This window comes from Rattus norvegicus, chromosome 2, assembly GCF_036323735.1.
Source record: "Rattus norvegicus strain BN/NHsdMcwi chromosome 2, GRCr8, whole genome shotgun sequence".
In the NCBI taxonomy this organism is placed as follows: Eukaryota; Metazoa; Chordata; class Mammalia; order Rodentia; family Muridae; genus Rattus; species Rattus norvegicus.
The window spans coordinates 117,017,083-117,088,727 of record NC_086020.1 but is presented as its reverse complement, the minus strand read 5'-3'; the positions used below and the strand labels follow the sequence as shown (position 1 = coordinate 117,088,727).

Genomic DNA, 71,645 nt, shown 5'->3' with positions numbered 1-71,645 from the left:
GATTTTATCTTTTTCCAATTGCTAGCTTCAAAAATAATCCCCCTGGAATGGGCAGTTTAAAAAAAAAAAGCTTTAAAAAAAAGCCCTTTGAAGCTGGGCATGGTGCTGCACACCTTTAATTCCGGCACTTGAGAGTCAGAGGCAAGAGGATCTTTGTGAGTTTGAGGCCAGCCTGGTCTACAAAGCCAGTTCCAGGACAGCCAGGGCTACCCAAAAGGAACCCTGCCTCGTTTCCCTGCTGGACTGAGCCCTGCTGGTCTGTGTTGTGGCCTGAAGCCACATCAATGACTATAGGCCATCCTGCCTCAGGGGATCACACTGATGGAGGTGGCCTGTGCTGCCACTTGAGGCCATGGTGATACTCAGGTCCTTGCTGCTGCCAGAGACTGTCCCTGAGTCTATGATCCTACTACAGCAGGAGACTGTGTTTATGTGCTGTTCTCCAAAACTGTGTGGAAACCCATAATCGGGTGCTCTGGCTGACTGTCAAGAACAAGGAAACCACTTTTGCTGAGATGTCAGTGACTGCAGACACACAGTTGAGAGGGAGTGACTTGCAAGGCTTCTGTGACAACACCTACCCTCTAACTTCTCTCTCCTGAAGTAACAGCCTAGCCAAGAAGCCACCCAAGAGAGCTCTTAAAAGGTGTGATGGAGATGCTGAAGTGTAGCTCTCCACAACTGATGGTTTTTGACAGAGGTATGGGAGGGGAAGGACCCAGTTCTATTTAAATAGGGGCAGGGCACTGCTGAGTTTGACCATATTGATGGAGTATATAGATATACTCCAGTGAGTATATAGATAACACACAGTGATTTTTTTTTTTCTTGTTTGGGAGACGGTCACAGGGAGGACAGTCACCGAATGACGAGGAAGGAGTGTGATAGAGGTGCATGATGTGAAACACCCAGAGAATCAATAAAAGTGTGATGGGGGGAGGAAAAAACAAAGAGCCCTTTAAAATGTGGGGTATGTGGTAGAATATGCACGTAGGCCCAGTATGTGAGAGGTAGACGCAGGGGGATCTTGAGTTCATCCTTAGCCAGCCTGTGCTACCTGAGACTCTGATTCAAACGGAAAAGGCGGGGGAATAAAATGGTTTGGAACCACTGGTTCTAAATGTTTTTGAGGTGATTACAGGGGCCTAAAAGTAGAAAAGAAAAAAAAAAAGAAAGAAAGAAAGCTTCAGGAAGAACTTCAGTCTTCCTTTTCATATCACAAACCCCTGGAAATACACCTTCAATCAGACACATAGCATTTTAAAATCTTATTTTCTCTCTTCATGAAAGCATTCTATTTTATTGGATCCATCTTTCCCCACCCTGTTCAGCTCCTTCTGGCTTCCTTCCTGCACATCCTGCTTCTAACGTCGTGTCTTCTTAAAGCATGTATTCATCTGACTGAGTACTTGGTGCTTCCTGAGTATGCATGCATGCAGAGCTGTCCACTGGACCAACCTTCTGAGGCCTTAAAACAGAAGAAAACACTAGCTTTCTTTCCCACAGCAGCCAGCACCTATGTGTACAACTTCTCAGCTAGGAGTGGGATTTGTGAGTTTGCCTCTTTCTACCATACTAGAATATTGGCTAGATGGAGCTTGTGCTGGTCTGGCACCGGCAACCACACTCCCGAAAATCCCCGGGTGCAAATGCATATCATGAGAGCCTGTTTCACAGAAGTCCACCTTGAGCTTTGGTTCTTACCATCTTTCCACCTCCTCCTCCGTGACGTTCACTGGGCCTTGGGAGGAGAGATAAGAGTATAGATTTTTCTACTTAAGGATGAGCATTCCACTGTTACTTACTCCCTGCACTTGGGTCCTTTGAGGTTCTGAGTCAATCTCTGTCCACCTCAGAATGAAGTTTCTCTGCTTGTTGAGAAGTGAGGGCTGGACTAACCTATGGTATAAGGGTATGAAGTTGGAAAAGGGACCTGTGAAGAGGCAGGCGGGGGAGCTGAAGCGGGTGCAGAGGGATGGATTTGAGAAAATAGAATGAATTCCTGTATGGAGGGAGAAAATAAAGTTTTTGAAATGTAGAAGGCCATTGGATACTATATCAATCTAGCAAAATGACTATAGCTCTCTTCTAGGGCCTATGGCCCCTCTAGTCACAAGTTCTTAGCTGTGTAGCTGTGTTTACAGTGGTGGGCATGAGTTCCTTCCTGTTAAGCAGGTCTTAAAGTCCCATCAGGAAGCTGTTGGTTGCTTCCCTCCCTACAGACATCCATGCCATCATTCCATCATTGAACCTGTGAGCATATCTTGCTGGGTGAGTTGTCATTGTCGTCGCCGCCGTCGTCGTCGTCGTCGTCGTCATCATCATCATCATCATCATCATCATCATCATCATCTACTCATTATTTTCAGCACTGCAAGATTATTGGCACTTTTTTTTTATGTCCCAGCTAGATAAACACTTACCAATTCTATGAAAGGTAGTTATCATGAAGGAAGGTTCCAGCACAATATCAGCTTGATTTCTCTCAAGTCCTGTTACCAAATATTTGGTGTCTCCAGTAATAGGGTACCCACAGGCTCTGGTGGGCAATAGCACTAACCTGCATTGTTTGGGGGATTTTGGGAGGGGGCGACTATATTGTTGAAGAACTCAGAAGAAAGCGCCCTATACCTGATGTTGGCCTTCTGGTTGATAGTGTATAGTATCTGGGAGGAGGATTATCCCCCCATGTAGAGTAACTCTGATGAAACTAATTTATAATAAAAAAGTAGATTTCCATGTGGCTCTTTCCACATCCTTTTTCTACCTCCACTCCGCAGTTCACTCTCATGTCTCCTTCTCCACTTAACTGCCTTCCCCATTGCTTCTCTTTCTCTCCCCACATCACCTGTGTTCAGCCGTCCACCTCCATTAAGCTCTCCCGCCCCTGGCCCACCAATGGTCTGCTTTCTTGGTTTCTGCAGGGGCTCCACGTCACATACAGAAATCTAAGGATTCAAAAAGTGTGTGTAGCTTGTTGCTGCTTTGACCTTTGTGAGGTCAGCATCCTTAGTCCTTTGTGGACTAGTTATCATAGGGTCATTTATTTTCTTCTTGTATTTATTCCTCTCTTCCATTCTGCTTCTAGTATTTCCTGTGGGGCTGAGCTGGCAGATATGAAATCCTTTAGCCGGTTCACAGCGTGGACAGTTGTATTTTTTTTTCTCTCTTCAACTATGAAAGATAGTTTTGCTCAGTAAAGGAGTCTGGGTTAGCATCTGTGGTCGTTAAGCCTTGAAGTACATGCACCTAGGCTCTTGTGGATTTTAAGTTTCTGTCGGGAAGGCAGCGCTAGTTCTAATCGGTTTGCCTCTGTATGTGACTTGTGGCCTCCCTTGGATCCTGCAGTATGGTTTCTTTGTTCTATATGGTCAAAGATGTATCTACAATGATGTGCGAGTTCCTTTGGTGGTCCTGTCCAGTTGGTATTCTGTATGCCTCTTGTATCCGGGTGAGCATCAACAGCCTTAGGTTTGAGAACATTTCCCCCATGAGTCTATTAGAAGGTCTGCTCCATGTCTTCAAACTGGACTTCTTCTTCTATGCCCACGATTTGAGTATCTCCATATTGAATCTCACTGAGTGACCAGTTGCTCTCTTGTCCCCTACCCTGATATTCTGTCTCCTATGTGATTCACTCTGTTGGTAAGTCTCCCCTCTGAGTTTTTTTTTAACTTTCATTTTTATTTTTAAAACTGGGTTTTAGTTTTTCATTTCTATCATCATGTCTTTGTTGAATTCACTTTTCCTATTCTGAGTTGTCTTCATTGTTTTATATGTGTTTCCTTGAACATAGTTAGCTTATACCTGTCCTCTTTAGGATCATTTGGGTGTTTGTTTCTTCCTTCAATTCCCTGAATTTATTGAACACATTCATAAGTGTCTTGAGCGTCATCGGGGTTATCCCTATGGGTGAACATGGCTCTGGGGTGATGACATTTGTGGGGGCGTACTGTCTTGCTTTCTTACTGATTGCAGTTTTGTGTTGGGACCTGGGCACCTAGTGTATGTTTGTTTTGATTTTCTAGAGCCCCTATATTATACAGACAATTTGGTTCTATTTTCACTATTATAGTGTCTTGGCTGCTTAGAGATCAAGTAGGAAAGTATCTGAACTCTGCTGTTCAGGTCCTCGGTGTTGATTGGTGAGTGGGGAGGCCGGGGCAATTCCACTGGGCATTACTAGGGTGGAGGCAGTTTGCGAGTGCTCAGATGAGGTCTTGAAACACCCTGATGGGTGGGGGCTGTCTAAACACTGAGAGCTATGTGAGTAGCTGCTTGGGCAAAGTACTGGGGCAGGTGGCATCAGGCAAAGGGGACTTACCACCAGGGCCAAGGGGACTAACCACCGGTGACTTAGGGTGCAGCTTGCTGCCAGAGCTGGATCCAGGAAAAATGGGGGTTGGATGGGGAATACAGGGACTTACCAGCAAAACCCACAAATGCAAATATTAGTCAGGCTGGAACTGGTTGGGCAGAGTCTATATTTTCTTTATAGAATTGAGAGGTGTCTCACTGCCGTTGCCAAATGAAGTGAAATTGCCTCACCCCTAAAGCTAAGATTCTTCTTTTCTCAGTTTAGCCTAACAATTTATTCGCGGGATTTAATGTGGTATTTATGAGCTAACAAACCTGATGCTCACAAGACAACCTAACAATCAGAAAGACTTCACTAAAGAGGCCCACCTTTCATAGCAGGCAGAGATTTCAGCTCCGGCCTCCTGATGGGTCAGTGCTCTTTCTTTCCCCATGCACGTTGGGCATTTCATTGTGCACAGGTGCTTTCCTGTCCTTTCCACCCTGTTTATCTCACTTGAGCATCTCTTTGCCCTGGGAAGATGAGTCACTGTGAACACAAGCCTCCTCTAATCCTACTTGTCATCGCCCTTTGGGGATGATGAAGATCATGGCTCTGAGCAGATGGACCTTTAAGTAGAATGGCCACAAGCTACTGAGACCAACTCACCAGCAACAGTGTTACTCTTCCTGCTGCCTCAAGGGTTACTTTGTAATCACAGGTTGCTTTCCTCTCAGTCCAGAGGTTAGATAAAGTTAAGCAGGAGGAAAGCAATAAGTTGTGGGAGCTGGCGGGTGGTTCAATAATGGAAAGTGCTTGCCAGTCAAGTGTGAGGGCCTGAGATCAAACCCCCACATCCATGTCAAAAACATATGGGTGTGGAAGATTCCTCAGGCTCACTGACCAGCTATCCCAATTTAGTGTATTTGGTGAATTCTAGGTCTGTCTTAAAAACTAAAGTGTGTAGCACCTGAGGTTGTCCTGTAGCCTCCATATGCAGGCAGATATATGTGTATGTATACATATATGGACTTACTTCCACATGAACACATGTGTGTATGTATGCACATGCGCACGCACGCACAGAAACACAAACACACACACACACACAGCATACTGATAGGAGTGTGGCAAATACCTATAATTCCAGCACTTGGGAGCTAGAAGCAAAAGAAGCATGATTTCAAGGATAGTCTTGACTACATGAAACCCTGCCTAGGAGGGTGGGTGCACAAATGCGGGAGCACAAATGAAATGAAGGGAGGGAGAGAAGAAGAAACGAAGCAAGGAAAGATGGAGCTCTTAGATGTAAAGGGGAAAGCAAGACCCAGCATACTTAAGCCTGACTCTGGAAATGTGTTGTTCAGAGTAGCCTGTGTGTGTTGGCTTACAACAGGCATCCACATTGGAACCCTACTCTCCCACTGTCTGCCTGTAGGGTTTCTGATATAGATGATTTAGGGACTTTAAGGACACAAATTGTGGGAGATTGGGTGAAAAGGAGAAAGAGAAAGAAGACTTCCTGGGCCGACTTCACACAAAATAGTTTCACTATGCTCTTAAAAGTCTAGTAATGGGGGCTGGTTAAGAGAACCACTGAGAGCATGGGTTTAATTCTAGCATCCATGCAGGAGCCCACCACAGCCTGACATCCCAGTTGGAAGTGATCCGGTGCCCTCTTCTGGCTTCCAGAAGTACTGCACTCAAGTGGTGCACAGGAACAGTTACAGGTAAAACACACACGCAGGCGCGCCCACACTCACATAGTGTTGAATTTCCCTCAAAATTGTATGTAACTCCAGCTCCTCTCCAGCCTCCTTGGACTCCAGGTACATACATGGTGCACAGATATACACCCACCCATACACATAAGATTAAATTTAAAAAATAGCGTGGGTTGTTCTCTCAGTTCAGTGTAGACTTTACGTGGGTCTATCTAGCCTGATTCATGTACGGAAATGTCAGAGAGCACATGACATTTGAAGAGTGGTTTGTGCCTTGGCCACTGGTGTCTCTGTCAGCATCAGCCTCACTGTGGATGAGCATGGCTTTAAACTGTGATTTAAGGCTGCAAGCACAGGGCCATCTTAACTATGAGAAAAAATGTCCCCACAGATTTCCAAGAAGAGAGAAAGGGGATGGGGTGAAGGAAAATGAGGGAAGAAAAAGAAAGGATGGAAGAAAGAAAGGACATACACAGAAAACTAGATTTTAAAAAAAAACTAAAGCAACTTGTAAAATCAGTTTCATAGCCAAGCAGACAGTGAACCTTTTTAAACTATACACTGAAGGACATTTTCACATACTGAAAACATGCACTCAAATATAACGTTGAAGCTGTTTTGGTGACATACACTTGTAAACCCAGTACTTGGGAGGTAGAAGAAGAATTAGAAGTTCAAAGCCAGCCTGGGCTACACAGGAAACTTGAGGATAGCCCAGATCAACAGAGATCTGGTGGTTCTGCCTCCAAACACACCCCCCCCCCCACAGTATATCATCTTTTCACCTGTCTGTCTCTATATCTATATCTCTACTTACCTGCCTAATTAAAATATGTTGGAGACAAATATTATTGATGCAGCTTTTCATGTTTAATAATTTTTTTCTTTTCTTTTTTTTTTTTTTTTTCGGAGCTGGGGACCGAACCCAGGGCCTTGCACTTGCTAGGCAAGCGCTCTACCACTGAGCTAAATCCCCAACCCCTGTTTAATACTTTTGATTACAGAAATATTTATGCAGTCATGTTTACTTTCAAATATCTTCAAGATATGTGAGCTTGTAGTGAACAGAGTTGTAACTAGGGGGAAAAAAAAACCTCACACAAATCCAGAGTGTGCAAAACTGTATGATGATTATCTCCTGAGTTTATTACGTTTGACTGCATTATTTACGGAGAACCCCTTATTTAATCTCTTATAATTCTACTTAGATTGTTTAGCAGTTGCTCTTTAACTGAAAGTATTAATATTACTTCAGTAAGAAATGAAGGAAATTAGAGGGTTGGGTAAACTGATCCCAGCCTGGAGATGCAGCTCAGCTGCTGGCTTACCTGGCATGCAAGACGCCCTGGGCTCCATCCCTAACACTGAAGAAACTGGGTGTGGTAAAGCATCCCTGGAAAGTGCTTAGTAGGTAGAGACAGCAGGATCAGAGGTTCGAGGTCATCTTCTGCTACTCAAACAGTTCAAGTCTAGCCTGAGATACGTAAGCCCCTGTCTCAAACAAAAGAGAAAATTTTTTAAAAAAAAATCCCAAGAATAATGGATGATTTCAGACTTTTCAACTTAACATATGATTTTTAAAAAGGTAAAATGCCACTCATTTTATTAAAACATTTTTGATAGGTAAGCATTAGAATATAAAATATACTGATCTAGGCCTGGCAAGATGGTTCTGTGGGGCAAAAGTGAACTCAAGTGCTTCCACATAAGCCTGACGACCTCTACATGGGCACCATGGGATACCTGTGCTGTATGTGCACATTGATAATACCACACAAAATAAGATAATACATCCTGATTTAGGGAGCCAGCAGTCTCCTACATCTTGGTGACTTGATTGCAAAGTATATAGTGGGTGTCTGAAATCTGTGCTTGCCATCTGTCTTGGTTGGAGTTTTACTGCTATGAACAGACACCTTGACCAAGGCAACTCTTATAAGGACAACATTTAATTGGGGCTGGCTTACAGGTTCGGAGGTTCAGTCCATTACATCAAGACGGGAGCATGGCAGCATCCAGGTAGGTATGGTGCAGGAGGAGCTAAGTTACATCTTCATTTGGAGCTTGCTAGGAGAAGACTGACTTCCAGACAGCTAGGATTAGGGTCTTAAAGCCCACACCCACAGTGACACACCTACTCCAACAAGGTCACACCCCCAAATAGCGCCACTCCCTGGGCCAAGCATTTTCAAACTACCACCCCATCTTATTCTGTAGCTTATCTATCCGAAGGCTCTCTCCTTGATGATTTAACTCTATAACTTACAGTGTGTAGTAAAAAACTAAGCACATTGCATACATTTGTGTGATGGTGACACATACTTTAGTGGGCTAGAATTGACTGAAGGGAGGAGAGATTTGTTTTGGAGCCCATCTTTAGTGTTCAGTTATTTACCATGCAAGGGTCATGGAAACATGGAGTCACAGTACTGCTCCCACTGTGTGCCACAGAATTCATATCACTGCAGACCAGGAAACAGAGAGCAAGGTAGGAACCAGGGTCTTTCAAAGACCCAACCCTCATGACCTACTTCTACGAGCTCTACAGCCTGAAGTTTGTGGAACTCAAAAGATATCATTGTAACCAAGGCATGAAACATTGAAAACATGAATTTGGTGAACATTTCAGATACAATTTTTTTTCCTTCATCAGCTTGATCTACATGTATAGGAGATTCTGAGATTTCTGAAGGACTGTTAGTCAAGAAGAGGAAATTAATATAATAGAAATGGATTTGGGGCATAGCTGATTGGACTCTTTGCAAAATTGATATTTTGTTGCAATGGCACCCTGTTCAATTACCTCCAGACTCTCCTTTTCCCTAGTAGTAAAGGATTTAAAACACTGTTTCCATGTTGGAGCCACCATATGTAATAGAATAGTATTCCTGATCTGGAGCTCTCAGTGGGGATGGCTAGACTGTAGCATTTCTTCTGATATCTGGAGTCTTTTTCTGTCCACGCCTGCTTAGTTCTTCATTTTCACACACAGATCCTTAGGGGCTAATGTCACCTCCAGAATCTTCTTGCTGCAGGATCTGAAGCCAAATAACAATAAAGATTGAACAGCAGGCTAGCAATGGTGGTTCAGCAGGTAAAAGCCCTGGCCATAAATCCTGACAACCTGAGTTTGAGTTTGATCCCCAAGACCTATATGCTACAGGGAGAGAACCAACTCCTGGAAAGTTTTCTCTGACCTCTACACATGAATGCATGTACACACACACACACACACACACACACACACACACACACACTCACACACACACACACAGTGAATAAATGTAATTTAAACAGAAAGTTTCCATGGTGTAACATGTGTAGGGTTGTGGGTTTGATCTCCAGCAATACATAAACACAGAAAGACACACACACACAGACAACTCCAGGTGGGATGTGATACACAGAGAGTTTCTGAAACAAGTTTGACAATCAAACTGCTGAAATGTGTAACAGTGGTGTGAGGATCTATTGTCTACTGTCAACTTGACAGAGTCTAGAATTGGTGGGAGATGAACCTCTGGGTGAACCTGTGGGTGTTATCTAGGTTGAACTAATTAAAATTGGTGTGGGAACATTCATCTTTTTTTAAAAAGATGGGGTGTGGTGGTCTGAATAGGTATGACCCCAGAGACTCATGTGTTTGAAGTCTTGGCCCATAGGGAGCACTATTAGGAGGTGTGGCCTTATTGGAGTAGCTGTGACCTTGTCATCGGAGGAAATGTGTCACTGTGGCAGTAGGGTTTGAGGTCATATATATTCAAGCTATGCCCACTGTGAAACAGTCTCCTTTTGCTGTCTGCAGAGCAAGATGTAGAACTCTCAGCTTCTTCTCCAGCACTATGCCAGCCTGCATACCACCATGTTTCCCTCCATGATAAAGGTAGTACTAAATGGTAAGCCAGCCCCAATTAAATGCTTTCCTTTATAAGTGTTGCCATGGTCATGGTGTCTTTCCACAGCAATGAAACATAAAGTAAGACTTGGGGGTCTCACTATTTATTCCCAGCTGGCCTGGAACTTGTTGTATTGATCAGGCTGGCCCCAAACTCATAGATATATACCTGCCTTTGCCTTTCAAGTGTCCAGCTTGAAAAGTGTCCTAATCAGGATTGCTACTGCTGTGAGAAAACACTATGACCGAAAGCAAATGGGGAGAAAAGGGTTCATTTGGTTTCTCCATTGTAGTCCATCATTGAAGGAAGTCAGGGCAACAACTGAAACAGGGCTGGAACCTGGAGGGAGGAGCTCATGCAGAGGCCATGGAGGGGTGCTGCTTACTGGCTTGTTCCTCACGGCTTGCTCAGCCTGCTTTCTTTTTTTTTTTTTTTTTTTTTTTTTCGGAGCTGGGGACTGAACCCAGGGCCTTTCGCTTGCTAGGCAAGTGCTCTACCACTGAGCTACATCCCCAACCCCTCAGCCTGCTTTCTTATAGAACCCAGGAGCACCGGCCCAGGTGTGGTACCGCTGACAGTGTGCTGAGCCCATCTCTATTAATCACTGATTAAGAAAATATTTTACAGGCCTAATACTACCTGATCTTATGGAGGCATTTTTCTCCGTAGAGGCTCCCTCCTCTCAGATGACTTCAGCTTGTATCGGGTTGACATAAAACCAGCCAGCACAGCAAGATGCATCTTAACTGAGTGGAATCATCCCTTGACTGAAGTGGGGAAAGGACCTAAGCAGCAACAGGTATCCATTTGTGTCCATCCTGTGATCATGGAAACTATGTGACAAGCTTCTTCAGACTCTGCTGCCTTGACTTTTTGAGTTTCTTGGACTGTGAACCAAAGCAAACCGTTCTCCTTTAAATGGCTGTTGTCACATCAACTGGAAAAGGTGTGTGTAGGGGGCAATGGTGATTTAGGAGAACACTCTGGTGGAGGAGATCCTCTGGATGGCACAACAACTCAGGCTTTGAAAGTGCTTATGTGGTAACAGGAAGACAGTCCACCGGGCATGTGACACTGACTTTCGTTGCTCAGTGCCTTGGCACCCTACAGAAGGCTTACAGGCAAGCACTGTAGGCTGGTGCACAAAGAGCGACTGTGGTGCCCATAAGCCTTTTAGTGGTTACGAAAGCCTTTATTGCCACAGTGGGAGAGCAGAAATAATTGAAAGTCACACTCAGAACTCAGAGTCATCAAATTTCAAAGGCGACTGCGCACTCATCTCAGGCTGGCAGGCCCTGCCAGCATTGGGCTCTGGGTGGGAAAGCGGGGCCCTGACACACGGATGAAGAGATTTGTAGCTAAGATCCAGACTCCTGTCCTCAATACCTGTTTCTATGAGGAAAGACCCTGAAGAGGTCACCTCCAGGTGGACACCAGAAGACCCCCTCAGCATCTGTCTTTTGTCCCTTTCCTCGCCAGGTCAGGAACTAAGGTCTAATGATATATTAACTCATCTGGGACACACTTGGAAAGGAAGATTTCACACTGAAAGGAGCTAGGTTCTGGATCAAGGTCATTGGCATTAAGGGTGGGATGTCCTTCTTGTCATGTTTTAAGTTCAGACTGAGTCTAGTCTGGCGTCACTACATACTGACTGGATAAACAGTAGCCTTCTGCTGGATATGATTGTGCACTCTAACCCCAGTACTCTGGATGCAGGGGTGGGCAGATCTCTGTGCATCTGAGGACAGCCTGGTTTATATTGTGAATTCCAGACCAGTTAAGACTACGGTGAGACCCTGTCTCAAAACACAAACAACAACAAACCAGCAGCTTTGGGGCTGTACCTGGCCCTGAGAGATCCTGTTTTACAAGCATCTTCTGTCTCTGTTTTCAGAGCAGAATGACTCTGCACCTTCTTGTGCACGTAAATGCCACCATCTGTCTGTCTGCAACCATCCGTGCGAGTGTATATATATGTGTATACATACATACACATATACATACATACACACATACATACACACATATATACATACACACACACATATATATATATATATATATATTTACTGTGCATGTAATAAATGGCCTGAGAGTTAATATTAGTAATTAAGATTGACATTACACCCATGTCAACCTCAGCCATCCCTTTGGACTACACTTAGAACTTTCTTTTTGTTTTTGAGAGTCTCGTGAAGTTCAGGCTGGGCTGCAGCTCACTGTGCAGGCGAGGATGACCTAGACTCCTGATCCTTCTGCCTCCACCTGCAGAGGGTTTGGTTCCTAAGCTGTTTCAGTAAGGTGAGGCTTTAGGGTGAAGCTAAAGAATGAGGCTTTCAGGCCTTAGGCATATTTGGAAAGATTTATGGTTGGTAGAGTCTTCCCCACCTCTCTCTCTCTCTCTCTCTCTCTCTCTCTGTGTGTGTGTGTGTGTGTGTGTGTGTTATAAAAATGAAACCTGTGCTTTTTGGCTATTAAACTGTTTTATATGCTTTTGTGTTTTCTGCATTAAAATTAGACTGTTCTTATCAGACTTTTTATGTGCATTATATGACATAGTATCTTAATCTGTTGTCTGTCCCTAGAGCAGAGTATCTGATAATTTATAAGGAGAACAAATGTCTTTAACTCATGGTTCCGGGGGTTGGCCGTCCCAGATCAGGGGGCTCTTTCTGAGAGCTGTGTGCTGCATCACCATTTGGGGTAGTGAAAGGGAGTGTGGATCAGACTGATGAAAACATCTCAGGGTGGGGCTTGTTCTGTGACAACCTGCTCCACTGGTAACCGACCCAGCCCTGTGAGAACTGCACTAGTCCTTCTTCATGAACTAGTCAGCCTTTTAGAGTCCCGCCTCCCAACACTGTTTCATTGAAACAGACACACAGTTTCAATGTCAGTTTGGGAGACAAACTATGATACAGAAAAGAGGATAAAAGTGTCTTGATTACAACCTATGCCAGGAACCAAAATTCCATTGATGAGCCCAGAAGCTTCCCTTGTTCCCTGTCCCAATCACACCCACCCTTTATGTATACCCAGAAACATCTGCTGCCCTGATCTCTGTAGTAATTCATCTTTGCTTTTTATTATGACACGTCAAATATGTATGTGTTTAAACTTTATAATTCAGTTATGCCAGTCTTTAAAAATCAGTTTCAGACCTAAAAAAAAAAATCATTTTCCTCAGTCTTTGTTCCTCCTTTACTGGGTTACTTAGTAAGAAAACTAGGTCATTGTCCTGCAATCTGGAATTTGCTGAGGATAGCCTGTACATAGCCTTTCTTTAAAAACAATTAAAAGTTATTATTTTGTGAGTTTCCGTGTTTTGCCCACATATATGTCCGTGTATCACATGTGTCTGGTGCCCACAGAGGTCAGAAGAAGGTATTAAATCCCGTGGAAATGGAGTTCTAGATAGTTCTGACATGCCACGTGGGTGTTGGGACTTGAACCCGGGTTCTCTGGAAGAGCAACCGCCTCTCTAGCCACCGTAAACAGCATTTCTATGCCGTCTGCCTGTGTGCATGCCAAAGAAAGTGGAGACCAGAAGTTGACCTTGGTTGTTGATCCTCAGGCATTGTTCCCCTTATGTTTTGAGACAGGGTCTTTCACTGGGACCTGGGCTTCACTGATTCAGCTACACCAATGGCTACCAAGCTCCAGGGATTTGCCTGCCTTTACCTCTCTAGTGCAGGGATAGCAAGCATGTTCCACTAGGCTTGATTTTTTTTTTCTCTAGGTGGTGAGGTTTGAACTCACTACCCCAGGCTTGTACAGTAGGCACTTTACTACCTGAGACATCTTCCCAGCCCCCTGACTTCTATGTTTATTTTCCTTCCTCCCTTCCTCCGTCCTCTCCTCTCCTCTTTCTTTCTTTCTTTCTTTCTTTCTTTCTTTCTTTCTTTCTTTCTTCCTTCCTTCCTTCCTTCCTTCCTTCCTTCCTTCCTTTCTCTCTCTTTTCTTCCTTTCTTTCTTTCTTTCTTTCTTTCTTTCTTTCTTTCTTTCTTTCTTTCTTTCTTTCTTTCTTTCTTTCTTTCTGAGACAGGAGCTCTCTACATACCCCTGGCTGTTTTGGAACTCACAATGTTGACCAGGCCAGCCTTAAGCTAGCAGAGTTCTGCCTGCCTCTGCCTCCCGAGTGCTGGGACTAAAGGTGTGTGCCATCATGCCTGGCTGCATTTCTCATACTCATGAGTTTAATCTTCAGGGTTGACACAGCAGGGTGGGTTGGTAAGAGTCTCTCTGCTCTCCTTTCTTTGGCTCTTCTGAGGTGTCGACAGCCAGATCTCCTGGCTTCACTTCTTCAGTTTCTCTTCCTCTCCCTCCTCCTTCTCCTTCTCCTCCCCATTTCCTCCTCTTCTCTATTTGGATTTTAGTGCCAGCATTTTCTCTACTGATTGGAGGGCAAGTCTGGGCTTGTTAGTTTATGAACAGGACACACTCATCAACTTCGTGTGTCCCCCTTGTATCAATCTATATGTCTGCTCTGTGAGTCCCGTCAGCTGCTGCAGTCTCAGCCTGACCAGGCCACACAGGGCTTTAGCTACGGTTGGTTTGTCTTCGTCCTCAACTATATTTTGAGCCTGGTAGGGTGTCTCAGTGTGGTAATTGGCTACAGCCTGAGCTTTGTTACCTATTCGATGCAGCTTTTAATTAGAGGAATGAAAAGCAGTTGGAATTGTATCTCTGCTGCTGACATCTTGCTATTGTCCCTTCCTCCCCACACTTTTTTTTTTTTTTTAATGTTCCGAAGACACTTGAACTGTTTTGCTTGAGTTGAGACTTTTGGTATATCGTGTGGCTATTATTGTAAAGGAAGAGGTGTGTCTAAAAGCAGCAAAAATAATTCTGAAATCTTTCTCTGATGTTGTCAATGATCTTGAAAGTGAAGGTGCATAGCGTCTCAAGACTCCATGCAAATGTTGTCACAGGAGGGGAAATTGACCTGATATATGCATCAGCCCTTGGAGGTCATACACGTCTCTTCTCTTCTGGTCATGTGTCCCCATGAAGATTCCTGGCATAGACACCCCAAAGGCTCAAGCCAATTGAAGCCACCCAAAGTTTGTTACAATTACATTCTTGGTAAACGAACAAACACAGTAGATTTTTGTTGTGTGCAATTTAATACAATAAAAATAGTTCTCTCACCTTTGTTATATTCTGAGACCGATTCTCACGTAGCCAAGGCTGGCTTTAAACTGGCCATGTAGATGACAATGACCTTGATTGCCCGTGTCACCTCACATGAGTATGCATGTTTTACCTGCACAAAAGTTGGTGTACCACATCATGCTTGGTTCCTGAGGAGCCAGAATAGGGCACTGGAGTCTCTAGAACTGGAGTTACAGATGGTCGGGCACCACTATCTGGCTTCTGGGAAGTGCACCCTGGTCCTCTGTAAAAGCACCAGGTGCTGTTAACTGCTGAGCATTCTCTTCAGATTCTCTAACTTTGTTTTAATATTGGAACTTTCTCCCGATAGGTTGGGTGTTTCTTATGTATTAGTTACGTTAAGAGAGAACTTTTTGTCAACACAACTGTCAGACACTGGCAATCCAGTGTCTATTAAAGAATAGAGGGGCAGGAATTCCTTGTTGAATGATACTCATTATTCAATTAACGGTGGCCACACAAATACGCTGCTTGTGCTGTATCAGCTAACAAATCCGAGGACCTGTGAAATGATTTTTCCTCCTCCTCTTCCTCCTTCATAATTGAATTGGACATGGTGGTGCATGTCTGTGATCTCACCACCCAGAAGGCTCGGGCCAGCCCGGAATAATAGTACAACCATGGCTCAAAGAAAACAAAAATGTAATGGGTCTTACACTGAGTGCCTCTCTTCTTCCCCTGGAGAAAACCTTACTGTAGCCAACTCCCCATGTGCTTCTCTTCCCCACAGATCTCTTTTGCCCTCAAGACAGCTGCGGTCAATAGTAACCCCTTTCAAATGATCCACTTCCCTTTGCTCCCTAAGGAGGGCTTGGGAATCATTTGAGAGGGGCAGGAGCAGGATGGAAAACAGACAGCAAGGAGAGGTATTTTATTGCGTTAGGTACAATCCTGCATCCCATTGACTTCAGCCCCAGACGTTTACATCTTGCCCACTGCTTGGTGTGCCTGGTCTGAACCTCTAGCTTTGTGCTTTCCTTACCCTGAGCTGTGAGGTCATCGGCGATCTACTGCCTCTGGCGGTTACTATGAGTGGGTTTTAAGGTTGTAGGTGCTAAAGAAATAACGTTTGGGGACATTCTTCTGGTTCTCCATGACCAAGCACTAAGCTTGAGCCTCGTCGCTTTCTCTGTGGGCTAACCTCAGCTGCCATTTGGTTCTTCTTGATGTGTAGACTCGTGTCTGGGATGTAAATCTCAAGGTCCATGCAGGAGTTCCACTGCTTCTGTGTCCAGGGTTCCTTCCCAGGCAACCCCGGAAACGTCTTGTTTGGGGGAAGGGCAGCAGACCGAGATCTTCCTTGAGGTTTATAACAACATCTCAAGCGACAAGATTGTCCATATTTGTGTCAGGTTATACTTTTTAAAAATTATTATGGTTACTATTCCTCCATGCAGGATGTAGGCCTGCTGTCGGAGGTCAGAGGACAGTTTTGGGAAATCGCTTCTTACCTTCCACCTTGCGGCAGGGTCTCCCTTGTTTTTTTTTTTTTTTTTTTTTTTTTTTTTTTTCTCGGAGCTGGGGACCGAACCCAGGACCTTGCGCTTGCTAGGCAAGTGCTCTACCACTGAGCTAAATCCCCAACCCCCTCCCTTGTTTTTTTAATCTCTCCCCCCCCCCCCCAGAACTGAGGACCTAACCCAGGGCCTTGCCACTGAGCTAAATCCCCAACCCCTCCCTTATTTCTTTTTTTTTTTTCTTTTCTTTTTTTCGGAGCTGGGGACCGAACCCAGGGCCTTGTGCTTGCTAGGCAAGTGCTCTACCACTGAGCTAAACCCCCAACCCCCCCTCCCTTATTTCTACTACTGTGATGCATACTCGGGCCCAGTTGGTCCGAGAACTTAAGGGAGGTTCTGCTTGCATCTCACCACAGGGATGCTGGGATATGGGATGCATATCACTGCACCTGGCTTTTATTATGTAGGCACCAAGCACTTTACCTACAGCCACCTCACTGACCCCAGGTTGTATTCTTATTTGGAATGACCCATCTCCACTGCTGCCCACCACAGATGCTGATGAAGGCAGAGACGACTGCACTGGCTTAAGGCTTAGTGACAAAAGTGGCTTTGGCCACTGGAATCTGCGTGGGTGGGCCATAACACTGCAGTGTCACAATGTGACATTGGAGACATAGCTTTAAATGGCTCCACTAGTTTCCACTATGGATCCTGATTCTCTCATTTGCTTCAAGTCCCATAGAGGTGTGCCTCCGTTAGCTGACCAATGACACACAATCGCACAAGCAGGTTTCAGCCACAGGTCACTGAGATTTGTTTTTGTCCTATAGTAAAGGTGATGAATATGACCTGTCTCTTTTTCTTTCATTTATTTTATTTTTAAAATTTATTTATTTATTTATTTATTTATTTATTTATTTATTTATTTATTTATTTATGGGGGGGGCCTGAATCCCATAAGATGCAGTGATACACAACAAAAGCTTTACTTTGTGGGGCCATTTTTTTCTGTCATGAGATTTTCATTTCTATGAAGCAAGTATCTTGGGATTACCTACTTTTTTCTAGGCCAGGGAAGGAAATGCCTTAGCTATTTGAAGTTAGTGTAGGGCCAGGGATAGCAAATATGGAATACTGAGTGTATGTGTATGAGCAAGAGGGTGAGGTCCCTACTTTCAGCTTTTAGATTTTATTCTGACATGGAAATACACACAAAACTATAAAATACAAACCGAAGACTCCAAGACCCGTTTCTTCCAGGACTCAGGGAGTTTAAGGTAGATGGTATATGTAATAAAGTCAAGTGTGAGGAATGGAGACTGTGTTGTCATGTAGGGCCCTGAAAGGACATGGAAGTTGCTTGTGGGTGAAGCTGCAGAGGATGACGGTGGACAGGCAGTGTGGACGGGGAGAAAGGCATTTAATATCAAGGACAGACTACATAAGATCACAGAGGTAACCTGAGATAATGGGCCTGTGATGGATAGTACACAGACTGTCAATAGGAGTGTTTCTAGATTAGAAACAGAAGAGGGAAGACGCACCCTGAATGTGAGTAGCAGCCCGTGTTTGGAAAGTAGCCAAGCAAGAGCCCCTAAAATAGTTTCAAAGAATCTACAACAAACTGTGAAAAACTTTGTTTTGCCAGTCAAGATTTAGAATTCAGGCTTTGGCGGTGGCCAAGGTCAGGATTAATGTTTTCTTTTCCATGGGCCTTTAAACCCAGTGAGACAGTTTGGTAAAGGGCTGCTACTGAGGTCCTGATAGCCCCAGGTGAACTGGTTATGATTCTTTTGTCAGCCACCTGGCATCTAGCACCCAGGTTCTAACCATCTCTCCATCCTTTTGTTATTAGTTGTTACTAGAAGCCTAGTGTCATTTGGAGGCTGGTTCTCTTGAGAGGCAAAGCCACGGAGCTGACACTGAAGAGAGATACTCCTTGAGGGAAAATCTAAGCTTGTGCTTATTTGTACAATGGCTTTTTTGTCCAAGAAGGCCTCCTGGTTTAGCTGTGTGACTAAATGCTGTTTGACCTCTATTCTCAAGATTCTCTTGTTTTCTCACCATCCCATTTGAGATGCTTGTTAGTAACTGTTACAGGTCTTCTTTACCACTGAGGAAAGACGGAATCCTACTGGAGGCCAGAAAGAAGGTTCCAGACACGGATGGAAGGCCCTCACTTCTGCCTGTTGGATTCAATACGCCTAAAGGTAGGGAGTGCCAGGTCTGCTGCCAGGCTCCAAGGGTGGGTCTCTGAGGGGCTGGAAAATGCCCCACCAATCTGGCTAAGATAAGGAAAGGATATGAAGAGAGAGTTACAGAAATTTAAAGGGTTAAGCTAAGTTGCTGAGAGTTAGTATAAGTTACAGAGAAAGTAAGGTTAAAAGAGAAAGAGGTAAAAAGAGCAGGAAGCTAGGGAAGAAAAGAGACAAAAAGAAGAGGAAGTTAGAGAGCTAAAGAGAGATAAAAGACAAGAGAGGAACATATACTGGCCACAGTAGTTAGGGAACCTAGGAAGATAGTGCCAGCAACAGAAGAGAATTCCTGGCTAAGGATCAGTGTGTCTAATGCAAAGAAAAAGGACACTGGGTCAGGGACTGCCCAAGAAAGAACAAGAGGGGCCACTGGAGAGCTTCTTGGTCCTACAGTGCTGGCTATGTACAGAGATAGAAGGGAAGTGTGGATACAGGGACCCAATGCTCTGTGCTCCTATGCCCTCCAGTGGGCCAATATCCAAAGACCTTGAGTGCAAGGGGCTACTGGCAACAAACAATTCTTATGGACTGCCCGAAGAACAGTGGATCTTGGCGTGGGCTGGGTAACCCACTAGTTCATAGTCATCCATGACTGCCCCTATCTCTTGCTCATGGGAAAATTGCTCTCCAAAATGGCTTGCGTGGGCTAAAATGGCTGGGTGAGGCCATGTGTATGCATATCTACAGACTGTGAATGTGGAGCTTAAGACCTGTCTCAGTGCACCAGTACCTGATGCTGGGAGATGTGTGGCTTAGTGCTGTTCTGCCTGGAACACACTGTTCCTGCCAGCCGGGCACTAACAATTATCACCCAATCCAGGACTTAAACTGTGATAGAGTGGCTGATGTTTTGCCTTTGAATAGAGTGTCCCAAAAGATGGGACCACTGGTCAGCTGCCATGGACTAGATTCTCCACCGGTTGGGGACAATCTGGTCACCTTGCTGCCCAATCCGGACCTGGAGCCACCACAGCACGAGTGTCAAGCACTGACAGAAGCCCATGGGTGGAGGAAAGACCTCTGCGACTGGCTGATTGACCCCTGCTGAAAGTGGAGGCTACCTTGTCTACAGACGGGAATAGTTCTCTTCATGAAGGTCAGAGATAAGTGGGTGCTGCCATGGTGGACAACACAATGTCATCTGGGATGGCTGAACTTCTACCCCCCCAGCACATCAGCACTTCAGATGCCTTTACCATCTCTTGGATGCCCTGGTGAAGCCAACAACTGCAAGACACGGCCACGATAGTCATCAAGAAGATACTGGAAGAAATCTTCCCCCAGTCTGGAGTGCCCAAGGTAATCTGGTCAGACAATGGCCCTACTTTCGTTGCCAAGGTAAGCCAGGGGTGGCCAAGTATTTAGAGGTCGATTGGAAATTACATTGTATCTACGGACCTCAAAGTTCAGGACAGGTAGAATAAATAAATAAAACTCTAAAAGAGACCCTGACCAAATTAAATTGACCATGGAGACTGGCACAGCCTGGGTGACACTCCTTCCCTCTTGCTCTCTTCAGAGCAAGAAATACCCCTTCCAGATTCAGCCTTACCCCCTTTGAGATCTTATATGGGGCCTCAGCTCCCCTGACTGTATTAGATGATGTTACTGAACCAACATGTCATAGTAATAATGATTTGTATGCCAGTCTAAAAGACCTACAGGTGATACAGAAAGAAATCTGCTCACAGCTGACAGCAGCCTATGCCCCGGGGACCCCTGAGACATCTCATCAGTTCCAGGTCACAGACTGCAGCTACATACAATGACACGGAGCCCAGACACTCGGGCCTCGCTGGAAAGGACCGTACCTGGTGCTGCTGACCACCCTGACAGCCATCAAGTCTCAGCCCTCATCAGCCGCGTACTAGCTGTTGGGGCTGAGAGCTGGGACCTAGAGGGACACTCAGATCTTCAAAAAGCTCCCTAGACTTGCACATCAGATAAGTGGATACATCAGAGACTGACTGGAAGGTTGCTAAGAATTTCATGTTTGCCCTGGGTTCCATCGAGATAGGTGTGGGAATAGGCTTGATTTCTATTGCAAATGATGTAACATTGCATATGTTAGTACTCCTAACACTTCTTGGGACTGTGCCTCAGGGATCACAACCTGTATAAGTTTAGAAGTTCTAAAAGACAGTCATGACCTTGGTGTATAGGTTCAGATAGTGTCCAGATTGGAATCCTGATGCTAAAGACTTAGTAAGACACAAAAAAAGGAGTTGAGAATTACTTAGGGCTAAGGCTATCTAGGTGCTGCAAGGGCAGCACAAGGACATCTGCTGTTGCAATGCAAGGCTTATAGAGAATTCAGAACTGCCATTGACTCAGATATAAAAAGAGTGAAAGACTTTTTAGCTGACCTCCAAGAATACCTAACCTCCCTCTCAGAGGTAGTCCTTCAAAATAGGAAAAGATTAGACCTGATATTCCTTAAAGAAGGAGTCTGTGTGCTACACTGAAAGAAGAATGTTGCTTCCATGCAGACCATTCAGGAGTAATTAAAGACTCCATGAATAAACTTAGAGAAAGGTTAGACAAAAGCCAGACAGAGAAGCGCATCAGGGATGGTTCGAGAGCTGGTTTAGTAGATCTCCTTGGATGACTACTCTGATATCTTCCCTTATGGGACCCTTCTTAGTTTTGCTTCTGCTTCTGATTATAGGTCCATGTGTGTTAAAGAAACTAGTTAATAGGTTTGACTCCTACAAAAAGATAGAGACGCTCAACAAGGTTGGTTTGAGTCTTGGTTCACTTGGTCTCCCTGGATGACTACCCTACTCTCTGCTATATGGCTGGGCCATTACTAATAATTTTCTTGGTTTTAGTTTTTGGACCCTGCGTGACAAACAGGTTAATTGCTTTTGTTAAAAATCGAGTGAGTGCTGTGCGGTTGATGGTTCTGAGACAACAGTACCAGTCAGTTAGGACAACTGGTGAGACCAAATACGAGACTTGATATCAAAATTCTAAGATTAGAATTACTTAATAGAAGAAGAGGGGAATGAAGGGAAAATTGTACAGATTTGGGGTTTAAAAATATGGAGTTGGAAGAGTGTGTTTCAGGGTTCACAGACTCAGGACTAAACACTGTGAAAAGCAAGTCCAGGCAGCCCCGCCCTGCCGCTAGAACTAACAGACCATAAAAGGAAAGGAATGCAGAACAGACCAGGAGTACCGGATCTGACTCACAGGCCACCTGGCAGGCAGAGATAAGCCCCCAGCCCCCGACATCCAGGACGCCCCAAACCTGCCAATGTGTGTAGCTATACCTTATTACCTCATCATGTGAAATAGCCAATCATATGTGAACATGTCTATGTGCCTCGTTTGAATCCACCAATCCCCGTAACTGTGCATCTGCTTCTGTACGCCCGTTTCTGCTTCCCCAAACCCTATAAAATCCCCTTGCTGCTAGTCGCGCAAGTCCTCCGAAGAGACTGTGTGCCCACAGGTACCTGTGTTTTCCAATAAACCCTCTTGCTGATTGAAAAAAAAAAAAAGAAAGTAGCCAAGCAGCTTCTCCCGGCTTCCTGACTACAAGTATTTGTGACCAGCTGCCCCACTTTTGCCCTCATGCCCTCCCTGCTGTGATGGACTGTACCCTCAAACTGTGAGTCAGACTGAACTTCTTTTCTTCCGGTACCTTTGCCAGCTATTTTCTAAGACAGGATCTGTGGGTGAAAACGAGGATGAGGGCTGTCAAATGGGAAAGGTGAGCCAGGGGCCCGCATGGTCCCAGATAACAAGCGGGAACTGCAAAGTTCTGAGACTGGCTGAGGCTTATAACAAAGAGCAGGGAAATGCATTTCTATCCCGCCATTTTAAAAACAATGAAACCATTTGATATTTTCACATTTCGTCGCACGTGCACAGAACCCATCTGTATGGTGGGTTATTTTTCCCGATGGCTGGTGCACACTGGCCTTGTCTGCTGAACAGTCTTCGAAGTTTCGAAGCCAGTACCAGGTTGTTGGCGAGTGTAAGTTGGCTGGCTACTAGGCTGAGCTGTGGTTCACCATGTTTAGATCTTGGCATTTTAGTTTATGGTTACCTCATAACCACACACAATGTGAAAGTATTTGATGCTGTAAAACCATACTCTGCCGATAAAATGGAAAATTTGTGTCATGCTGTCCAAGGAGAAAATCCCAGCCACTATACAAATATTCACATGCAGAAGGTACAAGCCGGCGCAATCCTAGGGCTGCAACCCGTCCCAGCTCCTCTCTTGAAGGTATCCCGGGGGCTTCTGTGGTTCGTCTGGTTCTGCGGTCTTGCGGGTGAGCCAGCTGTGCACCCTTTTGAGGCCTTGGCCCGCTGCTTCCCTGTCTCTGGGCGGAGGCGCAGGGAGTGCAGTTTCCAGGTCTTAGAGGAGAACCTCCGCCCTCCTACCAGGCTATGCCAGGCTTCTGCCCTCATCGTTTTCAGGTTAGGCTGGGGCAGCTTCGAGGAGCCATCAGGGCCAGGGTAGTGTACCTTGTCGCGCCGCCGTCCCGCACCTGCCCTGCGCCGGGGTTCTGCGGGAGCAGCCGGCTACCCACGCACATGCGCAGTAGCGCCGCCGGAGCCCTGCCTCCTCCTCCTTCTCCTCCTCCTCCTCCTCCTCCTCCGCCGCCGCCGCTGTCTCCCGGTTCCGCAGTCACTTCCTGCAGCTGTTTCCCTGTGGCTCCGCTCCCACTGACTTTTGACAATCAATCTCCAGCAACGGAGCGGCCGATCGGCGGCGGTGAGCTCAGAAAGTGGTCGTGGAGCGGGCGGCGGCGCGCGGAGTGGCGGGGCGGCTGCGGCCTGCCGGTTCCGGTGAGTGCGGTCCTCGAGTCCGCGCGGCTGCGTCCGTGTGCGCGTGTCAGCCTTGCCCGCGGCGTCCCGCGGGCCACCGATCCCGATCCTGTAGCCATTGGCACAGCCGCCTCGGCGACTCGGTGCTCCCGGCCGGCATCCGCGCGGGACCGGCGTGCGTGTGAGCGTGCCCAGCCCTGGGATGGCACACGCGAGGGCGATGCTGCAGGGGCGCAGCTTTGAGTCCTAGATGCTGAGCCTGGGTCGCCACGGCCTCCTCCCCTTCTCAGCTTCCTTCTGTGATGTAAAACAGCCTGCCAGGGCTGTTTTTCTGCCTGCAACGTTTTGGTGACCTCTGAGTAAGGTTTTCTCTTTTCTTGTCTTCTCTTCTCCGGAATAACCAGGGGTAGCTGTCCCTACTTTACCCGGACGCCGGGAACCTGTTCTTGGATTCTCTTCTTTGCCCTGGGTCTGTTTCTGCTAAGGGGTGGGCTGTTGTTTGCAGTACAGCGGGTGAGGAGTAGGCCCCAGCCCAACCATGGAAACGTGTGCTGTGGTCATTCATTTCCCTCACACCGGTACATGATGGAGCTGTGATTTTCTTCAGTGTCTTCTGAGCTCCCTTCCAAATTAGGACATCAAGCTCTGTGCATCCTTCGTGTATGCCATCGCATACGTCCAATCGGATGGATTTTAAGATCTGAGAAGTATTTTTATATCAGTTTCTAAATTAGTCTCTTAAATTAATGCAGTACTTTGAACAGATCCGAGTATGTTTTTGAATCTCTGTATTTCAGTTTGTGTATTCACTGAAGCTTTGGTTTTATTTATTTTAGAGGTTTTTCCCCCCCAGATGTAATACCTGTTTTGATTGTCGCCTATAGACTTTTTGGGGGAGGGGTAGCCTTCTGTTGATTGTTATATATAACAGTATTTTTGAGGTCTCTATACTTTCTTTGAACATTATGAAAATAAGATATATTGATAGGTATACCTGCACTGTAAACACTCCCACCTCACCCTGGCCAGTGTTTTGCTCTGGAATATGGCCTTTTGTGCCTCTGCTGGGAGGAGGGCCTTGCTTCTGCTCGACTGCTGCGTGATACTGGGGGCAGCGCATGCTGGGGTTTCCTCAGGTGGGAGTAAGCATGTAAGAAACAAGCCCAGGCATGTCTTGGGAGCAGGCTGATTCGGTTTTCTATGGATATTGCTAATTTTCTATATCCGGATGTTTTGTTATCCTGCTCTGTCCTTTTTCTATGACCTAACAGAGAATCTGGCTGACAAATTAGTGTCAGAATGACATGGTTGGTTTTAACTAAGTAGTTAAACTACTTAAAAAGATGGTTTCGTTACCCCCCCCCCCCCGCCTCCAATATCCATAAGTGGCTTTACTCTTTGGATGCCTTAGGGGAAATAATATTGTTTCAGAGAAACTTACTGTTTAAATGTATCAAATCTGTATCACCTTTCTTTGCGTTTCCAGAGATGCCGGTGGTTATTATCCTTTTCTAGCTATTTTGATTAATGAAAAGTATTGTTAAATACTACAGCCAACCACCTTGCTCTTAACTGAATGACTTCCCAGTCGGTGGCTCCTCTTCACTGTGTGTTTACCAAATGTGCTTTTACTTTTTAAAGCTTCCTTGAGTCATTTTAGTAAGTGTGTTAGTGTCCTAGCCTACACACCTTCATCACAGACAGGAAACCCCAGCAGCTAAAGACACTGAATTCTATTGATCAAGAAAAGGAGTTTTAACAATACTCCTAACAGGAGGGAAGTGTAGTAGCCTTTGTTGTTGTTGGTTGTTTTGTTTTGTTTTGTTTTGTTTTGTTTTGAGGCACTCTCTCTACATAGCCCTGGCTGTCCTAGAACTCACTATGTAGACCAGGCTGGCCCTGAACCTAGAGATCAGCCAGCCTCTACCTCCCAAGTGCTAGGATTAAAGGCCTGTGCCACCACTACCTGGCTGGAAGTGTAGACCTTGAAATAACGATCCTAATTTGGATAATTAGAATCGGAGAAACTTGACGGGCGTTTACTGTGGGGTGTTTCTTAAGTAGTCAGAACTAAAAGATGCCACCTGATTGGGGAGCAGGAGGAATCAGGGATAAAGAAGTAGGGAGAGTGGAACATAGTGGGTCTATTCTGAGGGAAGCAGTAGAGAAAGCCTTGGTTTCTTTTTTGGTGGTATGATAAAATATCCTGGCAAAAGCAACTTTTGGGAGAAAGGGTTTGTCTTACAGTTCAAGGTACTCCTATCATGGTGGGGCAGCCTAGGCAACTAGTCACACCAGGTCTACAGTTGGAAGAGAGCAGTGCTGGTGTTCAATTCTGTCTCCTTTTGATGCAGTTCAGGACCCATACAGGGGTATTACCCACATTTAGGGTGGGTCTTCCCACCTCACCCTATTTAAGAAAATCTTTTATAGGCACACCAACACCCAACCTAACCTGCACCACTCCTCACTGAGACTCCTTTTCTAGGCACTTCTATATCCTGCCAAGTTGACAACTGAAATGATAACCACTGTAGGGTTTAGGATAGTGTGGTTCTTCACTTGGTTGGCCATTTTTCAGTCTGGATGCTATATCGAATAGGTAATTTACCTCCTAATCGAGAATACACTTTGATTTTGCAAGGGCTGCAGTCTAAGGCTCGATGGAGTAGAGTCATCGCACCAAGTCAGTGCCCCGAGTAGGGTTGAGGAGTCTCGGAGAAGGCTGGCCTGGGTATGGAGTACGGTGCTCTTGGCACCAAATAGCGGAGGAGGTGGGTGTGGTGCTGTCAGATTATCCTTTCCTTTCTAGATTCTGGGAAGCTTTTGATTTTTTTTTTTTTTTTTCCGGAGCTGAGGACCGAACCCAGGGCCTTGCGCTTGCTAGGCAAGCGCTCTACCGCTGAGCTAAATCCCCAACCCCGAAGCTTTTGATTTTTAAATATTGACAACTAATTCAACTTAAAGACAAAAGCAAAACAAAACTCTGTCTTGCAAATAGCACATCTGTGCCATCTCAGGCCCACAGGCTGTTGCTGTCCTCTTTGCCTTCCAGAACCACTGCCCAGTTACTTAGCTACTGTTGCCTGCTTGGAAGTATCAATTCATTTACATCTGTTACATTTAATGCCCTCTTTCTAGATTTCGCCCACCTTTCAACAAGTCGTAGAAGTGCCTTAAATATCTGATTAGTGGTTGGGTATGGCTGTGTGACTATGATTGTAGCACCTGGGAGATTGAGGCAGGAAGATAAAGTTGGTAGTGAATGTGTTACCAGACATACTTTTCATGTTATAGAATCTCATAAGCCCTGTCATTATTTATTTAGCAATATTACAGAATTTAAAGTATAAGAAAATAGTTTGTACTTTGAGACATTAAAAAAAAAAAAAGATTTATAGCCTTTCTCGGCAACATAGCAGATTTGAGGCAATCCTGGCTATGTGAGACCGTGTCTTAAAAAAGCCGAGAGAAAAGGTGGCTGCTGGGTAAAATGCTGCTTTGCCTCTTAGGTGCACACATGTGTGTAAAGGTGGGAAGAGCTTGTGGTGCACATGTACACACGCATAAAGTAAAAATACTCCAACAATACCTAAAGGAAAAAAAAAAGAGAGAAAAGGAGATTCTTAGAGGTGATAATCTTCTGCTCCTTGACATCCTTTGGGTGGAAGAGTTTCTTACCTGGTGACTTTTCTCTTGTTTGCTTGTTTGTTTGTTGTTTGGGTTATGAATATTAGCATCAAGAGTGTTTCGGCACTCCAGAGGAAGGGGTCTGGATGACCTTCGATGTCCAATTCCAGCCATGTGACTTAATTGCTCAGGGATGCAGTGCTGCTAATTAAGGCTCATGGCCAGAGGGATGACATTTGGAACTGAGCCACACAAAATAAAGGCAAACCTCCGAAGCTGTTCTCAGGGCAAAGCCTTATGTCAGTGGGGATAACCAGGCAGGGAGCGTCTGCTAGGCTAAGATTGAGGAGGGATGCCCCAAAGGTGTTTTGGAGAGGAGAATGTTTGGTGTCATGCTGTGTCGTATTGCTGAGCTCTCATTTTAATTTTCTTCCCTGGTTGCTTTAGGTTTGAAGACTCCGTCCATCCCCTGTCACCCACTGGATTATGCTCGTGGCTTTCCTGCCTGATGATTCTTTTGCAGCAGGTCTGGCTTCCTTTACCTAACCGGCCTTCAACCTCTCCTCCTATGTCAGTGGCTGCCAGGTCCACTGGGACCTTGCAGCTCCCGCCACAGAAGGCTTTTGGGCAGGAAGCATCCTTGCCTCTGGCAGGGGAAGAGGATTTAGCTAAGAGAGGGGAGCCAGATTCTGCCCTGGAGGAGCTGTGTAAGCCCCTCTTCTGCAAACTCTGCAATGTCACCTTGAACTCCGCTCAGCAAGCCCAGGCCCACTATCAGGTAAGAGATGGGAGGGACAGCAGGTGTCATCAGGGTGGGCATTTTGGGGGCCGATTGGTTTGATGGTATCAGTGGGGTGAACATTTTGGGCACCATCTGGCCCCAAGTTGCCTCTCTAGATATGGCCAGTTGTGCCTGGAAAACTCAGACGAGCTAGAGAATAGAGCACCATGTTCTACACAGTGGGTTCTGCCCTTAGCTCTGAGGAGAATGTGTAACGTGCTACATTCATTCAGTGTGAAATTGTTCTAACGTTTGTACAACTTGCGTCGCGTTCAGTGCTACCCACCACATGACTCTTACTTAAGACTTCCTATGTGCCCTATGGTAGCTGAGGCAAATACAGGTGACTTTTTGTAAAGAGAATAATACGGTATTGAACTACTGAGCCCTACCTTCGTCATAAACATATCTTAGTTTCTTTTAGTATTCTGAGTGAACTGATATGGAATTTTAAGATTTAAAGCATTTTATCTCTATGTAGAATAGAGTGTGGAAAAGGCCATTCTAAAAGGATATTATTGCCTAAGAATAAATGGGGAGCTAGGAAAGAGTATAGGGTTTGTTTTCAAATTTTTCTTTTATTTTTATGTAGGTGTTTTTGTGTGTATGTATGTGTGTTGCACATGTGCATGTGGGCAGACATAGAAGCCAGAAGAGAATGCTGGATCCTGTCTTTGTTAGGGTTTCCATGGCTGTGAACAGGCACCATGACCAAGGCAACTCTGATAAGGACAACATTTAATTGGGGCTGACATACAGGTTCAGAGGGTCAGTCCGTTATCATCAAGGTGGGAGCATGGCAGCATCCAGGAAAACATGGTGCTGGAGGAGTTGAGAATTCTACACCTTGATACAAAGGCAGCCAGGAGGAGACTGTCACAGTGGCCAGACTTGAGCATCTAGGAGACCTTAAAGCCCCACCTCCACAGTGACATACTTCCTCTAACAAGGCCATACTTCCTAATAGTTTCGCTTCCCTTGGGCCAAGCATATGCAAACCGTGTTGGAAGTATGTGATCTGCTTTTTGACTTTGATTTTGAAGGGGACTACAATTAGGAAATTGCGTGGATCTCAGAAGAGATTGGGACGTATAACATTGTTGAAACTGCTGTAGAGTCTGGGACTTTTGAAGTGGGACTAAGTGTATTTTGTATTATGCTGTAGACTCATATGTTTGAACAAGCCTGTGGGGGTCAGGGAGTGGACTGTGGTGGTTTGAGTCAGCTGTTTGTTATAAAGCATTTCTTCTTGCCTGAAACGATCCTTTTCTGTTATGACCTTTGCTACTTTCAGAGTGACCTGACTGAGGTGACAGAAAAGGAAGAAAAGACAGCCTTTAGGAAAGCAGGGATCCAGTGGGCCGTGGTCTCTGTTGGAATTGCATTAGAATGCAGTGGTAGGGAGCTCAGCAGGAGCAAGGACAAGGCAGTTTAGCTTCTCTTGAGGTGGGAGACTCCACAGGGGAGCAGTCTTAGGCTGCGGTGTCATTTCTTGGTTCTTTCTGTACACCCTGTCAAGAGTAGTGCTCAAGTCCAGGGGAGTAGGAAGGCCATGCCATTCCTATGAGTCCCTAGGGCTCTGAGGGCCTGATGGAGTTCATGTCAGGATCACTCAGGACTTGGTCAGCTCCTCACACTTTTCTCCACTTTAAAGTTTTTGTTTACTTAATTTTGTCTTTGATCCTAAAGATGGATAATTGAACAGTTGGTCCTGCATTTGAAATAATTCTGTGGCTCTGCCCGGCTCAGGTTTGTTCGCACAAGTCAGCGGAGTGGAATTCAGTCTGTCGCACAGCGCAGAAGATCTCAGCACAACCTCAGTCCATCGAGGTTTAGGTGTTTTTCCCCATGTTTTTCCCACCTCTCATCCCTCCCCATGACATAGGCCAGATACTGGCTCCTTTTTGCCTCTTCAGGTGGCATCTGTTACAGACATGAATGTAACTTGCTTGTGCATTTATTCTTGTGAGATGTTCGGTTTTACGAAAGACTCACTTTTGCAAAAATCAAGGACGAGTTGGATAGTTAAGATCTTTAGCTCTTTGAAGCCCTTCTCTTGGGCATCAGCCTGCTTTTTGCCTTTTGCATAGTTATTACTTTTAGGGAAAATCGGGTAATTTGTGATTTTATTTTATTTTTTACTTTTTGGGTTTTCAAGACTAGGGGTGGAGGGTGGAGTGAGTGGGGAGCAGGGGAGTAGGAGGCCAAGGAAAACTGCTGCTGCTGATTGAGTTTGAGGTCAGCCTGGGCTACATGAGACCCTGTATCACACCTTCCCACCCCCAAAAAAGTAGAACCTAATTAAAAAAAAAATTAGAGGTTCGGGTGTGACAGTGCTTATATCTAAGATAGCTTAGAAGCAAAGGTTTGAGCAAGACCAGATGTACTGGTAATTATTGAGGTGCACTTCTCTTCCTCCCTCTCTCCCTCCCTCCTTCCCTTCTCTCTGCCTTTAGAGTGCATGGTGTATGTGTTTGTGCACATTCTTATGTACGGGTACACATGTGTGTGACTATATTTGGAGGACAGAGGTTGATGTTGGGTGTCTTCTTCAACCATTCTTTACCATGCTTTCTGAGATAGGGTCTTTTGCCATACTCCGAGCTGAATGATTTAGCTAGGCTGGTGGGCCAACAAGAGCTCTAGGGATCTGTCTGTCTGCCTCTGCCTCCTCAGTGCTAATCTGGTCTATACCAGCGAGTTCTGGACCAGCAAATGCTACTTTGTGAGATTCCCATCTCAAAAACCAGGAGACAGAAACTAAGTGTGTATCCTAGGGCTCTGAACTCAGGTCCTCCTGCTCGTGCACAGATGCTTTATTGACCGAGCCCTCTCTCCAGTGTCTGAGATTCGGATCTCTATAAGAGAAGTCGGCAGCTTGAGAGTGTTATCAAAGAGTAATCAGAGCATGATCATGTGAACCAAGAAGAACAGGTGACCCATCATGGAAGGAAACTGTAGCAGTGTTAGCCCAGAGACAGGAATGGTGGCCCCTGTGATTCTAGCACTTGAGGTGGAGGCAGTAGGTGTATGGTACAAGGCATTCTTGCTACATAATATCCGGGAACTCCAGAACGTCCTTGAGACCCTGTTCACGTCAATCAGAAAAATGTCCGACTGAAAGATGCATAAGTGAGTAGGCCAAAGTGAGTGCTAATAAAGGAAAGTCATTAGGGCAAGGGTGACACAGGGAGCCAGCTCTCCCTACCGCTAGTGACAGGCCAAGGCAGTGAGTGCAGACTGGTAAACCCAATGGTTTACGAGGAAAGGAGTCTACAAACGTAAAGCTCTGTTGCAAGACGGAAAACCCACTTTGTAATTGTTATTTCAGGGTGCTATCATGGACAAACATCTGTTATCTCAGTCATGTGCTAAGTGGACAGGTCTTGTGTGGATGCACAGTTCACCCTCTGTATTACCTGACCCTCTTTGACCTGCTGTTATGGACTTTGGAGTTTCATATTGCTCAGTATCGTAAGCAGCCATTGTTAACTGGAGTCCGACTGTGCCGCATTCCAGTACTCAGGATACAGTAGAGTCTGCTCCTTAACCACTCCCCTCAGCCTCACCTTCATTTCTTCTGACTTCTTGGTGTTCCTCACAGGGGTCTGTCTTCCTCGACATAGGTGGCCGTCACTGATGGATTACGCCCCAGGCATTTTAGCCTGGTCATTTAGCTGTGAAGCAGCCTCAGCTGAGCCATTTAGTTTTTAATGAGTTTTCTCAGTCTTAAAACTATGGCTTTGGTTATAACTTAATAAGTCAAAATTTTGGAAGCAAAATGAGTCTTCATTTTATTAAAATTTATCTTCATGCTCAGTTTAGTGTGAACCCGGCATGAAGAAATATAATGGGATCTCATCAGCATAAACACTCAGAGGAGGAGCGGCTTTGAGAAGGAAAGTAACAGAAAATTTGTTTACATTTGTGTATGTGTGTATGGGGTCAAGCTCAGGTTATCAGACTTGGTGGCGAGTGCCTTTATCTGCTGAGCCCTCTTGCAGACCACATTTTTTTTCTCAAAGCAAATTACATGAATAAAGTTTACTCAGTGTCCACCTTGAGAATTAGGAACTTATCTGCTAATTTGCGTATTCATGTGAAAAAGAACTAGTTACACAAAGCACTTTTCTGAAGCTCATCATAAACATGGATTGAGCTTGGTTTCCGGGTGTGTGTCACATTAGCCACGTTGATGAGAGAAACTAAGCTGTTTTAGACCTTTGGTCCTAAATGCAGTGCTCTCCAGTCACACTAAAACAAACATACTAAACAGAGTGCAGGCTGGGGAGATGGTACACAGGGGAAAGTGCTGTGCAAGCTCAGAGTTCCCATCCCAGGGAAGTTGGGTATTACTCTCAGTTATAATCCCTGGCAGCCCTTGGGGGTCAAAAGAGGGGGATGGAGGAGTCAGGGACAGGAGGATGCCAAGTCTAGCTGAAAAAGCAAGTTCCAGGTTTAGTAAGATGTAGATGTTAGGCCTGGTTCTTCCTCCCAGCCCTATGCTCTCAGAAGTAAGACTCAGACTCAAAATATATTTACAAATACCTTGGCTATACAGCTAGTCTCTTCTCTGACTAGATCATAACATAGATAACCCAATTATTCTAACCTACATCCTGCCATGTAGCTTGTTTCCTGTGCTCAGGTACCCTGCCTCTGTCTCCTCACATCTTCCCAGGGGGATCTTCCTGTGCCTGGCTCTATCCCAGAATCCTTTCTACCTCCCGGATGTCCCACCTTCCATTTCCTGCTGAAGCCATAGACCATAGGCTTTTTAATTGACAGGCAATGCATCCATAAAATACACAAGATATCCTCTCTACAGCAAGAGACAGTTTTTAAAAAAATGAATAGGCAGAGAACGGTAGAGGAAGACACTTTGTGTCCGCTGGCTTCTGCATGCTCAGGAATGTTCACACACTGCGATTGCATTTTCCCGTATAAATTAAAACAACAGTGACTTTCCCTATATGCTTAGTCCCTCCTCTTAGCTTTCCTCTCCCCTCTGCTATTTTCAGAGTTTGGCCTGGACTAATTAGACCACAAAAGGTCTTCATCTCCTATTCTTCCTCAGCCGCAGTCCTTTGGTATCTACTAGTGTTCCACTGAATTAGACACAGTTTAACACCACCTATCCAGGCTTGCATGCATGTCAGCATTTCTAATCTCAGCTTATTTTTTTAATTAAAATTTAATTTATGGTATGTGTATATGTGCTCTGGTTGCATGTATTTCTGTGTCCCAAGTGTGTGCCTGGTGCCCACCGAGGTCAGAGGAGGATGTTGGGATCCCCTGGGACAGGTGAGTGTGAGCCGCTGTGTGAATGCTGGGGACCTCCCTGGTCCTTTGCGAGAGCACGCACCCTTGACTGCTGATCCAGTTCTCCAGTCCTCAGCTAATTTTTACATTTTCAAAATTTTCTTACCCACATGAACCAGGAAAAGTCAAAATGTGCTTCAGGTTTGGGTGGGTTTTTGCATTTTTGTAAGTAGTCTAAGCACTTTGGAACCTATACAGATCTGGGCTGGAATCCGACTCCATTGCTTTAAATTAGAAAACCTTTTCCTATTCAGTATCTGTCTGTAAAGCACAGACTATTATCTTCCCTTTCAGGATTGTGAGGATTGAGTATTCATCTTAGTAAACAATGATTGGTTGAGATGGGTTTCTGTTATTTAGAATGTTTGGATTTAATGTTTCTTTTGCTGTGATAAAACACCAGGACCCAAAGTAAGTTGGGGGAGGGAGAAGGCTTATTTCAGCTCCAGGTTACCCTCCATCATTGCGGGACATCAGGGCAGGAGTGGAGACAGAGACCATGGAGGAATGCTGTTTATTGGCTTGGGCCTCATGGCTTGCTTGGTTTGCTTTCTTATAGCTTACGTACCCCAGGACTGTCTGCCAACCAGAAGTACCATGCTCAGTGGTCTGGGCCCTTCTGTCAATCACTAATCAAGAAAATCCACTATATATTTATCTTAGGGTTTCTATTCCTGTACAAACATCATGACCAAGAAGCAAGCTGGGGAGGAAAGGGTTTATTCAGCTTACACTTCCACATTGCTGTTCATCACCAAAGGAAGTCAGAACAGGAACTCAAGCAGGTCAGGAAGCAGGAGCTGATGCAGAGGCCGTGAAGGGATGTTACTTACTGGCTTGCTTCCCCTAGCTTGCTCAACTTGCTCTCTTATAGAACCCAAGACCACCAGCCCAGGGATGGTACCACCCACAATGGGCTGTGTCCTCTTGATCACTGGTTGAGAAAATGCCTTACAGCTGGGTCTCATGGAGGCATTTCCTCAACTGAGGCTCCTTACTGTGATAACTCCAGCTTGTGTCAAGTTGACACACAAAACCAGCCAGTACAGTACTTCTCTATAGATTAATCTTATGAAAGCACTTTCTCAATTAAGATTCTGTCTTCCCAGATTGCCAAAGTGGTGTCAGGTTGATACAAAAACAACCAGCACAGTTGGCCACTTGTCATTTGGGTGTACTTGTCACAGTACATCACTTATTAAATCATAACCTGTCCTTTCTTATTCATCCCTATGATCACATATTAATTTCATAATATATGCAGCATATAATATCCAGCAGTCTCTAAAATTTTTAATATTTTAAAAGTTCCGCAGTCTCTCATTTTTTAAAAATATTTTAAAAGTCCAAGTTCGCTTTAAAAATTCAACATCTCTTTAAAAGTTTGTAGTCTCTCTAAAATATCTAAATATTTTCCGAAATGTGTTTCATAGCTGTGGGTTCTACAAGTGGAAGAAAAAAGTTAAATATTTTCTTACTTCACAAAGAAAGAACCAGGATACGGTTAACATTCAAGTTAGAGCAACACCAGATCCCACCAGTGGGAAGCTCAGTGTCTGACATGTGGGACTCATGATCTGATCTTCTGGGTTGCTGAGGGCTTGAGCAGCTCCAGCTCTCTGGCTCTGCTTGTCCCACAGGTTCAGGTAGGCTCTGTTCCACAGCTGCTGGTGTTAGTGGTCATCCCATGATACTGGCATCTCCACTGGAGCTGTACCCCTTGAGAAACTCTGACACATTACCAAGTTAGGCTGCCAGTACAAGGTACAGCCTTAACCCCTCTAGACCACAGCTGTTGGCTGACTCTGAGAAACACTCCCCAGAAGACTTTTCCTCTCAACAATGCCGTTCTTTACTTAATCACAGCAGATTCTTCAGCCCCAGCTGACCAGTATCGATTGTCTCAGCAAAGGAAACGTTTTACTTTAGTAGTTCTGGTCTCTTGTTAATCACAGCCAAATTCTTCAGCTTTAGCTCACTGGAGCTACAGATTCTTAAATCAAAATGATGAATATCGGGGCTGGGGATTTAGTTCAGTGGTAGAGCGCTTACCTAGGAAGCGCAAGGCCCTGGGTTCGGTCCCCAGCTCCGAAAAAAAAGAACCAAAAAAAAAAAAAAAAAAAAAAAAAGATGAATATCCTCATAGAGACTGTGACTCTCAAACTTCCCCCTGAACTTTACAAGCCAGTTTTCTATCCTCGGAACCCAGCTTCTAAGTTCCCACAGGAGCTTAAACTCATATTTCCAAGTTCTGAATACTCAATAAAGTCCTTCAGGTCTGTCACAGCAAGACCCTACTCCTGATACCAGTTTTTGTCTTAGTTAGCTTTCTATGGCTGTGATAAAACACTATGAACAAGAAATAAGTTGTAGGGTGGTATTTCAACAACTCTCAGGTCACACTCTGTCACTGAGGGGAGGCAAGGCAGGAACTGACACAGAGGCTGTGGAAGAATGTTCCTTATTGGCTTCTTCCTCATGGATTGCTCAGTGTGCTTTCTTATTTAACCCAGGACAAACTGCCCTGTTTTGGCACTGCCTCCAGTGGGCTGGGCCCTTCCATATCAGTTGTTAATCAAGAAAATGCCCCAAAGACTTGCCTAAAGGTCAGAAATAATTTTGGGGAAGAATACAGTGAACTTTATTGATGTTATTCAAGAGAGTAGGACTCGCTAGACCCCTTGTTATTGTGGAGGTCTGGGATGGTACCCCTTCCCATTCTCTGCTGTCAGATCCTATCTGCCATGTTCTCTGGTCCTCTTGGGGTCACCGATGACCTGGTAGGCCAAATCTAACTGAGTCTCTTTTGCCATCTTGGTGACATTTGATACTGGTAGCATTTTTCCCTCTTAAACTATTTAAGAAATTATCTTTTCACATCAAGTACTGTCTGTGGAACAAAGAACTCATGATGATACAGTGGCTGCTTGCTGGCATCTGCCATGTGTGTCTTTTCTTCTCCTGTCTGCTTTCTAGCGCTCAGCTTGGACTTGCTGTGTTTTTACAGTTCCGCACTCTGTCTACAGGCTGCTTCTGGTTGCTGAAGACCGACATTGGGCCTTTGCTTCCTCGGGAGGAGAGGAACAGCGTCCAGCCAAGTTCTTTCCTTCTAGTTACACTCGGGGTTGTGATTCCCCCGTACTCAGATGTTTACATGGATGACATTAAACCCGCTTAATATCATTTTGATCCTTATGTGGACGATAAGCTTGAAGTTGTGTTGCTTTTCCTTGGCTTTCTATTGGGTTTCTTGAGAACAGAGAAGACTCATGCCCTAAAGAAAGCCGTTACCGTCCTCTTTCCTCCCCATATTACCTCTTCAGTGTCTCTTTGCTGTTCATAGTTCCATTGCTTGAAGCCCACTCGTTCCTTCTTTAGATCTGTGTGAGTTGTTTCACATCAGATCACGACTCCTGCGTGGCCTTTCCTACCTCCTGGAATTTTAGTTGCTCTTCTCTCCCTTCTTTCTCTTATATCATGGTTATGATAGCGCCACCCCTCCCCCACAGACTTCTACCACATCATCCCATGGAATGCCCCTGGGTACCTTAGGTCTCTCGTTCTTACCCCATTTTTCCTGTTTACTCTCTGGCTTGTTTCACACCTGTCAACGTTGTACTTCTGTTCATGGTTCCTTGGGTTACTATTCTCTAAACATTGGTATCTTCTTCCTGGTCCCCCCCCCCCCCCTTTTTTTTTGTTTGTGTAGTTAGAGTATAGTGTGGTCACAGTACTCCAAGGAAGAGAGAACAAATGTAATTGTGTATTCTAACTGTAGGTTAGTTTATGTTGTCCCAACACAAGCTAGACTTATTTGGGCTCAATTGAGAAAGTGCCTCTATAATTGCCTGGGATCGAGTCTGTGGGAGGGGCGTTTTCTCGATTCATGATTGACGTGCAAGGGCTCAGCCCACTGGGTACAGTGCCGCACCTGGACAGCAGGTCTTGCATGGTATAAGAAAGCAGGCTGAGCAAGTCACAGGGAGGGAGCCAGCAGGCAGCATCCGTCCATGGCTGGGTTTCACTTCTGTGGCTTCCGCAGGCATGGACTATTAGCTGTGAGTTGAGGTAAATGCTTCCTTCTTTCGGTTGTCTTTCTCTTGGTGTTTTACCACAGCAGTAGAAACCCTAACCAAGACACCAGCAAACCTCACTTTTTTTTTTTCCCTTCAGAGTTGAGGACCGAACCCAGGGCCTTGCGCTTGCTAGGCAAGCGCTCTGCCACTGAGCTAAATCCCCAACCAAACCTCACTTTTAAGTAATGTGAAGTAAACATTCTCAGCTCTTTCATTTCAAAACGTATCGTCTGCATTGTGCTGTACTAGAAACATATAGCTCTAGGTAGAATTAAAAACCGTTCTTCATGGTTTAGACTTGTCTAATGTGGAAGAGAAATAAGCCTCTGGGCTTTATTTCTTTGTAGGCAACCTGCTTTAATTTTCTCTCCCTCCATCTCCTTCCCTGTAAGGTTTTAAGGGTCTTCTTTTATTCTTTGAGCCTGAAATTTCATACTGATGGATGTGTCTGGGTCTGGGTCTTTAAAATTTGTTCTGGTCAGCACACAGTAGATTACTTTCCGTCTGCTCTCATCCATTATCTAAGCTCTGGAGATGGTTAAAACTTTTTTAAAAACAATATCCTCGGTGCCCCCCCCCCCCCAAAATCTAGAAACCTTATAATCCCTATCCCTTGACTAAGTTTCTTCTTGCTTCTGCCTAGCTTATTGAAATATAGCGATGTGATGATATAATGTGGTTTTGGAGTTTTGACTGCTGTTTTTATATAGTAATCTTCCTGTCCCTGGGGCTGTCTGTCATTCTGTGCCCCTCCTCCAGAGGTCGCCTGACACTCTGGATGGTACCACTCTCATACGTGTCATGCTTTCCTACACATGCATTCACAAGTTTAACTGGGCACTCGTGCACATGGCTGTGACATGTGTGGTCTGAAGGTGGCCATGGCCCAGCATGGACTTTCCATCCATCACAATTCATGGATCAGTCTGTCCTCAGTGTAGACATGAGGCACCTCAGCATATTATCTTTCCTTTATTAAGTTGAGAACTTTTTCACTTCAAGGGAGTGCCTTCTAGTTTCTCTTTGTCGTGAATGGACGCCAGCATTGTAGCACTTACAGAAAGTGGTGGTTCCTGGCACACACGTGTTGTGATACGACGACATCTATCTCCTGGTTGGTGACTGAGGACTGAGGTGGTAGCAGGTTTAGTGAACTCAGGTAAACCAGAAGAAAGGGTGGGTCATACCCAGGCAGACGAATTACGAGCGTTTTTAAAATGTGTGAATTGTGAGTCTTTTTTTTTCCTTTTCTTTCCTTTTTTTGTTTTTGTTTGTTTGATTTTGACATAGGGATTCTCTGTAACAACCCTAGCTGTCCTGGAACTTGATTTATAGACCAGGCTGACTTTGAACTCTTAGAGATCCACCTGCCTCTGCCTCCTGAGTGTTGGTATTAAAGGTGTGTGACACCATGCCTGGCCAAAATGTGTGCATCTTTATTCTGGAGTTTTCTGTGTTATACAGTGTGACACCAGAAGTGAAACTGAGGGGTCAGGGAGGGCTCTGCACTGCCTGTCCTGAGGGGCGAGGGTGGACTCTGCATTGCCCATTCCAAGGGGCTAGGGTGGGCTTCTGTCTCCTCCCTTCTAATTATTAGTTCATTTAGTTTTAATTTTAGAAGTAGCCTTGATTTGAAATACTATATTAATTTTATTTATCTTTTTACTTGTTTTTTTGAAGATTTATTTATTTTATGTATGTGAGCACACTTTTGTTAACTTCAGACACACCAGAAGAGGGCATCAGACTCCATTATAGATGGTTGAGAGCTACCATGTTGTTGCTGGGAATTGAACTCAGGACCTCTGGAAAAGCAGTCAGTGCTCTTAACCACTGAGCCATCTCTCCAGCCCTGTTTTTTGGTTTTTGATACAGGGTCTCACTCTTTATTTAGCCTTAGTTATCCTGGAACTCACTCTATAGACCATGCTGGCCTTATATCACAAAGATCTCCCAAGGGCTGAGATTAAAAGTGTGTGTCACCACACCCAGCTTCTATTTTTTTTTCTTTTTTAATTTGATAGCCATTCTTTAAACACCAAGGCTCTTGATTTCTTACTCTTTTCAGAGCATCCTTTTTAAATAGGAATTCAATTAAAAATTTATTTATTTACTTATTTGTTTGTTTATTTATTTATTTTTACACTCCAGATTTTATTCCCCTCCTGGCCCACCCCCTGAGGGTTCCACATCCCATTCTCCCCCTCCCCCTGCCCCCCTCTATCAGGATATCCCACTCCACCTACCCCATCAGACCTCTAAACTTCTTAGGGCCTCCAGTCTCTTGAGGGTTAGGTGTATCTTCTCTGACTGAACCCAGACCTGGGAGTCCCCTGCTGCATATGTATTGGAGGCCTCATCTCAGCTGGTGTATGCTGCCTGGTGGGTGATCCAGTGTCTGAGAGATCTTGGGGGTCCAGGTTAATTGAGACTGCTGGTCCTCCTACAGGGTAGCCCTCCTCCTCAGCTTCCTCCAGCTTTTCCCTAATTCACCTGGAGGGGTCAGCAGCTTCTGTCCATTGGTTGAATGCACATATCTGCACCTGAGTCTTTCAGTTACTTGTTGGGTCTTTTGGAGGGCAGTCATGATAGGTCCCTTTTTGTGAATGCCCCATAGCCTCAGTAATGGTGTCAGGTCTTGGGGCCTCCCCTTGAGCTGGATTCCCCTTTGGGCCTGTCGCTGGACCTTCTTTTCCTCAGACTCCTCTCCATTTCCATCCCTGCATTTCTCTCTCAGACAGGAGGATCGGAGCTTATTTGAAGTCATGAACTTGAGTATTTATTTTGTAGTCTTACAACCTGCCTGATGTGCAGTATTAGAAATACATCATGCTTTTGCTTTTGAGGACAGTGGTTTTTGACAACTGAGGATGGTCCCCGGGTACCATGGACTCTGCATGTGGATGGTTATTTCCTGTTTTGGTACTTTCTTAAGGATTTGGAAAACTTGATCACTGCTTCTAGTTTGAATGGTCTTAGACTTGAGCTTCATCCAGTTTCCCAAGTGTGGATGTCTACATAGAAGTACAATGATCAGTTCTCAGGCACAGATCCTGAGCTGGGCGATTGGCAGGCTGACAAGCCCTTGGGAGGTGGTGGGAGGATGGCAGGATGGTCAGGTGTTCTGCTTGGCTTCACAGAGAGTTCTAGGCCAGTCTGAGCTGCCTAGACCCTGTTTCAAAAACAGAAGCAACAATAAACTCACCCCAAGCCCGCCACAGCGCCAACATGGATGAAAACTGCACGACCTCTGAACTTTGCAGACTGTTGTCATTTCACCGCTGTCTACGGAGAGCCCCTTTTGCCTCTGGTGTTTTAATGTTTCCTTTAACTTAGACAGGCCACTCCTCCACCTCCTCCTCCTCATCTTTGCCTCCCTTAATGACCTTAGAGTTTTTGAAGAATGGTTTTGTTGAGTGTTGCAGATTTTGCCCGGTTTAGGCTAGTTGGTTTTGGCAAGAGTACTAAAGACATGATACCGTGTCCTTTCTGCTGCGTGACTCAGGATGTTTCCATGATGCTAATTATCTCGCAATTAAGGTGGTGTCTACCAGGATCTCCTTGGAAAAGATGCCGTTTCCCTGTTGAGTAAGGATCATATGGACAGATATTTTGAGACCGCACGTGTGTTTTTATTTCTCATCGCACTTTTGCTTAGTTAGTGATGTTTCTCCTCCGCACTGACTATTGATTACAGTGGGGCTTGCCAAAGAGTGTGGGAAGGGGTGGTGCTGGGCATGGGACCAGGGCTCATGGGAGGTATGTGTTCAGTCACTGAGCTGTGTCTCTCACCCCTTCTCAAGTCTTAATTTTCAGATAGTCCTGCGTTCCCTGCTCTTGTTGGTGGCCTGGGACAGTGGGGCCTAAAGATGAGGTGAACTGCAGTCCTGCGCAGTAGCCAACTTTATTCAGAGCATCAGACAGTTTACACTCTGAGGGTTGAGAGTCACCTGAGTAAAGTGAATCCCGAGGACAGCCAACATGGTGAACATGTTTTTCCATAGAGGCACGTGAATAACAGCTGAGGTAGACCCAGTCCTGTCTGACATGCACCTGGAGGAGCATGAAAACTGTGGGAACGAACGGTCTTGCGTTTGTTAAAGACACCGAGGTCACAGGACTGTGCTTTGGTTTTTAGAGATTTCTCACAAGCACTCAGAACTCCCCTCACAGTACTGTGTTCTTGTACTGTGTTCCGAGACTTAGTTACCCAGGCAGGCCTTGAACCTGTGTGAACCTCCTTCCTCAGCCTCCCCACTAACTGGAACTACAGGTGTGTACTACCATGTCTGTTGTTTATTTGTTTATTTGGTATAGACTCTCACTATATAGCCTTGGCTGGCTTGGAACTTACTACGAAGACTAGGCTGGCCTTGAACTCCTAGAGATCCACCTGCCTCTGCCTCCTCAGTGCTGGGTGGGATAAAAGGAATGCACAGCCACAACCCTCTGCCACCGTTTATTCACTGTCTGTAGGAAGTAGAGTTGGAGCACAGATGGAGAGGAAGGCCAGGGTGGGCCTCGGACACTGTAGAGCTTAAGGTCTGACGGGGGAAGAGAGATGGGAAGAGGTGAGAGGAAGCCACAGAAGACAGATGTTCTGAGAAGGACTGAGGGACGGTCAGTGGTGTCGTATTGCTCAGAGCTCACGTAAGATAAAGTCACAGAGGGGCCAGAAGCTTGACTCTCGTAGGTAGTAGATGGTAAGTGTAGGCTTAACTTCTACAACATGGTTTCAAAGCAATGAACTGTTTTACCCGTATTCAGAGTACTTTTAAAGGTGATGTAGTTATTCATGAGTGTATTTATTTGCGGCGTGTGTATATAGAGTGTACGGAGGCTGGAAGAAGGCATCGATCTCCTAGAATTGCAATTACAGGTGCCTGTGAGTGCCTGATGTGGGTGCTGGGAACTGCACCCCAGTCCTCTACGGTGGTGGGAAATTCTTAACTTCCAGGTCATCTCTGCAGTCCCGCCAGAGTGCTTCTGATTCTTCCCACCAGTTTGTATTTATCTGTTAGCTTAAGGGATATATTCCTGTGATTTGTAACTTAAGACTTGGTGAGAAAGGCCACTCTGACTTGGGAGAAGTCTGTAATGTTGCCCCAAGCCACCAAGAGTCATGGCTCTGCTAATGTTCCCTTCTGAAGGTGTGCACCCACAGCAGTTCCTCCACTGTGAGGGAGACATGGTCGGTGGATATCGGCAGATTGTTACAGGGTTTCTATGAGCAGTGAATGAACGGAGGCTCGTGCACATTGACCTCTGCATGAAGTGACTCAACGTAAGGGCTGTGTTTGTAAAAGTGATTGGATTAGCCATCTCATTACTTGATTCGGAAGCCAGTTAGATCAGAGCATCTCGAGATTTCTGTTGAAGCAGTGGTGATAAGCTTTAGACAGGACACAGCACTGGGTCATGCGAGTCTTCTCTAGACACTTAGAGGAAATTAATTTCTTTTGGCTGCATTCTGTTACCTGCTCCAGATAAAATACAGTGGTTCTCTTAGAACCAAATGATAGACCCTGCCCTTGGTTAGTTATTACTGACACAACCCCTTGGGAAGAGGGGACCTCAGTTGAACGATTGCTTCAGTCGGGTTGGTCTTGACTATGTGTGTGAGATGTTGTCTTGATTAATAGTTGATGTCAGAGGGTCCAGGCCACAGCGGGTGTCACCATCTTTACCTAGGGTGGGTCTGGGCTGTCTAAGGAAGCCCGCTGAGCATGAGCCAGTGAGGAAACTGGGAAGCAGTGTTCATCCATGGTTACTGCTTGAGTCCCGTCCGGCCCTGCCTAAGTTTGTGCTCTGACTTAGTGACCTGGACGTGTAAGCTAAATTAAACCATTTCCTCTACCAAGTTGCTTTTGGTCATGACGTTTACCGCAGCAAGGGAACACAGAGCAAGCCATGGACTCTTGTTCTTTAAGATGGATCCAGAGCTGGCCAGTGGTCTGTTGCCCTGGGTGCACATCAAAGATAGTGCTGCCGGGGTGGGGGGTGCATGGGTGATCGCCATCTGACAAAGCGTCCTTGTTGTGATTGTCTGCTTTGTGTTTACCTCTAGGGTAAAAACCATGGCAAGAAACTCCGAAATTATTATGCAGCTAACAGCTGCCCTCCTCCAGCCAGGATGAGCAGCGTGGCGGAGCCTGTAGCCACACCCCTCGTCCCTGTCCCTCCCCAGGTGAGGCTGTCCTATACACATGGTCATGGGTACAGTTGCCTGTGCCTGTGTCAGGGTCAGGCTGGGCAGTGCCCTGAAAGGTTCTCGGTACTCCTAACTCCTATAGCTGTGTCTGCCAGAAAGTTCGAGCCTTGGGTCTCTCACTGGATTTGGCAGTGATGTGTGGGATCGTGGAACAATACTGTCATGTCTATTGTTCTGTGGCTGCAGATTTAGGTTCAGTGGCCATGCAGTGTCTAGGCTGTGCTGTGAAAACAACAACAACAACAACAACAACAACAACAACAACAACAACAACAACAACTAAAAACATTTAAGGTCTAGAGAAATGGCTCAGTGGTTAAGAGCATTTACTGCTCTTGTGAGTCCTGGGTTTTGTTCCAAGCATCCCCAAGGTGGACTCACAATTATCTATAACTCCAGTTCTAGAGGAAGTTCTTCTGATTTCTGAGGGCTCCAGGTCCATGTGTTACACATGTATACACATAGACAAAAAAGCTCACATGTGTGAAGTAAAATAAATCTAAAAAAAATTCCATTGAAATATTATTTCTCTTGATTGCTTTGATGCTGGCTTAAATCCCGCACACTAGGTAAGTTTCTAATTGGCTTCATTCTAGTCCTGGACCCTGACCTCATTTAGTATTTGCCATTACTTGGAAGTGTTGACCTTATTATTCAGAGCGTGGTCCACGGGCTGGCAGCACGAGCCTCTTGGGGGCTTTATTAGAAGCCTGGGAAAGCTAAGGAACTTTCCATGATGTTGTACATTTTGAAATGTTGCAAAGCAAAATTTTGTTTCACCCAAGCCTGATATTCCGAACCACCAAGGTATGTTACTTTCTGGAGTGTTTTCTCCCTCAAATAGGTTCCCCTGCTGGGTCTCCTCCTCAGACTTACGGGAAATGAGATATTAAAAGTAGTAGCAGAGGCACCTCCAGCCGAGTGGTTTGTACATTACCAGTCAAGTGGCTGACCCTTTCCTCTTGGGAAAATAGCACAGGCTACTTTGCTTGTTTAGCACAAACTCTGTGAAATGTGAAGATGCCCCTGGAGAATCTTCTCTTCCAGGTCAGACAATGCTAGCTTGTTCCCCACCCCACCCCCCAGTTTTTCTAGATAAGGTATGGTTTCTACAAACTTAACCATATACTCTCTTCCACCCAAAGTTTACTTTGTAACTTTTTGCTAGCCCAGTGCAGTTTAGTATCTTGTGTTTGGTTTCCTGGCTTAGCAAGGCGAGCTTTCCCTGGCTGTATAGGCACAGGTGGTTTGGAGAGGTTGTAGGACCAGAACTTTCAAAACTTCGGCTTTGAGTCTAGGTGGGCTGCTCAGTTCACAGTTGGTGCTCAATAAGGTGGACTGCTCAGCACACAGTAGGTGCTCATTGTTTATTGGTGGATTTTGGGGGTTGGGGATTTAGCTCAGTGGTAGAGCGCTTGCCTATTGGTGGATTTTGAGTAGACTTCTTTACTTATTCACTTGCCTCCTACCCCTTAATGTCCACACTTCAAAACCATTTTTTTTCCCCAATGGACACTAAGTTAGGGCTTCCAGTCTCTCTTTCCCTGGGTTTACTTTCTTATTCAGTGCCTCACATCTCAGGGCTCTGAAGGATCTTGGAGGAGAGAGGTGTCACTCTCTGCTTCTGTGTCTTTGCTGGCAGGTGGGCTCCTGCAAGCCAGGGGGCAGGGTGATCCTGGCCACAGAGAATGACTACTGTAAGCTGTGCGATGCCTCCTTCAGCTCCCCCGCGGTGGCACAGGCGCACTACCAGGGGAAGAACCACGCCAAGAGACTTCGTCTGGCCGAAGCTCAGAGCCACTCATTCTCGTAGGTATTGCCATTGCCTCTGAGGACAGATTGTTATGTGAGAGCAACTGTGGCAGAGGAGGAGCTGAAAGGGAGCTTTGTTCGGCTGGCTCACTCATTTCAAATTCCTTTCACCAGGGACTCTGCAGAGGCGGGGCAACGGCGGACCCGGAAAGAAGGGAGTGAATTTAAGATGGTGACCACCAGGAGGAATATGTATACAGTCCAGAGCAATTCAGGTAGCCTGTGTGTCCCGAGTGTACAAAGCCCACATGTGTCTGCAAACGATAGCAGTAGGTGGGCCTAACGAATTAGGTTAGTGATTGTTTTCCTGAGTTGCTCTTCTAGCTGACAGCCTGCTGTTTCTTTCTGGTATTCTCTATTTCCTATTCAGTAGACTATTTATCTTGGATTTAGTGTTTTAGAGTCTCTTTTACGTCCTTCTTAAAAATAGTTATCAGAGGGTTGGGGATTTAGCTCAGCGGTAGAGCACTTGCCTAGCGAGTGCAAGGCCCTGGGTTCGGTCCCCAGCTCCGGAAAAAAAAAAAAAAAGAAAAAAGAAAAAAATTAGTTATCAGATGAGATATGTAAAGCCCGTTATAAAATGGACCCCCTTGTGGGCTGGGAAGATGGTGCAGGCATGCAAGCACGAGGACCCGAGTTTGATTCCAGTCTGAAGTGGAAAAAGCCAGGTGCAGCAGTTCACAACACCTCTTACCTCAGGTGGAGATGGAAGGTCCCTGGAGCTCACTGGCCTAACAGCGTAGCTAAGTCAGCAAGCTCCAGGTTCAGACTCAGAACTCTGAGACTCTGGCTCGAAATAGAAGGTAGGGAGTTATTAAGGGAGAAACTGGACACGGGTGCAGGCACGTATGCACACTCATGCTTCCTGATTTTAAGTCACACCACGTTCAGTGTGACCTTTAAACAGATAATAAATGAGAGTTCTCTAGGAAGTTCTTGTGATGTGTGCATTCATTGGAGAGCCGTGTGTTTATGGGAGTGTTCTCTGCTTATCGGAGTCCTGGCTACCACAGCCCTCCTGTGCCATGCACGCCAGCAGGGGCTGTTTGTACAAGCAGGGAAACAAAAACAACAACAACAAAACCAGATTTCACCGAATAACAAGAGACAGCTGAATAACAAGATACAGAAAGTCAGAAAAGCCTTTGGTCTGATAGATGTGATCTTAGCCTATTACTAGTTATGGCCAAAGTCTACTGAAAGACAAAGATGGCCGAGATGAAGGAACATCTCCTAGCCGTGTTAATGTCAAGGAAAGTATATTTTAGGATGGGGATGACACAGATCAGGTTCTTTGAGTAGAGCAATCCAAACAGAGATGGGGCTGGAGCCATGGGTTTACCCTGGTCCTCACGCTGGCTTCAGATTTGTCACAGTCCTTTGCTTCAGGCACAAGCCGCCATGCTTGGCTACAGTCGTTTTATTTTCTTATTTTTTTTCTTTTTCTTTTTCTTTTTTATTGTTAACCATTTTATGTTTACATTTCAAATGTTATCCACCTTCTTGGTCTCCCCTCCATGAATTCCCCACCCCATCCCCATTGTCTCTAAGAGGATGCTCTACTGTCCACCCACACCTCACCTCTCTAGCACTCCCCTTCTCTGGAGCGTCAAGCCTCCACAGGACCACATGCCTCCCCTTAAGCTGATACCTGATGAGGCCATCCTCTGCTGCATGTGTTTCAGGAGTGGCTAGTCTTTAAACATTTTTAAGAGCCGTGAGCATTTAGAACTACAGGCTTGGCTTTATAGTCAGTGCCCTGGCACTAGTTGGAAAATCATGTTTATATTTATAATTGAACTTTTGTGTACATGTAACTAAAGAAAAAAATTCATTCACCCCTCCTTCATTTAAAGTTAAGAGTCGGAATTTGAATTTAGAGTTACAGATCACAATGAGGACTGGTGAAGTATTTTTACTAAATGGACATTCTGAGGATTCGCGCGCGCGTGCGTGCGTGCGTGCGTGTGTGTGTGTGTGTGTGTGTGTGGTGAGTGTGTAAAGGCTAGAGGTTTAATTTTGGGGCGTCTTTCTCTATTGCTCTCCACCTTACATTTTAAGACCGGTTCACTCCCTGAACTTACTTACAGCTTACTGATTGGCTAGGCTAGCTGGCCAGCAAGTCCCCAGGATCCACCCGTCTCTGCCTTCTGCACTGTGGTTACAAGCCCAGGCCATGATGCTTTTATGTGGGTGCTGGAGACCCGAACTCAAGCCCCACCCCTCCCCTTCCTTGACCCTCACGCTATCTCTCGCTTCAGCAGGTCCTTACTTCAACGCCCGTTCTCGGCAGAGGATCCCGCGAGATCTCGCCATGTGCGTTACTCCAAGTGGCCAGTTTTACTGCTCGATGTGTAACGTCGGAGCTGGCGAAGAGGTGGAGTTCCGGCAGCATCTAGAGAGCAAGCAGCACAAAAGCAAGGTGTCCGAGCAGCGGTACAGGAGCGAGATGGAGAACCTGGGCTACGTTCAGTGATGGCCGCCCTCACAGAGAAGCCTGTCCTGCCTGTTTGCCTTCTGTCGACCTGCCTTGCTTTGTGGTCCTCCATGCCTACATTCCTCATTCTTCTGCTTAGTGCGAGTAACCTGCAGTGGTGCCATGAGCCGCCAGGTCGGGGTGGGCGAGGGAAGTGTTTCTCATAAGTCACGACGATGCTCTTTTGGGCCAGCTGTGTTAAACAACTCACAGTGGTGTGTGAGCTTCCTGCCCCCTCAGGTGTAACTTCTTATCTTGGCCAAGTTCTGGTTAAGCAGTAGTAGCCTGACCATTTAGAGCCATGAATATTTAAGGATGGCACCCACTTTTGCAGTTTTAGTTTTACGCACATTAGACGAATTGACTTGAGTTCTTCTGATTATAGAGGAGACAGGTAAACGGAGATTCCTGTTTCCGGATGCTCCTGGGAACCATTACTACAGTGTGGTGTTGGTAAGATGTGCTGTCATGGTGTGTGCATGGGTCTCTCAGCAGCCCCTGGTTCTCTGTGGCATAACTCTCCCTCCATAATTGACACATAGGTTTTCTTGAATTCATACACGTCCAGAATACTATGTTCTTGTGGACATGTAACGTCATCTCCAGCTGTGAACTGCACACATGTAATCCTATCTCCTCCTGTACTTAGATCAGCTTCTCCGCTCACCCCATTCTCTTGGCCCAGATGTGCCGGCAGTTTCGGAGACCCAGATTTGACTAATGAGTTGAAGATGGATATTCTTTTAGAAAATATATTTTCAGATGATTCAAGGAAATGCAAGGATGTGTTTGAGATTTCAATTTGGAATTCTATTTTCACTGATGATTGTGTGAACTCCTGGGACAGTCATTCTATGGCTTTTTGACGATTGCATCCTGACACTGCCCTGACATGGGCGTGCCTGGAAGATACCCGTCTGCTGTTTCTTAAGTGGAAAATTTCCTCTCTCTCTCTTCTTTTCTTTTCCTTTCTTTCTTTCTTTCTTTCTTTCTTTCTTTCTTTCTTTCTTTCTTTTTTTCTTTCTTTCTAAGCTGATCAAGTTTCGGTGTCATTTCCAATAGAAAAACATACAAACATTGCATTTTCTTCTTTGCCTCCTTGAAGAGACTGAAAAACACAGATGACTTTGGTGTCTAATGATTATAATGGGATTCTTATTTTTTAAATAAAAAGCCATAGTGTATGTCTAGACGGACTGATGGAGTGTTATGTGAACTTGTGTTCACCGTGTGTCCTTTGTCCTCCCCTTTTCCTTCCTGTGTGTGAGGCCAGCACGCCCGTGCTCTTAGGGAGGTATGCTTCTGCAGAAGGCTTAGAGCAAGCAGTATTTTGCACTATTTAACAAATACATATTTCACTCTTCGTGCCACCTGAGAGTTCTCTGGGCAGAAGGAGAGGGAGGAAACGCTCAGCTCCCTCCTTTCCTTTTCTTCTTTAGAATAGTTGAGGACCCACAATGAAAGGTTAATTTTATGATTAGCTTCTGGAACAGTACCAGGTTACTTTCTCCTGGTGAAATTGCTGGTTTCTGGAAAAGTAGAACTGTTCGGTTAAGCACTTGCCCCTTACAAACAGAAGAAAGTACAGCATTAGTGTAAGATTTGATCTCCATTTGTAGTTCCTCATACCAAGGACCCCTCCTGTGGCCGTCTACAGAGCTGGTCAGTTTAGGGCAATTTAGGGTGTGTCTTGTTAGCCGTTCGGTTGCTCATTTTGCTGCTCAATATAATTCTTCGGTAGACTTAAATATATTGTTGGCCACTTGTTCTGTGATGGTTTAACAGTCTCATCTGTTTTCTCACAGGGTGTGTGTCTAAGTGTTTCTGTGTTTGTGTCCCCAGTTTTATATGATATCCCAGAGACAGTTTCACCTCATCTTTATCTCAGATAACCTTGAAAGATTCTGGGTATGGATTTACATTTTATAAAAGTTGACACTCATCTGCTTTGAGTTTTTTCCTCTGGGAATCAAGTCAAAGGATATCCCCTTCCCCCATCCCCAAATGCTCTCCTCCTGTATATACAGAAAACAGTGGACTTAAGGACTTGATGTGTTTTCAAGCCTCATGAATTCAGGTTTCTAGTCTCCCAGTGCCCTTAATGGATGTTAGGGACGCATAAGTGTGGTTTCTTTTAGAGTAAATGTTAGATTTCTGGTGTTATTTCTATACTCCTTTGAACTAGAGAGGGTGATGTGTTTGTTTTATGACACTCTGGTACCAGGTTGCCTATGATAACTCCGTTTGTTTCCGACCTCTGGAAGTTTATAAGTAACGGCTATGGTCATTGTTGTGGATGTCTCAAACACTTAGAAGTTCCCTGACTGAGGCTGTGTTGTCCTTACTTGTATTCAGTGGGTAGGGCAGAGGCTGTCAGAACTGCAATGGTGCAGTTTCTCACTCTGTGAACTCTGTATGGACAGCGTCCCTTCCTTGTCTGGTCAAGCTTCGGTGGCATCTGAGTCAGTTAGGCGAGCTCTCTGTTAGCTTAGTTTTGCAGTAGGAATCCCCCCCCCACCCCCCGCTCCCGTTCCCCAGGAATCCTATACATTTTGGATGTCACAGTCATGGATGGACAGAAGTGTAAGGGGGACCTTGGTCCAAAATTAAGTAATTGCAGTTTCATCGATTATCTGTAGCATCGAGGTCTGTTCCTGTGTGGCTCTCTGCTTCATTCTGAGGCCAATCAGAACACCCGGATCTAAGGCTTCAGGAAGAGTCCGGTTTCAGTCAGATGGTCTGGATCCCATATGCCTTCAGAGGGCATTAGCTTTGGAAGTTCAGATATAGCCCTGTGTCCTTTGACCTTGTAGACATCGCATTAAGCAGGCATTTTGCTGGTCTGGGTTGATCTAGTCCTGCTGCTTGTAAATGCATGCCTGTTGTTTTACGCCTGTCTGCTTGCCTCTTACAAACTGAATCCTGCATTCTCCCACACTGTTTGTCTTGACAAAAGTTCCTCCTCAACACTTTCCCTTTTGGTTTGCCACTGGCTTCAAGAGTTAGGAGGTTTGAAGCCCTGGAAATGGATGAAGGGCCATGGCTGAGAGCTTGTGATACGCTGAGGTGACTTTCCCGCCTCACCCCTACAGAGCTGCCCTGTGGAGCTTTGTGTAGCCCTTGGTCTACAGCCCTACAATCCCAGCAGGGAGAAAACATTATACATACATATGTATACCTGATTAAGTGTTCTGTGTAGCTAGGGACTTGGAACTATCCCAGCCTGCGATTCCGGGGAGAATGAGCAGTGCCAGTCAGTCCAAGGGCAGGTGAGTGACTTCCTCGTAGTGCTTTCTTTGCGGAGAGGCCCAAGAATGTTCTGTAAATGTCAAGAACTTGGGCTGGAAGTATTTACCAGAAAAACTGGTGGGCTGTGTACCCAAGCGCTGGAGCGTCTTTAGAAATGGGGAAACATTTTGTTGGTGTATGCAGAAGTTTATGTAGATATTTGGAACAGGTGTTTAAAAAAAAATTCTACCTTGCCCCCTCCCCTTAACTCTCTGTTAGGCGTTTTATATGTGAATTAAAAAAAAAAAAGCTTTGTTGCTTTTGTGTTGTGTTTGGGCGAGTGTCCCGTGAGCTGCCATGTCAGCGTAGCTGAGTGGACACTAGCTGTGTAAATAACCTCTCATGCGACATTTGTGTGGATAGCTGTGTGGCATTTCCTTCCATTATCAATAGGGACTCTGTGAACGCCCTTTCTCTGTAGCTACCAAAAAAAGCCCTGGCTTATGGTCCCCTGTGACCTTGTGTCCGTTAAACCCAGAATATGAGTGCCTTTAGCAAGCGTTAGCATTTCACAGAGGGTAGAGACGACAGAATTTACTGCCATTAACCACTGTTCATAAAATAGCTGGAAATAGCGACGATCCTCGTGAATTCTGTTCTATGTCGTGTGTCCCCCCCGTTTCTTAGTGCAGTCTCGGTTTGCTTTTGGGTACAGTGTGCACTCTGGACAGGAGCCTGGCTGCTGAGGCTGGCAGTGGTCACCTCGGCGGCCATCTTCGATGCTACAGAGGACTCAGAGCTTGAGATGCTGATGCTGGAAAAACTTCCTACACTGACCGTGTTCCAGCTGGTTCTTCTGTAGAGTGGAGACAATTATGTATCTACAAACAGTGTATTGCGAGACTGTCTGGGACAGTAGCTCCAGATCACGCTGGACTTCATCTCTGCGTGGATGGAGGGAGCTTGCCAAGCAAGATCGAGGCCTTTGGAAACGACAACTTCCTTCCTTTGACTAACTGAAAACGCTAAAATTCCTGAGGTCTTTATGATCTTTTGAACATACAATTAAACCAATTTTCATGTAGAAATAGTAACATTTGCCTCAGAATTTTATTACGAAGAATTTTGGACATTTGTCAAAGTGGAAAACATTTTGGAGTACACCTACCTAACTCTTCTATCTCCTACTATTGACATTTCCCCACTCGTGTTCCTTCCTATCTCCCATGAGCCAATTGCTGTGTTCTTCTGTCTGCCCCTCAGGACGGATGGCTCTATACATTTCAGACAGCGTCCATACCATGGGCAGCATACACTAGGATTAATATTTAAATGTTAATGTCTTAGGAAGACCGCATGTGTAGGTCTTAACCTAAGCCAGTAAACAGTCTCTGTTCTCTCCTGTGGATATCAGTCTTCCTTGTCTCTGTTCTTGAGTGTGCTTAGAGTTTCCAACAAGTCTGCACCAGGTTCCCTGGCCCACAAACCTTATGTTCCGGACAGGACTTGCTGTGAACTCCCAGGCGCTATAACCATTCGCCTCCTATGCCTGTACATAGCAGGATTAAACTTGGAGACAACAGTTCTGTCCACTGAGGGGTGGGCAAGCCTTAGAGCAGTCTCCAGCTTTCCCCCAGTCATGTCAGGGAAAACTGCCGTCTGCCTCCATCCTGTGCCCACCCTATGTGGCCAGCTCTGCAGAACTGAAGGGGTTTGCTCAGGTTGGATGGATCGGATGGGTAGGACCAAATCACAGGCCAACCCTGAGTGCTCTTAGGTTGTAACCTTAGGCTTCCAGTGTAACTGAACACTTCCTTTGTGCCCTTAGAAGGACTGTATTTATTTTCTACCAATTACAATTTTAGTTTTAGACATTTCACAGTTCTCTTCCCGTGGTCATTTGTTGTTTTGCGATGCTCCATGTAGCTCAGGTGAGTCAATTCTACCACGCAGCCAAGGGTGACCTTGAACTCCCCCGATCCTCCTGCCTCCACCTCCTGGTGCTGGGATTACAGGCATGTACCACCATGCCAAGCTATGAATAAATTGTAGTTTTAATTACGTCCAAAGCAATTGCTAAAATCTCACTGCACTGTTGAACACCGACTCATGCAGGGTCTGCCTGATTGTTTCACTATTGCAAATGGTGTTCCCATCACTGACTCGCCCATGCACTCTCTACCTGATGCTTTTTTTTGTTTAAGAAATGACTCCATATGTCAGGGAGAGCGATATTGATTGTCTTAGGGCAAAGCCCTATTGGGAACAAACCCTCCTGGAAGTGGCTGGTCGGTCGTTGTTCTGCCTTCTTCTGGTTATCTGATCACCCACCAAAGGTTCTGTAAGCCAGTGTGTCATTTTGTAAGTCTCATGTTGACTCTGTTCACCTGTCTTCCCGCCCCCCCGCCCCCTCCCCCCGCATGGGTTTTGTGTGTCGTCTTTGAAATGCCTTATTGGGTATGCCAGGCTCTGCTGTCGAGCATCCCAGCTGTCTGCTGAGACATACATATCCTCCCTGGGATGTGCTCTTGATCTGGAAGCAACACTGACCTAGCTTTCAGTATCAAGGGTGCATTTTAACACAGCTATTGTCTTAAGTTAGAAATGAAGCAGGAAGCCGAGAGAGTGTGGAACCCTTCATGTGATCAGTGTGGTGACCTGTAAATGTGCTTTTGCTGTTTCACTGGAAGGGACGCAGCTAAGAAACGCCAGTCCAAACCCGAAAGTGGGGCTGTGTCATATATCACGCCCTCCACTTGTCACTTGGCCATTGAGAATCTGAGCAGGCCATCGGGCAGTGGGCCAGTCTCTATGTTCTGGGGCTACAGAGCTGACTGACGTCACCGGATTCAAACCAATCAACTGTGAATTGTGAAACTGAAGTTGTTCTTTCGGTTTTTATCTCCCTCAGCCTATTAAGTGTAGAAGTCCGAATGTCATTTAAGCTTAGACCACTTATGTTGGCTCATCTTGGCTGTGTACTCTCATGTATGTACTGATTTCTGATAAAGGCTTGATGATACTGTAACGGACTTTCTGTGTTCAGTTCAATAAAACAGTTTCTGAGTCTCATCTCAAAAGTGTGTGGTTATGAATGGGAGACGAAGGGCGCCCAGTGGTCAGCACACAGGTGTTATCCACACACTGCGGATGAGCTGTGAGTTCCCATTCACGCCGCATGTGCTCTACCGTGTGCTTTCCGTGGCTTAGGACACTGAATTTGCAGACTTGCTGTGGGGTTCGCTTAGCTATCCGTCCACCCCACCTTCCTTCCCAGCTAGCCCGGGACCTGTGAGTATTCTGCTTTGTGATACCTTCCAATATTTATGTTCCCTTCAAATTCTGAGAAAACGAGCCCAGAAGCAGGCTGACCACTGCCTCTGGAAAGAAACACACAAGAGAGCAGAAGCTCAGTCATGCCTTGGGCGTTTCACCTGTAAAATGGGTATAATCCCTGTGAAACACAGTCCTCACAATCTCTGGAGTGCTGTGTGGTGCGTGGATCATGCCTTGAGTGTAAATGTTTGAAAAGCAGAGTGTAAGCTCTAAAATGGCGTGAGGAGGGGCATCAGAGGTGTCTACGTCACAGGACCCTTGCAGTTTCTCTGCCTGTAGACGTCCTGAGATGGGGACCTTAACAGCTGCTTGTAAGACAGCCCTGGACAGTCCCAGGCTGCCAGTGACCTGATGGAAGAGTGTGAAGGCCACACCCAGTGTTTGTGAAGAGCCTTTAAGACTTGTCTCCTGAGCTCAGTGCAACAAGAGTATTAATAGGACTGAGATATAATCCTAGTTCAAATGTGCCTAGCACACGTGTAGCCCCCTAACATACTTGAGATGTGCACCTGCCCTGGGACTGTGTCTGAGATGGAGTGCTCCTGACAGCGGGCAGATGTAGACCTGCCTTTGGAAGAGAGAAGCTGGTGCGTTAAGCTTGGCATTTGGGTTTTTAAGTATGTAATTAGAGCTTCAAATGTACTTAGGATGGCAGCCTTCCCTCCAGACAAGAACAAGATGGCTTTCATATTAGCTTCATTTTCTAATCTTTGTTAGCCAGAGGCTCTTTCGCTCTGATTTCAACAACAGTGCACCAGGTTATAGACGTGTCCCACAGGTATGTAGTGCCACCTTGTGGACTCATCAAAGCTTGTAGCTAGCTGTTGTGATGACCTTAATGATTTTAGGATTTAGCTTAACTTGCAGACAATATGAGTTTTACTGGTAAGTGAAGCAAAACTTAGATTAATTCGAAAATAAAGCAAATCCAGACACAGTGCCTTCAATAATTATTGGGGAATGCTTCCCTTGATAAAGCTTCCAAAGTAACTATTGTGGTGAATGCCTGTTTTATTCTAAATAAAATTCTTTCAGAATGCCTATTTTATTTAAAACCAAACAAAACAACCCCCTAGATTCACGTTTCCTTACATGTGGACAAGAAGCACAGACCTGAGACCATAGTGCAAGTCTCTACATTGGGAACAAGGAATTAGAGCCTCAAAAAAAGGCCATCGGAAGTGGGAAAAAGAATTGACCCAAAGGCACAGTGTTGCTGAATGAGCAGACATCACAGTGGCAGCATAAGAACTAAGTTCAGGGCTGGGGATTTAGCTCAGTGGTAGAGCGCTTACCTAGGAAGCGCAAGGCCCTGGGTTCGGTCCCAGCTCCGAAAAAAAGAGCCAAAAAAAAAAAAAAAAAAAAAAAAAAGAACTAAGTTCAAAGTACTAAGCGTTTCCTGTCACTTGGAGCAGGGACAGAATCGTCTCTGCATGGTGCATTGCAGCTCAGGAGACAGGACATTTGGGAAAGGCTGTGCCTTGCTATGTCTGAAGGTCAGGTCTAGAGTCAGGGTGTGAGGGGGTCCCGGGTCCTTCTCATCCCTTCCTGTGCTGTGGGTCATTGACAGGTGATTTCTTTTTTGACAAGCTAGATCCTGAACTCACTCTGTTCCCCCTTGAGCTGTCAGTGTCTCTAGTTTCTTGAGTAGTTTCTGGAGCTGGTCTGTGTGATGCTGATGAATTGTTCTCTCCTGTTTACCTCCTTTTGGTGTCACCAGTGCATCTTGATGAACAGCCAGCAAGTAGTGTGTGTGGCTTGACCTATTTTTTTTTCCTTTGAGGGTGTAGTAGCCTCTTACACCATAACCCAAATTTCAGTTTGGGGAATCCCCCTCCTGATGGGCACACATTATTCTGACTTTTAAAGTTAAGGAATTAGATGAATAACACATGCATAAAAGAATGGGTTGCTATGATCACTTTTAGGGTGCAGTTGGGTGGCATCGAATCCGCTTGCTTTGCTGTGTAGCCATGACCACGATCCCACTCCACTGCAGTCTCATCTTCCTAATCAGAGACTTCTCATCAGACCCAGGCTTCACTCTCCCCCTCCCCAGGGCCTGGCAGCCGCCATTCCGCTTTCTGAGCTTATGAGTTTGACTACCTCACGGCGGTGGGATTCTGTACCTCCCCACCTTATCCGTCCTACTTCACTAAACATAAGGTTCTTTCAACACTGGACTACATGTCAAGATTGCCTTCATTTTAGAAGATGGAATAGTATTCCATTACACGTAGAGGTTATGTATAGCTTACCCATTCATCCATCGATGACATTTGGGCTCCCACCTACCCTTGGCTATTATAAATGACAGTGCTAAGCATACGAGTGCAAGAAGGTATATGCAAATTAAGAGTTAAAATATATTCAGTGCATGCAAATTGCATAGGATAATCAAATAGGCCTGTCTGCATACAGCACAGAGCTCAGTCCTCTCTTAAGACTTTTATTTTGTTCTATTTTAAGAGAAAACGTTCAAGATTTAGAAGAGTGTGAGCATACATTTTTTTTTCAACTTACTCTTAGTAAGAGATCAGCCTCTCCTCTAGTCCACCACCCAGCAGGGGTAGTGGAAGCGAAAAGTTTTTAGGATATCGGGGAAGTGGACCTGTTCAGCAGTAGATCTTTGGAGGGGAACTCAGTCTTCTTTCTCAGCAGTTCAGTCCTGTAGCAAACCCCAAATGTGACTCAGCAGCTGCAGAGTTCAGGTAGGCAGACACCACACGCGAACCATCAGCTGCCGCTCAATCCTAAAGAGACTTCGAGGCTTGTCAACCAAGTGGCACGAACCTCGTGAGCAGTTCTTGGGTGAATTTCTCTCAATGATGGCATTACCACAACACCATGTACGGTGAGCCAATACATGTGTATCCTTGCTGAAGAATAAGGAGGTAGAGCGAACCAAACCAATGCTCAGTGCTGGCCTCCCACTGTCTGTGGGGACGTATTTATGCTCCTTCATCCTGGGTCCTTTCATGTGTTTGCTGTATCACCTGTGTCTGCTCCGGCAAAACATCGGAGGCCAGAAGAGGGCATTAGGGTCCCTGGAGAAATTAGGCTGCCTGAAGAGCAGCGGCTGTTCTTAACTGTTGATCCCTCTCTCTAGCTGCCCCTTTCCTAGATGCTTGTATGAGAAATCTAAAAGCTTCCTCTACCACCGTGGAACTTACACAGTGGCCCCCAGTCTCACTGTAGACTTGTGGAATTAGAACCTGTCTTTATTGAAGAACCCAGGTGATTTGTGGTCATATTAAAGTTAGAGCAGTTGTTCTCACACTCTGCAGCCATTGGAGCTGCCTGGAGCCTTGAAGCAAAGCAGCAAAGTTTTCCTCAGGAGGTTCCAACTTATTCCACCGTGTCTGGGTGTCTCCAAACTGTTGTGAGCACCTTTTGTGATTCTAATATAGCCCTAGGGCAACTGACATGGCTATATGTGTGTGTGTGTGTGTGTGTGTGTGTGTGTGTGTGTCACTGACTTTAATGAAATCTTCTTTAGAAATCTTGACTTCACCTACAGGGAGTGTAGTGGTTTGAATGGTTTTGGCCCTCATAGATTCATGTGTTTGAATGTTCGGTCCATAGGGAGTGACCCTATTAGGAACTATGTCCTTGTTCAAATGGGTGTGGCCTTGTTGGAAGAATGTGTCACTGTGGGAGTGGGCTTGGAGGTCCACTTGCTCAAGCTCTGCCCAGTGAGGGAGAGAGTGTCTTCCACTGCCTTTGGATCAAGATGTAGAACTCTCAAGCTCCTTCTCCAGCCCCATGCTTGTCCGCACGCTGCCGTGCTTCCTGCTATGATGATAATGGACTGAGCCTCTGAAACTGTAAGCCAGCCCCAATTAAATCTTTTCCTTTATAAGAGTTGCTTTGGTTGTGGTGTCTCTTCACAGCAGTGGAAACCCTGGAACAAGGTGCCAGGGCAAATGGGTTGTGGAATTTCTAGTTCATTAAAATAGCAGAACATATGAGCAAATATTTTTTTCTGCTTTACATACAATTGGTTCTTAGTTGATAGTTTGATTTAGTTACTGACACTTGTAAGTATGTATGAAGTAATCTGAGAAAAGCTGTGTTAAGGATCCTATCTCACAATTTCCTATTTAGGGGGACTTTGAAATATTGAAGGGAACCCATTTCTCCAGAAGATTAATGTGTGTACATTAAGAACTCCCCAAGGGAAGGCGAGGTCCCGTACAATGTCCGCACTATATCTGCACATGTTCACAGGCGAAACTGAGACCCACCACCTGCATGTGGTGCCAAGCGACTGAACTCAAGGAAGAAAATGGAAGCTCATGAGGTAAAGGGTTCCACCCAAAGGCAGGTGTCATTGCGGTCAGAGCTGGGCAAAGCCCAGGCTTCCAGGGTGGGCTTGGGGCTCGTTATCGTCCATGCAGCCACTCCATTCTTCGAGAATAAGAGCAGACTGTACTCACAGCAGCTGCATTTTTTATTTCCGAGTATCTTTGTGTGCTCTACAGCGCTCTCTAAGACTGAGGGAACTCCCCACTGCTCACAGACATACATTTCCACTTCCAAATATCTGTGCTTTCCATAGACTGGCATTTTCCATCTCATTCTTTCTCAGATGTCAATGTGGTCTTGCCATCCCTCTCCAGCTTCTCCTGTGTACTGCTAAAATGTTTTTTTTTTTTTTTTTGGTTCTTTTTTTCGGAGCTGGGGACCGAACCCAGGGCCTTGCGCTTCCTAGGTAAGCGCTCTACCACTGAGCTAAATCCCCAGCCCTAAAATGTTTTTTAATGTAAAGGAATTTCTGAGACCTGTGCTTTTAGTATTTTGTCATGGTGCTTCTTGTGTAATTATTTTCTTGCCACTCTCTTGGGTTTGGATTTGCTAAATTCTTCCACGTGTTACACTAGCAATGCATTCACTCACCCAGGATATGGCTTTAAAACAACCACCACCACCACCACCACCACCACCACCACCACCACCACCACAACAGCAACACCACCACCACCACCACCACCACCACCACCACCACCAACAACAACAGCAACAACTCTTCGAGGATTAGAACAACATAGGAAATGTGGAGAGTTCATTCATGTTCCTGAGCCTGGAAGTAGGGCTGTGGGTGGGGCCTCCACCTATAGGTCTCAGAAGGTCTGTAGCTCCTGACTATAGAAACCACACCCACATGCGTCCTTGTGGTGGCCGCTTCATCTCCTTTTGACACTCATCTTTGCAAACTGCTCTGAAAATAAGCCACTTGCTCCTCGTCCCCGTCTCAGGCTCTGTTTTTGGTGGCCATCACTTATTTTGTGTAACAGTCCATGTGGAATCAGCCTAGATGTCTAGAGGTAGATGATGCATGTATTTAGTGGAGTTTTGTCCGACCGTAAAGATTGACATACTGTTTGCAGGAAAATAGTGGGAACTGGAGGTCATCATGTTAAGAAAAATAAGCCATAATCTGAAAGGAAATACCTTATATGGAAAACATCTACCTATCTTCCATCCATCCATCCATCCATCCATCCATCCATCCATCCATCCATCCATCCATTTATCCATCTACCAATCATCAATCTACAGTCATCCATGCATCCATTCATTTATCCTTCATCTGTAAATCATCTATGTATCTATCTATCTATCTATCTATCTATCTATCTATCTATCTATCTATCTATCTTTCTCTCTCTCTCTCTCTCTATCTATCTATCTATCTACCTATCTATCAATCATTACTTCTGCTACTATTTACCCATCTATCTATTTAAAACATAAAATAGGAAGGATATTATTCAGGAAGAGGGGCCAGCATGAATGGAAGCAAAAGAGGGCATTGGGGGTAAACATAAAGCAAACACATGATGTACATGCATAAAAATATAGGGAGGAGCTGAGGATGTAGACAAACACTAGAGTGCTTGTCTCCCACACACAGAGCCCTGAGTTCAATCCCTAGCACTATATAAAACAGTAGTGGCATATGCTTGAGTTCAAAACACTTAGGATAGCTGGAGGATCAGAAGTTCAAGACCTTCCTTGGCTACTTAACAAGTATGAGGCCAGCCTAGAATACGTGAGACCCTGCAGCAAATAATTATAATGTTAAATCAAAGCTTTCTTTTTCTTTTTTTTTTTTAACTTGAGTATTTCTTATATACATTTCGAGTGTTATTCCCTTTCCCGGTTTCCGGGCAAACATCCCCCTAATCCCTCCCCCTCCCCTTCATTATGGGTGTTCCCCTCCCCATCCTCCCCCCATTGCCGCCCTCCCCCCAACAATCTAGTTCACTGGGGGTTCAGTCTTAGAAGGACCAAGGGCTTCCCCTTCCACTGGTGATCTTACTAGGATATTCATTGCTACCTATGAGGTCAGAGTCCAGGGTCAGTCCATGTATAGTCTTTAGGTAGTGGCTTAGTCCCTGGAAGCTCTGGTTGCTCGGCATTGTTGTTCATAAGGGGTCACAAGCCCCTTCAAGCTTTCCAGTTCTTTCTCTGATTCCTTCAACGGGGGTCCTATTCTCAGTTCAGTGGTTTGCTGCTGGCATTCGCCTCTGTATTTGCTGTATTCTGGCTGTGTCTCTCAGGAGCGATCTACATCCGGCTCCTGTCGGCCTGCACTTCTTTGCTTCATCCATCTTGTCTAATTGGGTGGCTGTATATGTATGGGCCACATGTGGGGCAGGCTCTGAATGGGTGTTCCTTCTGTGTCTGTTTTAATCTTTGCCTCTCTATTCCCTGCCAAGGGTATTCTTGTTCCCCTTTTAAAGAAGGAGTGAAGCATTCACATTTTGATCATCCGTCTTGAGTTTCATTTGTTCTAGGCATCCAGGGTAATTCAAGCATTTGGGCTAATAGCCACTTATCAATGAGTGCATACCATGTGTGTTTTTCTGTGATTGGGTTACCTCACTCAGGATGATATTTTCCAGTTCCAACCATTTGCCTACGAATTTCATAAAGTCATTGTTTTTTTTTTTCTTTCTTTTTTTCGGAGCTGGGGACCGAACCCAGGGCCTTGTGGTTGCTAGGCAAGCGCTCTACCTCTGAGCCAATCCCCAACCCAAAGTCATTGTTTTTGATAGCTGAGTAATATTCCATTGTGTAGATGTACCACATTTTCTGTATCCATTCCTCTGTTGAAGGGCATCTGGGTTCTTTCCAGCTTCTGGCTATTATAAATAAGGCTGCGATGAACATAGTGGAGCACGTGTCTTTTTTATATGTTGGGGCATCTTTTGGGAATATGCCCAAGAGAGGTATAGCTGGATCCTCAGGCAGTTCAATGTCCAATTTTCTGAGGAACCTCCAGACTGATTTCCAGAATGGTTGTACCAGTCTGCAATCCCACCAACAATGGAGGAGTGTTCCTCTTTCTCCGCATCCTCGCCAGCATCTGCTGTCACCTGAGTTTTTGATCTTAGCCATTCTCACTGGTGTGAGGTGAAATCTCAGGGTTGTTTTGATTTGCATTTCCCTTATGACTAAAGATGTTGATCATTTCTTTAGGTGTTTCTCAGCCATTCGGCATTCCTCAGCTGTGAATTCTTTGTTTAGCTCTGAACCCCATTTTTTAATAGGGTTATTTGTCTCCCTGAGGTCTAACTTCTTGAGTTGTTTGTATATTTTGGATATAAGGCCTCTATCTGTTGTAGGATTGGTAAAGATCTTTTCCCAATCTGTTGGTTGCCGTTTAAATCAAAGCTTTCTTAATGCAAGGTCACAGACCAGATGCCTAGGGCTGAGATTGCTAGATGTGTTTTACTAGGCCTTACAGTGCTGTAGGAAAACAATATTGAGGTGAAGAGATTTAACAAGAGAATGACGGTTTCTGTTCTAGGCTCACATCTCCAGGTAGTTCAGATGAGAAAGTTCAAGGCTCACACCTTGCTGGCATTGCAGGTTCACTGCTGCTTGGCAGCACCCCTCCCATTGTGGACTCAACTGAGGTCACTTTTTAAAAACTGAGTTGGGGACACTCCGTGGCAAACTTTTCATTTTCAGCTTTGCTCAAGCCTGGAAGTAGGGCTGTGGGTGGGGCCTCCACCTATAGGTCTCAGAAGGTCTGTAGCTCCTGACTATAGAAACCACACCCACATGCGTCCTTGTGGTGGCCGCTTCATCTCCTTTTGACACTCATCTTTGCAAACTGCTCTGAAAATAAGCCACTTGCTCCTCGTCCCCGTCTCAGGCTCTGTTTTTGGTGGCCATCACTTATTTTCTTTTTTTTTTTTTCTTTTTTTTTGGTTCTTTTTTTCGGAGCTGGGGACCGAACCCAGGGCCTTGCGCTTCCTAGGTAAGCTCTCTACCACTGAGCTAAATCCCCAGACCCCATCACTTATTTTCTATTGTGTGTGTATCTATGTTTGTGTATGTACACAGCATCCCTTATATGTTGAAGGTCCTTTGCCTGTCTGCATCTCTGCCTGTCTTTATGTGTATTTGTGTGCCTGTTTTACTTGTACTCTTGGGAGCTTAGATCTTTACTTAGCAGGAGGAAAAGGAGAATGTCCATCTCCACCTTTGCCAGAAGCAGGCACCTCCCAACCAGTGAAAAATTTTCAACTATATACACAGTTAAGGAAACATGAACTCTAAGCTACAGTCATATTTTATTGTGAAGTTTCACTTCACATGACCCAACACTTTCGTCAGTTTGAGGCCTGGTCTTCTTCTGTACCCAGGACCTCAAACTCACAGAGATGTCTGCCTTGCCTCCTGAGTGCTGGGATTAAAGGTGTTACTACCGTGCCCAGCTAAAGGTTGTCCTCAAACTTTCAGTACTCCTGCCTCTACCTGCTTGAGCTGCCACCACAGCTGACTGTTCCTGTACCATGTTCTGTGTGGTTTGCTGTGCATCATGGTGAGGCCTGTGTCTCCTTGGTAGGTCAGCCAATGGCTGGGACACTGCTGGTGAGCAGTGCACTGCTGCAGTCACAAACAGTTCAGCCTGGGCCTGCACGCATGCTCCTAACTCGTCCCCAGCAACCTGGAGTTCCCATTCTCACTTTGCTATTTTGCAGAGACGATGTCTTTTCTCAAAGAACACTTACTGAAATCTCAATGCTTTCTTATTCTTGCTTTCTCTAGTGAGGACCTTGTAGTTGTCCTCAGGACCTGCAACATTGGGGATTGTGAAGAATATTGACAGGGTGGTCTGTGGCCAAAAGAAGAATTTAAAGAACTGAATACATAGCTCAGTGGTAGATTGCTCACCTAGGGTGCATGAGGCCCTGGGCACTGAAAACAAACAAAAACAAACAAAAACAAAACAAACAAAAAGAACCAACCTAAATAAGAGCATGTATATAGAATTATACTGAGAATTGAACTCTGGTTCTCTGGAAGAACAACCAATGCTCTTAACCATGTTGCCGTTTCCACAGCTCTTAAAATGATTAGCTTTTAAAGTGCTGTATTTCAAAAGACTATAGTAGTGAAGATGTAGTTCACCTAAAAGAGGAACTGAATAGAAGAATATCCCTAGGCTGAATGTGACCCATCTAGACATCCATCAACAAATGAATAGAAAATGTGGTCCATGTACACAGTGGCATTTCATCCAGCCTTAAAGAAATTATGACATTTGCAAGAAAAACATTGGAAATCACTGTGTTGAGAAGACAAACCAGGAGCCAGTGGTGGTGGTGCATGCCTTTAGTTTCAACATTTGGGAGGCAGAAGCAGGGGCATCTCTGTAAGTTTGAGGCCAGCTGTTCTACCAAGTGAGTTCCAGGACAGTCAGAACTACACAGAGAAACCCTGTCTCAATCCTATACTCCCCCCGCCCCCAAAACAAAAATAAGCCAGGGGTTTACGGAGTACCAAGTTCAATTCCCAGCACCCACATGGCAGGTCATGACCACCTGTAACTTCAGTTCTAAGGGATCTGATGCCTTTGGCTGCTGTCTACCGTCTCCCAACACTATCATCAAGTTATGACTTCACTGTGGATTAGCTCACTCATGAAGGCAGAGCCCTTAGCATCCAACCTTTCCTAGTTAGCTTTAATTGTTAACTTGAACAGTTTAAGGTTATCTGAGAAGAGAATCTTAACTGAGAAATTATCTAGGTCAGATTGGCCTGTGGGCATGTCTGTGGGGGATTGTCTTGATTGTTTACATGTAGGAGGGCCCAGCCCACTGTGGGCGGCACCATCCCTAGACAGATGGGCCTGGGGTGTATGTATAAGCTAGCTAAGTAAGCATGAGACATGAAGCAGAAAGCAGCACTCTTCTAGTTTCTGCTTTAAGTTTTTGCTTGAATTCCTGCCCTGGCTTCTTCACCAGGAAGTGCAAACCAAATGAACCTTTCCTCACCCTTGTTGCTTTTGGTCAAGGTGTTTTTATGACAGTACCTGAAAGGAAAGAGTTCATGGCTTCTGAACTCATTGCATTGGGAGCTAAGCAAGCCTATGTGAGCAATTGGGGACATGGCTTTTCAAACATGGATCTCTCCATTACTTAAATAGGAAGAGAGACTTAAACATTCTGGTTCACAGTCTATATATTCTGGCTAAACCAGGTTGAGGGGGTGTAGCTGGAAGCTGTCATCTTTTATGAGCTTTCTAGAAGATTAGTCATAAATTCTTGGGTTTTGTTATTAACTGTAAATACTTAGGAAAACAGGCAGGGGATGCTTGTCTTAATCTTTGAAGTCTTATGAAGGGCATGCCAATATCCCAGAAACTCTGCTGACAGTGAATGATCAGAGTTGTAGAGTTTAGGGAAAAATGAAAAGAAAAAAAAGTTTCCTTTAACTCAAGAGTGGAGTGCAGTTTTGCCTTGCCAGAGCCCTTGCGATTCTGTTAACTTTCAAGGAGCCTGACACCTGTCTGAACAGGAGCAGGGTCTGCAGCTCTAAAACACTGCCAGATTTACAAGCTGTACCAATGTTGTCTTTGCAACATTCCAAGGATCTTCAACATTTATATCTTCTCTCTCTAATCTGTGATAACAAATATGCTACTGTTCTATATTGAGGTGTTTTATCTGATGAGACTGAAAACCCCTTTGAAAGGGCGAATATCCTAGATTCTCCAAAGCTGAATTTCAAATGCTACCAGGCACCACAGGTCTAGGAGTGTCTTCTATTACCTTCTGCTTACTGAATGTCAGACAGCCTTATCTGGCAGAAAAGCATTGCTGACCATGAAAGTCATCTTTTTCTTTTCCTTTTGCTGCTGTCCACACCCTTTACTTTCTCATGTTACTTCTGAAAATGTCTGTTCATTCCTGTCTACTGTTTTGATTTTTCTGAGACAGCTGTGAATCTGTAAGTTGGAGAAAATGGCTCAACTCAGAATTGCTCTTGGGCTACTTACTGACAGCAATAGACTGGATGACCCCATTTCATCCATTCTGTGTCCACACAGGTCAAGCTGTATCAGTTATTGTCCACCGTTAAGAATATCTGACAAAGCAATTTGAATGAAGCGAGATTTCTTTTGCTTCATGGTTTCAGATTAGTCACAGTCACCTGTTCCTAGGCAGGAGACCATGGTGATGGGAACCTGAGGAAGTTCTCAAGTCATGGTGGACAAGAAGCACAGGAGATGCAGAAAGAGGCCAAGGCAAGAAAGAGTACTCAAGGACATGTTCCTAGTGACCCACGTCCTATACCTTGGCCCCTTCTACATTTTATTGTCTCCCCATAGTGCCACTGTACTGTGGATCCATCACACAAGAGCTCAATCCATTGATCAAGGCAGAGTCCTGTCACCATCTCTGGAAACACCATCACTGATATTTATAGAGATGTGGTTTGCTAGCTTGATATTTAGTAATCAGATCTGTTAGGGATTGGCTCTAATGCTTTGAATTAAGCATCAGGAATCTTCATGTCTAAACACTGAAAGTCCTTGTTCCTAATTGGTTTTTGCCTGATCAACAAAGGGCCAATGGGCAATGGCTAGGCAGAGAGAGAGAGGGAGGGGGGTGGAACTTTTAGACAGTATGGGCTAGGAACTGGAAGAGAGGAAGCAAAATCACCAGGACTCAGAGGGAGACAGATCAGATTTAGAATTGCAGAAGGAAAACCATCTGAAATGTAGGTGAGAAGAAATGCGGCCCCCAAAAGGGTTCCCCAGAAGCGTCTTGGGCAGCAAAGACTAGGCAACTGCCTAGATGGAGCCAGCACTAGATGTTCACAGCAATAAATCCCTAACTAAGACACTAACCTTTCTCAGATAGTAGAAACTTAGGCCTTGAGAATTATATAAAGAGAAAGGGGCGTGCTACTATATGTATCCACAGAGATACTAATCTCCATAGTAGGGAGGATTTCATACATAGATGTATGAAATATTGAGGCTTTTGAACTTAAATTATAGGTTGAAAAGGAGAAGATGGTGAAGAAGCACTGTCTCAACAGTTAATATTTGTCTAGGCTGCTTTAATTGCTTTAATTATCAAAATGCATATGGTTATGAGTTTGGTGGTTATATTAAAATTCTTCTTGGAGAGAGGTCAAGCTATACCTTTAATGATTACTAAGCCAGGGACATGCTATTTTGGGAAAGAGGCTCTGTATTTGTGTTGACAGGAAAAGAGAAAAGGCTTTGGACCCCTTCCCGAGTGATATGGATCAGATATGACAGGGGAAGACCCCATGAGGATGTTGGCTACTAAAAAGAAAATTTCAAGAAAATCAAACAGGACAGATAACTTAATTCTGCTGATTCCTCAACATGGGAACAGCTCAGTAACTTAGACATAAAAATGTCTCTAGCTAAAACTTCAGCTAAAACGAGACAATAAATCTTTTTTTTTATTCATTTATTATATATAAGTACACTGTAGCTGTCTTCAGATACACCAGAAGAGGGCATCGGATCTCTCTTTACAGATGGTTGTGAGCCACTATGTGGTTGCTGGGAATTGAACTCAGGACCTCTGGAAGAGCAGTCGGTGCTCTTAACCGCTGAGTCATCTCTCCAGCCTGAGACAATAAATCTTATTGGTTACAAAATCCTTAAGATTCTTTGTGCCCTCCTTCATATGGCATGACTGAAGATTTATTACAATTGGTTATTGATAAAATTAACTCATATAATGACAGTTGTCTTTCACTTGCTCAAAGAACAAAATTTTCTTCTTTACTGGTCTGTACATCTTATACAATCCATACAAATATCTTAATGGTACTAAAACGTTGGTTGTGTGATTCATATATTACAGAATGTACAGTTTTGACAAGATTCATCCTCAGAGATGCTGAACTGACCTGCTGTTCCAGCTCCCTGCTTCCCAATGCTGTCCAGAGACTTACTTCCAGAATAGCTTCAGGAACTGCCAGTGACTCCAGATGATCTTGCCTCATCCAACCTTTCAGGCGGATCCAGTCAGAACTTCAGTCAAGACCTGAGCCTTCTAAGCATACAGAGACTGGATAATAGATGCTAAAGTTAGTTTTCTTAAGTCTAACCAATTTTTCTAATTTTTCTATCCCTTTCCACCCCTTCGAAGAATTTCTCATTGCTCCTATTCAGCAGGAAGAAGCCATGGACAGTTGTCAGCCTAATTCCTTGGGTTTAGGTTTCTGGTTATGGTTATTTTTACAAATTATAGATTCATTTTAAGGGATAATTTAGAAATGGACATAATTTTGAACAGGGAGGAAATAGGATGGATTACTAATTTTATTCTTGAAAAGCAATGTAATCTTACATTGATAAAAATCTTCATAATTGATGTAAACTGGAAGCTATACTTTCTTACATCAGCACAAAATTTATATATTGATATATTGATATATTGAATTATTTATATATTGATATAGATTTAAGGTTGTCATTGGTATAAATCTTTATCTATTGATACAAAATTTGAAATCAATATTGTTAGGATAGGTGGGAGAGTGCTTTATCTAATTGACAAATACTATAGACTAAATGTTAATTATGTAATCATACTTTGTAATTTACATAATTGTTATGGTTATGCTCAAGCAGCATAGCCATATGCCTAAGAGAGAGCTTTTTTTTTTTTTTTAATTTGGACAGAAAAGGTGAAATGTTGGGGATTGTTTCTAATGATTTGAATTAATCAGGAATCTGCATTTCAAAATGGTGAAGGTCCTTGTCCCCAATTGGTGTGTGATCAGTCAATAAAGAACCAATGGCTAATGGCTGGGTAGAGAGAAAGGGAGAATCACCAGGATTCGGAGGGAGCTGAATCAGATTTAGAGCTGAAGAAGGAAAATCATCAGGAATGTAGGTGAGAAGGAAATGTGGCTCCTGGAAGGGCTGCCCAGGGCATTTTGGGCAGCAAAGACTAGGAAGCCACCCAGAAGGATCCAGTGCAACAAAGGTAAAATATAGGGCATTAAGCCAGGATTGCAGGAGGGAAATATGTGCTCACCATGGGGAGGATTAGAACTGCCCAGTCTTTGAGCTAGAGCTAGCCAAGGCATTTTAGAATTAACTGGTGTGTGTGTGTGTGTGTGTGTGTGTGTGTGTGTGTGTGTACGCATGTGTGTGTATGTCACTAATCCAGATTGCTCCTGGGTGGATGCGCATGTGCAACCCACCGGGAGCCAAATCATCTTAGCTAAATTCACCAATACAAAGATCAACTCAACTTCTGCTGTCCAAGTGCTAGGATTATTAGGTGCATATCACTATATTAGGTCTCTTCCATAATTTCTAAAATGAAATATTCTCACTCACCCCTCTCTCTACCTACAAGATCTTGCCTTGTAGCCCAGGTTGGCCTCAAACTTGCTATCCTCCCGCCTGTGCCTACTAAGAGCTAAAGGATCACTGGCATGCGCCACGACTCTTGTCTTACACATATCAACTGAGTACATCGATTTTACTTCCTCATTCCCTCTGGGTGCTAGAAGGCGCCTCCCAGCCATCCACATGTTTTGCAAGGTGAGTGCCATGTTCCATGGTGTTTGAAGATGCTATCTTCTGAGACCCCAAAGGTGAAGGAGGTTGAGGAGCAGATATTGGAGCACGGGGCTTGCAGCTTGGTCATTCTGCTGTTTGGGGAGCCCAAGGTCTGGCTACACTCGGCCTGTGTGTGCTTCTGCACCGTTTCTTCCCCCACACCTGTCTGTGTGAGTGTGTGGTGTGGGAATGCAGCCTTCTGTCTCAACATTGCTAGTGTCATAAGTGCCTGCCGCTGGTTGGCTTCTCTCTCTCTCTCTCTCTCTCTCTCTCTCTCTCTCTCTCTCCCTCCCTCCCTCTCTCTCTCTCTCTCTCCCTCCCTCCCTCCCTTCCTTCCTTCTTCCTTTTTTTTTTTTTGCAAGGTTTCTTTGTGTAACCACCCTGGCTGCCTTGGAACTCTCTTTATAGATCAGGCTGGCCTCAGACTCACTAAGATGTACCGGTCTCTGCTGGGACTAAAGGCCTGTGCCACCATACCCAGCTTGGGTTGGCCTATTTATTTTAATGGAGTCTGAGGATTGAACTCAGGTTCTCATGTTTGCCAGGCAACCCAGTATTGAAATATTCTTAATGCTGGCTTAACACTGTTCTGTTCATCTTCCCGTGCCCTCTATTTCTTTCCCAGAGGGCGAGAAGGGTGAAGATGGTGAATGGGCAGCTATAAATGATTGGGTCATCAGTCCAGGTGACTGTGGCATGTGATAGACGTTCAAGAAGTAATGGGGGGGGACTAATACGTGAATAACAATAGCCCATCTCCAACTAGCAGGTGTGCTACAAGACAGGGTGTGAACACTGGGTCCAGACCACCCACATGTATCTGGGAAGGGGATAGGCAATTACTGCCTTTATCTATCTCATTGTGTCAACTATAACGTGAGTACAAATGCCCTCTGCTGTGTATGTTTCGCATACATGTGAGTGCCTGGTTGCACTATAGAACGACATCTGGATCTGCCTGCCTCTGCCAGTGTTGGGGTTGTGGGCATGCGCTGCCATACATAGGCACTGTGGGATTTGAACATAGGTCTTTATGCTTACTGAGCATCATTCTTACCCACTGAGCCATCTCCCTAGTCTCCTTTAAACTTGCTGTGAAAGTTAAATGCCTTTCTAATTAACCGATAAGCAGGGGCACTTAGCAGATACAAAACATTACGTGCTGAGAGGTTCTCTGGACTCTCGCTTTATCCTAGTAGCCACTTGTTGAGGTGTCTGTCTAGTAACTAGGGACTCTCTAGCTGGCCGGTCTGGGAAGCAAAAGCTTCCCAGCACTTGGTTCTGATCCAAGGTTCGGTTTTCAGTGTTAAAAAGATATTTGATTTGGAGATGACTGAAATATGTTTTTAAAAGGAATGCAATTAGTTTTGATTTCTGTTACAGTTAACGGATCTTAAGGTGTTAGGTGAAGTGGCTTTATATAGTGAAGAAGTAGGAAAGACGTTAGAGTTGGTTGACAGTTGCAGGAAAGGCGTGTCCCAGGAATAAGGAGCCCTTATGAAAACACCTCAGTGACTCTGGGGAAAGAGGAAGAAGCACATGAGAGTAACTGAGGAAAGAAGTCAGCCAACTGAGCTTAAAACAGTGTCTTGATTGGAGGTTAGCCCCAAACTTCACTTTGCTCTAAAGTGGTGTCAGTTTCCCTTTTACTTTCCATTTCCTTCCTGTGCAGATGCAAGTGGCAGCAGCCTAGGGTAGCTGTGGGATAAACTGCTTGGTCCTGCACGTCATCCTGGCCCGGCCCTTTGGACTGCTGTCAGGTGCACACCAGTATTCTGCTAAGGCACAGAGGAAGTTATGGCGGGACCAAGCGTCTGGCACCATGTTAGCGGAAGTGTGAACACATTAGCAGTTTGGCCTCATTTTCAAAGCTTCTAGGCAATGAGTGTGAAAACAAAGAGAAAGGGAGCGACAAGGGGGAGGTACATTGTTTACACATTTGACGAGTTCCTTCAGTAGCCCAGGGAAATCAGGCATGGAGCCTAGCCCAAGTCAATGTTTTCCTCTTTGCCAGGAGGAGTATGCTGTTGCAGATTCAGTGAGGTCGCTGGTCAGCCACCCTAGAGAGGAATGGGTACGTCTTAACTAGCAAAGAGGAGCCACTCTGCGTAAGTGGATATTCCAGTGGCTGGAGGTCAGTAGGAATGTTCTTGGATGTTAAAATCCTGCTGTGTTCACAGTACAATGTGAAACCCTACTCAGAGCTGACGATTCGTTAGTTCGCTGATTGCCCTGCACTGCCGGTCTACGAACAGAAGAGGGCGGCTTACCATGCCTTATACAGGACTTACTCGATTAGAATTCTA

The 71,645-nt window shown here is 45.1% G+C and overlaps 1 protein-coding gene across 10 annotated transcripts; it reads left to right on the top strand.

Annotated features, from left to right (window-relative positions):
• The first annotated feature begins 22,586 nt into the window (after positions 1-22,586).
• On the top strand, positions 22,587-54,211 carry Zmat3 (zinc finger, matrin type 3). Of its 10 annotated transcripts, none has more exons than XM_063282482.1 (6): positions 22,587-23,616; positions 27,673-28,003; positions 43,472-43,591; positions 45,258-45,424; positions 45,542-45,642; positions 47,689-54,211. In XM_063282482.1, exons 2-6 carry the CDS (start codon positions 27,734-27,736, stop codon positions 47,901-47,903), a joined length of 873 nt encoding a protein of 290 aa, XP_063138552.1. In that variant the 5' UTR covers positions 22,587-23,616; positions 27,673-27,733; the 3' UTR covers positions 47,904-54,211.
• Positions 54,212-71,645: the final 17,434 nt, after the last annotated feature.

Excerpts from the sequence above, each read along its gene's own strand:
- Zmat3 (XM_063282482.1), top strand. The coding sequence starts at position 27,734 with ATGATTCTTTTGCAGCAGGTCTGGCTTCCTTTACCTAACCGGCCTTCA. Across the intron at positions 45,425-45,541 it reads GCTCAGAGCCACTCATTCTC|GGACTCTGCAGAGGCGGGGC; the intron begins GTAGGTATTGCC and ends TCCTTTCACCAG. Across the intron at positions 45,643-47,688 it reads TACAGTCCAGAGCAATTCAG|CAGGTCCTTACTTCAACGCC; the intron begins GTAGCCTGTGTG and ends CTCTCGCTTCAG.